Here is a 72,089-nt window from a genome sequence, read left to right as displayed (position 1 = left end):
GCTGAACCTTATTTTATTAATTTCTGAAAATTTCTCCTTATAAAAAGATATCTGCAGTTCTGCAAGAGCATTAGAACAAGATCAGTCTGTTCTCAACGTGACAAATTATACGGTTTCTATGTGAACATTGCCCTTCTTCATTCAGAGTCAGATAGCATGAGAGATGAAATGACTCACAGTTTCCCGACACTGGTGGAACTAGTTTACTTCTACAGCCCCTTAAATACCATCAGAGATGAACTTGATTCTTCCCAAGTGCAAGCAACTTTCAGAAGATTACATTCAAGATAAGTGATATATCATTAATAACATATGACTGCAGTATAAGTTTAGCAATAGAATTATATCCATCAAAATGAGAAAAGAAGCTGAGGAGGCCATTTTGCTAACCCACATGTTGTCCCAGACAAGCCAACATTTAAACTTTCTCACACAAATGGTTACATCAAAGCAGCCTGGTAATGTTAATTTTGGTAAGGAATATCAACATCTTTTTGTTACAAACAAACATGTAGAGACCTATTTCAAATCAGAAAGCAAGTCATAGATAGATACATCAATAGTTTGCCAACGCTCGGACCTTCTGGGAAGCCCAGCAGGCTTCATTTCTCTACTTGATTGGAGTATTGCCGGTTTCCTCAGCAGCCTCAAATTCTAAAACTGTTCTATGTGTTCTTCTTTTTAAAAAGACCCTGGGTGTCAGAGCCATAATCCATTGTATTTCAATATTCTCATAGGTAAAATCTAGATGAACACACAAAGCGGTAGACTTTAAGTAGAAAATAGACTTTAAAGTCCAATGGAATTACATGAGGGCTCTGCTATGTAAATTACTTAATTTTTCTCCACCCAAATTTCTTCATCTGTTAATAAAAAAGGATAATGAGATCTATTTCATGGGGATTTGTGAAGATTAGACAAGATGATACATTTAAAGTGTTTCTCCACAGATCTTAGTTACCATCTTTTTCCTTTCTTAAAAACTAATGAAGTTATTCTCCACAAAGAAGATTGAATAAGGATATGTTTAGTATTTATCCAAAAAAGTCAAAAGAAAAACTAATTTTGCAATGAAAATTGTCACCAAAGGACTAATGGAAACACTAGATCGAAGACCTATTAGTATAGTGGTTACCGAGCTAAGTTTAGAATCGCCCTATAGCAAATACCCCCAACACTGCCTCTACCAGGAATATCCCACATTACAGATTCTGCTGTAAGTTCCCACCTTGGTAGTTCATGCTAAGAGGATGGGTTGTGGGGACAGGATGAGCTTTCTCCCCCAGTCCATCTCCGGCTCATGCCATCCTCCCAATCTCCTGGGCTTGGGCAGAATGGAGGCAGAAGCCAGAGTAATAAGAACAATAGTGTCATCTCCTTCAAATCCTTTCTGAATGGAGGCAGTGTATAAATGTAGAAATAGATAAACAAATTGCAAGCTGGGAGGCACCCACAGTGTATTATAAAGAGTAGAAATAGTGTGGGCTTTGGAATCACCTAGATGTGCTCTCTCCCACTTCTTAGCTGTGTGCTCTTTAGTGAGCTTCCACACTCCACAGAGTTTCATTTTCTTCATTGTCATATCGGGCAATAATAGCTGCTAAAAAAGGTTATTCTGAGAATAAAAGGATACAGTATATGTAAAATGACTAGACCAGGTTCCCAGAACCTGGACCATCACATAAATATTAGCATCCTTCATATGCTCACAGACACACTGACCGTAACATAGCATTTGCTGTATTGGAAGAAGAGAGGGAAGATAGAAATTTAAAGGTTATAAACAGTGAAGTAATTAAAACATTAGTAATGGTAGTAAAATATTGAAAAGATGGGCAAGGAATTACCCTTTCCCACACTCAGCCTAATACATAGTGATTCATATGTAGAAAGTGCAGAAAAGATGGTATTTTTCAATAATGCCATGAAAAGGAAGAAATGAGGGTTAAAGAAAAGCAAATAACTTCACCCTTTATCAGGCTGATTTGGGCTGTGTAGTGGGCTCCGCAAGACAAAATACAGAAAAGACTGGAAGATTCGTGTATTCAGTTAGTCCTTAAATCACCAAGCAATTACCAAGTTAAAAATTAAAAAGAACAACATTTATAGTGGTTTCTATTCTGATAATAAAAATAGGAAGAAAATCTCATTTTTGAAAATTAAAGTACAGAAAAGTATAAACGAGGAATGAAAAGACAAATTAACGTACAGATATATTATTTATTTGTTCATTTGCTTAGCTATTCAATAAATAAGCCGAGCACCATTCTAAGTAATAGAGGTCCAACAATGAACAAAAAGAAAATGTCATTATCTCTCAGAGGGCTTACATTCTATGAGGGAGGGGGCATGCATAAGGAAAGTATAAGTAAATCATTTGGTGCTAAGTGCTATTTTAAAAGCTTGTCTAAGGGAGTAAGGAGAGGAAATACTGGGGCTTTAAGGCTGCGAGGTTTTTTTTTTTTATTATTATTATTATTAAAAGAAAACAAAAGGAAAGGCAGACCACCGGCAGCGCCTCATTTGGATGTGTCTGGAGTCTTAGAAGTTTGACTACCTTACGTTCTACTACAAACGGACCTTGAGAGCTTGTTTGGAGGTTCTGGCAGGGAAGATAAGGGGTCCTTTAACATGGGTGGTCACATAGAGAGATGACACACAGGCAAATCCCTAAAGATCGTGATGGCTCGAGCCACATGAAGCCTTCCTGGTAGAGGGAAAGAGTAGGTGGAAAAGCCCACTGGAAAGAAACATAAAGGGCTAGAGTGGCTGAAACCAATGGTTTGAGAAAAGCAGTAAGAGAATGAATTCAGAGAGAGAGCAGAAATGCCAATCAGAATGGCCTCTGTAGGCCAGTACTAGAGCTGGCTTTATTTTGGAGGCTTTGAACAGAGGTATGACATCGTTGGACATATTTTAAAGGTTCACTCTGGAAGCTGTGTTGAGAAAAGACCACAGTGCGGGAAAGGGCTGATGTGAGCACCGAGTTGGGGAGCCATCTGCAGTGACCTAGCCAGGTGGTGACAGAGGCCTGAACCAGAGAAGCAGGTGGAGGTGGACAGTGGTCAGATTTGAGACAGCTTGAAAGAAGAGGTGAATGGATTAGCTGCTGGATTGGGGGTGGGTATGAGAGGATGAGAGAAGATTCAAGATTTGACCTGAACCACTAAAGGATGGCATTTCCCTTGGTTGAGATGAAGAAGACTAAGGAGAGATTTAGGGATTAGAGGCTAGGAATTAAAAATTAGGATGTAGATAGGTCAAGTTTGAGATGCCTATTGGCCATCCATGTGGAGATGTCTAAAGGCATCACTGACACTCACATATAATACACATGTAATAACAAAGTGAGATCCTACACTCTGTTCAGTTTTCTAATATTGTAATATTTTTCCTAACTCTATGTGTTCTATAAGAACTCTTTATTTTTCATAACATCCCATTGGTAGATTTTACCATTCATCTCTTTTCACACATTAGTTTCACAATTATCATTATTATATATATTGCTTTAATAAAAAACTCTAAGGGCACCTGGGTGACTCGGTTGAGAATCCAACTTTGGCTCTAGTCATGATCTCACAGTCCTTAGGTTCAGGTCCTGGGTCGGGCTCTGTGCTGACAGCTCACAGCCTGGAGCCTGCTTCAGATTCTGTATCTTCCTCTCTCCCTTTCCCTCCCCTGCTCATGCTCTGGCTCTCTCTGGCTCTCAAATAAAATAAACATTAAAAAAAATTTTTTTATATCTATGGCAGCCTTATTGACTAATTCCTTAATTCCTTAAGGGACACATTCACTTATAGGGTCAAAAAGTATGCAACCTTGATACATATTTCCAAAAGGTTATAACAATTTGGAGTCTTACACTTAGGTATGAGAATACCTGCCTGTTTAACCGTACTTTTGCCTAAGTAGAAAATTATAATTTTCAGTAGTCTTTTCCAATTCTAGAGTACAAATGATCAATGTTTAATTTACATTTATCTGGGTGTTCGTGAACTTGAATATTTCATCATAAGTTTAGGTGCCTTTTGAAGTTCTCCTTTATTATATACCCAGGTCCTTTAAACTGATCTCTTTAGAAGTTAACATCTAACATTGAAATAATGATGACTGTAATATAGCAATAGATAATACAAGTTGTATGTGCTAGGTAGTACATTAAACAATTGACATATATTAACCTCCACAACCTTATTATTAACATTCAGCTTACAGATGAACAAATTTTACACTAAAAAATGAAATGGACTGCTTTTTTTCTAGCTTTAAAAAAAAGTTTAGTTATTTATTTATTTTGAGACAGAGAAAGAGGCAGAGAGAGGCAGAGAGAGAGAAACAGAGCCTCCCAAGCAGGCTCTGCACTGCCATCGCAGAGCCCGATGCAGGACTTGATCTCACCAACTGTGAGATCATGACTTGAGCCAAAACCAAGAGTCAAACGCTTAACTGACCAGCCACCCAGATGCCCCAAGATGGCCTGCTTTAAGGCACACAACTAGTCAGTGCTTGAACTGGGACTTGAACCCACTCTGACTCTAGAGCCCACCAAAAATAATCATGTTTAGTAATTTGAGAAGAACAAGTTCAGAGACTATAAAAAATTTGAAATGTAAGACCTGCATTTTCTCAGGTAAGAACTGACTAGGACAAATACATCCAGTGCAGAGATGTTATTTTAGCAATTCAACTACTCTGCTTAATTGAATATCTGTTTAAAGGCAAAGGTTCACAGAAGATGCTGGAGGTATGCACAGGAGGGCTTGATGAACTCATTTCTAGAATGTGAACACTTAGCTTATCACCTCAAATATGGCTGCTCTATTTTCAGATGGAAAATTCTGCTAGTTTTGAATTTACCTGAATTATATGTAAACATTATCACTGTATTTTAAAAAGAAATTTTGGAGCGCCCTGGTGGCTCAGTTGGTTGAGCTTCTGACTTCAGCTCAGGTCATGATCTCATGGTCTGTGAGTTAGAGCCCCGTGTTGGACTCTGTGCTGACAGCTCAGAGCCTGGAGCCTGCTTTGGATTCTGTGTCTCCCTCTCTCTCTATCCCTCCTCCCTTGTGTTCTCTCTCTGTCTCAAATATAAAAAATAAAATAAAAATATAAAGAAATGTTGGGAAAAAAATATGGGTTGTCTGAAAAGATGCTTTTGGTGGATGATTTATTTTCCTTAGAGTAGATGCCTTCAAGAAATAAACAATACCTAGAATTAGATCTTTTCCCCTAATATCACAAAATATTTTAAGAAAGAATAGTGAGGTCCCCTCATTTTCCACAACAAGCCCCTGCCCCCTCGATTGTACCTTCCTCGGCAGATTTTTATTTCCCCAAATTCATAGCGAGCTGCGATCTTGCCCAAGGCAGCTTCAGCTTCATTACAATAATGCTTGTATTTCAGGATCAAAGCTTCACTCTAAGTAAGTAGGTGGTTGTGCCTGTGGCAGAGAATCAGGGACAGCTCCTCAAGAAGGAAGAATAGACGGAAGGATTAGGTGAGGATCTGTGCAGGTTATACAAGGTATTTGCCAAAGCCCTGGGAAGATTCCATTTTCTCCAGGCCATGCACAATGAGGGGCAGCCAAGATAAGTAGATCTTCTAGTCACCAAAACACTACAGTCCCTACAAACTTCAGTTGTTTATAAAATTAATGAGTATCTCATTAACAGATCCCTGCATTGGCCATCGAAACCTTTAAGTATCACAGATATAGCTTTGAAAAGTTGAAAGTGACAAGGAGAAGGCATGGCTGAAATATGGCAGGAAACTTGTTGCAGCCCTGAAGGGTCTGACTGGGGTTGTCATTGAGAGATCTTGCTCTGTGCTTGGGAAAAAATGGATTTGAATTATGTCATATGCTTTATGGCTTGCTGGATTCATGCTTCATCTAATCTTCTAAAGCATACGTGTTTTTGAAAACCAGCTGAATCTCAGTAAAGCTGTTATAAAAATAAAGGCAACTGGGAACTTCTCATTCAATCATAACTTTATGGGAATTAATATAATAACATCATAATAAAAATAGTTACCATTGAATAGACTTTACTATGTACCAAACATCATGCTAAATATGTCACATGGACTATCTTCCTTAATACTCATTAAAAAGTCTTTGAAGCAGATACTATTCTTATCTCCATTTTATAGTCTATACATCAAGTAATGTGCCCAAATGACATAGCTAGTAAATGGTAGAGTTCATATGCAAACTCAGATCTGTCTCATGTCAAAGAGCAAGAGCTAAGTCATTATGCTGAATTAGGCAAGAACAGTTTGTATATATAATTGTATTTTATAAGTTAGCAATAATATGTGCTTTAGATATTGTAATATATGTTTACTCACTTCTTCCCTGCCATACATACTCAGCAGTGTTTTTTTTCTTCTTGCTTCCATCTTCTTATTTATTAAGAAATAAATAAATAAATAAGTTTGCTTCTACTTCAGAGTCCTTTTTAAGTTCTAAAGAAAGTGCATAAACAAGTAACTGAGACAAACAAGTAAACTTACTTAAAAATATTGCTTTAAAGTCTACAGATTTGACAAAAAGAAGAAATGCACTCTACCCACCACCAAGTGCAAAAGTACCTCTGAGCAAAATGCCTGAGTACTTAATAATATATTCTACATTTCAATACTGAGTAAAGATAGGAAGTAGAGCATAGAGCATACCTAAAATGGTATTAGTAGCAACAGTTATTACCACAATAGAATTGATTCCCCCATTTTGAAATTCTGAAGGCATTGCATAGAGTAATCTCTGTGAAAGCTCTTCAGTCAGCAAAAGTGATTAAGACCTTTACTATACATCTTATTCATAAGCACCCCTGAAAGCAGAGTGCCCACTCACAATGATGAGTTAGTGGGTCATCCTGAATCATAAGAAAGAATGCACCTGACTGAATCACCAATTCCACTTCCTGTAGAACCTGGTTTTTCTTGGACCACTGCCATTAACAAATTGCCCGAGCCAAGGCCTATTTAGCTTATGAAATCTGATAAGGTCACAACTGGAGGTAGTGTGGTAGCAAGATCCACTAGAGTGCTCGTGCAAGAATCAGGAAACCCATTACCATCTGAGACCAATGCACATATATCTACAGAGTTTATAATGTATGGCACCATAGAGTTCCCAGTCATCTCGACAAAGCCATTTCTAGTGGAGCACTGGAAAGCATGCAGGAAACTCCTACTATATGTCGCAGTAAACACCAGCGCTGTTATATTTCAAAATCATTGAGGCACAAAGTCTCTGATAAGTGTGGCTGCTGACCCTGTGAGTCATCTATCACTCACTTGTGGCATGAGAATCATCCTTCTTGCTGGACAGCCTTTCTCCAGAGTCTTCACCTTGTCTTCTCATGTCCATTCTCTAGGACTAGTGAGGGAGTTCTCATGTGTATGAGCTGGAGAATAGTCACATGTGTGAAAATATTTTTAAATTATATTTTTGTTTCAGCATGAGGAAGGCAATTAATGAGAGGGGGAGAGAGAGAGAGAGAGAGAGAGAGAGAGAGACTAATCAAACCCCTGAATGTTGGCATTTGCCTCGGTGAATATATGGGGATATGAAAACCTATGGATTTGGACCACTAATATCAGCATGCCGATGGTGAACCATTTCTCCTGAGTAGATTTACATTAATTCAGCTCACAGGGACTGATCTATAAGTCATTTACAATGAAAAATTTAACTGTCAAAAAGGTTAGAATGATTGATTTGACAGATCAATACACTATCTCCTACAGTCAAGTGGTGTGGAAAGCCAAATCATCTTGGTTGGAATGGAATCAAAGCATGAGTACTAAGAGAACCTTAAGCAGTGGAAGACATTCAGCCAATAGAAGAGAGTGTTATCAAGTCCTCCCTGATCATTTTGGCTTCTGTGACTTGGTCTTTTCTAAGCTTCCATAGTTGATGAGCCTTGCCATATTCACAGAAGTTTTCTCCAGGACAAGATAGGAAGTAACTGTCTTAAGTTTCTACATACTGAATTATAAAGTTAGAACTACATTCTAGTTCTCCTTTCTGATACTCCTTCCTCAGTTTACCTTGATTCAAGTGTCAATTGTTCCTAAACTCTCCATGTACCATATTTAGATGGCTAATCATATCCACTGTGCAAGAATTTTCTAACCTCAAGTTTTTAAATTTAACCTTAAAAAAATAATAAAAGACAACCTAATTTCCAAAATCTTGGGGGACACCTCACCATCACCTCCAGACATCAGCCTTTAATTTCAATTCAGGATCTATTACTAGAAAACTACCAAAAATTAACTGACTAAATTGTGTCTGTCTGAGACAAATTTATTTAGATATTATATTTATTATAACATGAACTATCTTTAGATACATATGCACACACACATACAAACACTAGTTACACATTTCCACATGTATGGAAAGTGTTGATTATATCCTTTGCTACTCAAGGTAACCCTATCCATAAAGCTTAAAAAAAAAAAAAAAAAGAATGCCCAACCAGAATCCTCCAAAGTGATCATAAGTTTTTGGCTATTGTAACATACAAGGTATTGGACATTGTAACTCTCCTTCAAAACAGGGATTTCCAAAATCTTTGGAATTTCCAAAATCTTAGGAATATCAACTGTACTGCTAAGTGGGTCATGCCTGATTGTTCTGTCTACTTCTCTTCCTGCTTCGTGGACGCATTCTTATTCATGCAATCATGACATTTAAGTACTAGAGAAGACCTAAAGAAATTCCAGTTAAGCCTTCTGCTTCAACCCAACACCACATGAGATTACCCACGGCTTACCTTTTCAATTCTTAAAGATTTCCTAAAGCAAAGAGCCACAATTTTCCTCTCTCATAAGTTCTAGAGTTTAATCAAGAAGTTCTTTATTGTGTGTAAACATAAGCTTTCTTGCATCAACAAGTCCATTTCTGCTTCTGATCTCTATTGAAATAAGGAACAAATAACTTGGTTCTTTAACAAAATAGCATTCCATAGACTTGAAAACATTTATGTTATCCCTAATTGCTTTTCCCCAAGATTACATTCCCCACACAATCTTTTGTTTTTCCCTCATCTATTCTATTTCCCAACATTTTTAGTATCTTTGTTTCTCCCTGAGTCCTTAGTAAATTTTGTAAATCCTATGTAAAATCTAGAGAGATCCAATCATGCTTAAAATGGTGTGAAAATTTTCCAGTAGTCACCCCAAGTAATTATTTTGAGGAAAGTGTTCTCAAATAAATATCCCATCTCACATGTTCTTTTATCATGACTATATCTTGTAGTTGACACAGGAAGGAAAAGAAATCATAAGCTATCAATCTTCCTATGGATCTGTCTCTTATTCATCTTCATTTTGGGGTTGCTGATGCTCAGAACTTTTGTCTAATATTTCCCTCCATCTTTAGATATTTACCTAAGTTGGGAATCATCAGAATCCTACTGTTTAACCCAAATTCCAAATTCTTCCAGTGATTCTGAAGTTACTGCTTTAGCAGTGCTAATTCAAATTTATAAAAAACACGAGGTCTTTCCTTTATGATTCTTGTGAACATTCCTATAAGCAGCTTTAATATAGTGAACAGATGATCATTACTACTATAGGCTTTATATTAAAAGTTAAATAGTGATTTTAACAATCATGTCAAGACAGAACCTTGAAATAAGAAATTTGTAAGCAATAGCAAGAAGATGTTTAGGGAAAGCCCTCAAAATTACAAGAAAAATAGAAAGAGAAATGCTCTGTGACCATAATAATCTGTGGGACTTATTGCTATTTTTCATGAGAATTCTTATAGTAACAATTAGATGAAGCTAGGGGTTGGGTGATGATTAGGAATCCAAGATAAGAATGGAAAAGATAAAATGGAAATAGTGAAACTTAAAATAGAAAATCACCATTAGTAAATAAGATCTCGAACGCATGTCCTCCTTAGTAGCTTTAGGTTGTATTTCGATGATATATCACATCTCAAGAAGATAGCATAGTTTTTTAAGAGCACAACAGGCATTGAAGGTCAGCAAGTCTGTGTTCAGCTCCTCTTGAAGAGTTCTGTGACAAACTTCTACAAACTTCAGCCTCCTCAACTGTTCTTTCCTTCTTGAAATCTATCTCACCAGAACCTACTACATGTCATGCATTTTTGTAAACTCTTCAAAAACATTGATTCATTTAATCCTCATAACAACCCAATGAGATAGATGTTATTATAAACCCTGTTTTACAGACGGGAAAGTGGAAGCCCAGGAAAGTTAAGCCCAAGGCCACACACCTAGAAAATAGCAGATTCAGGTTCTGAACCCAGGTGGTCTGGGTTCAGGGTCTGCTGTTAACTACTCCTGCTAAGGTTGCCTTTAGAACTAATGGAAATAACTGTCAATTGTCTTTCAAATAATAAATGCTCAATAAATGACAGGGTTTGTATGTTTGCATTGTGTGTGGTGGTTGTAGCGGTAATTGTGCTCCTAAAGTGGCAGATTAGATGGACTTCCCAGGCTGTGGGAGGAAGTGGAATTGTTGATCAGTAGGTGGAGCTCTTTCCTCTGATCATACATTTACCCCTCCCACCCTCCTTCCCACCATTGTGTTGTAAGGTGGTTGGGCAATGCCCAATCTATCATGTACCAAACTGAGAATCCATCCATGCTCCATCATAAAAACTTTAAAGAAAGTTTACGATAATATTTAAAATGTGCGCATGTTATCAAACTGCATTTGTCAAGAATGTATGGAGAATCTAACAAAGCTCATTTTAGGGCTTCTGTTTGGTCAGATAAAGTCAATTTTACTTGCATGTGAAGATGTGTTGAGAATAACAGATTAAATACACTGTGCCGTGTATATAAGAGCTATCAAAATATTCAGCTGACATAGTCCTAGGACTTTATACTTTACTGAGCTCAAATTGTGTTTATGTAAATTAATAACTTTGAGTAAATCGTTTCTTTTTTTTTATGTTTTACTTATTTCTGAGAGAGAGAGACAGACAGCATGAGCAGGGGAGGGTCAGAGAGAGAGGGAGATACAGAATCTGAAACAGTCTCCAGGCTCTGAGCTAGCTGTCAGCACAGAGTCCAATGCGGGGCTCAAACCCACGAACTGTGTGACCTGAGCCGAAGTCGGAGGCTTAATCAACTGAGCTAACCCAGGCACCCCTTGAGTAAATTGTTTCAAGGATGATTATACCCATTTAGCAGATTAGAATAGTGGATCCAGAGACATTAGATGAAATGAAATGAATCAGGACAAATTGTTATTGAGATGTAATATTTTTGGATCATTCTCTAGTGCTTCTACCACTATAATATATTGGCTATCACTGATGTTCTGGTAGTAACCATTATTTACTTCTTCCCTCCTGTGCTGTACTGAAACTCCATTCGGTTCTATCAAGAGGCAGTATAACTCAGTGATAAAGAACACTGAATTTAAATCTTGTTGTCTACCAGTTAGTTATCAGCTACGTGAGCTTGGGCAAATTACTTTTTCTCTCTGTGGTTTATTTTTTGTAAATGGGGATAGTGATTGGATCTACCTCATAGAAGTAAATGACATGATCCAGATAAAGCATTTTGAGTGCTCCATGGCTCTTACACATCATGAAGCAATTGAACAGCATTAATATAAGCTACTTACCTTCCCATTTCTCCTTTCCTTGCTCTCTTCATCCCACAAACACTTAGGGTGCCTGTATGGAACCAGATAGATACTGAAGTAGACACTAGAAATATGAGATCCAGAATTTCAAGTTAGGCTTTCAGTTACCATCTATGCTACTAGCAATAGAAAAGACCCAGCCACAGCCATCAGGGAGCTCAGTGAGCAGAGAATTTACTGTCACGGATGTCTTGGTGTTTCATTTTCCCCGGTGGAAGTAACCATTTATTCATTAACAAGTGTTTATTGAGTACACACTTTGCTCAGTATACAGTACTAAGTGCTAAGGAGTTTAAAAATAAAGGTGAACCAGGTGTGGATTTTACCTCCAAACAACTGAACCCCATTTAGTAAATTAGAAATATACTAAGTAAATGATGGAAGGCAGAGAATACATGCTACAAAGAGGGGCAATATTCTTTTACAGTTCATTCTTAAAGTTAGTAAGACAATCATTCAACACTCAAGGACACAAAACAGTTCATGTAATACAATCTCATTTCTTTTTTTCTTTTTTTTCTTTTTTTATTTTATTTTATTTTTACAAATAGTTTATGGTCAAATTAGTTTCCACATAACACTCAGTGCTCATCCCCAAAGTGCCCTCCTCCATGCCCATCCCCCCTCCCCCCCCACATCCATCAGTCCTCAGTTTTTGTCAGCATTCAAGAGTCTCTCATGGTTTGCCTCTCTCCCTTTCCCCCACCATTTCCGCCCTTCTTCTCCCCCTTGTTCCTCCGTCAAGTTCCTCCTAATCCTCCTATACGTGCAAACATATGATATTTGTCCTTCTCTGCCTGACTTATTTCGCTCAGCATAACACCCTCAAGGTCCATCCATGTTGCTACACATGGCCAGATTTCATTGTTTCTCATTGCCATGTAGTATTCCATGGTATAGATAAACCACATCTTCTTGATCCATTCATCTGTTGATGGACACTTAGGCTCTTTCCATGTTTTAGCTATTGTGGAGAGTGCTGCTATGAACATTGGGGTACATGTGCTCCTATGCCTCAGCATTTCTGTATCCCTTGGGTAAATTCCTAGCAGTGCTATTGCTGGGTCATAAGGGAGTTCTATTGTTAGTTTCCTGAGGAACCTCCACACTGTTTTCCAGAGGGGCTGTACCAGTTTACATTCCCACCAACAGTGTAGGAGGGTGCCCGTTTCTCCACATCCTCGCCAGCATCTAGAGTTCTCTGATTTGCTCATTTTAGCCACTCTGACTGGCGTGAGGTGGTATCTCAGTGTGGTTTTGATTTGTATTTCCCTGATGAGGAGGGATGCTGAGCATCGTTTCATGTGTCTGTTGGCCATCTGGATGTCCTCTTTGGAGAAGTGTCTGTTCATGTCTTCTGCCCATTTCTTCACTGGGTTGTTTGTTTTTCGGGCGTGTAGTTTGGTGAGTTCCTTATAGATTCTGGATATTAACCCTTTATCTGATATGTCATTTGCAACTATCTTTTCCCATTCCGTTGGTTGCCTATTAATTTTCTGGGTTGTTTCCTTGGCTGTGCAGAAGCTTTTAATCTTGATGAGGTCCCAACAGTTTATTTTTGCTCTTGATTCCCTTGCTTTTGGGGATGTGTCAAGTAAGAAGTTGCTGCGGTGGAGGTCAAGGAGGTTGTTTCCTGCTTTCTCCTCTAGGGTGTTGATAGTTTCCTGTCTCACGTTCAGGTCCTTTATCCATTTTGAGTTGATTTTTGTGCATGGTGTGAGAAAATGATCTAGTTTCATTCTTCTGCATGTTGCTGTCCAGTTCTCCCAACACCATCTGTTAAAAAGGCTGTCTTTTTTCCATTGGATATTCTTTCCTGCTTTGTCAAAGATCAGTTGGCTGTATACTTTTGGGTCCACTTCTGAGTTCTCAATTCTGTTCCATTGGTCTATGTGTCTGTTTTTGTGCCAATACCATACTGTCTTGATGATGACAGCTTTGTAGTAGAGGCTAAAGTCTGGGATGGTGATACCTCCCGTTTTGGTTTTATTTTTCAGTATTACTTTGGCTATTCAGGGTATTTTGTGGTTCCATACAAATTTTTGGATAGTTTGTTCTAGTTTTGAGAAGTATGCTGGTGCAATTTTGATTGGACTTGCATTGAATGTGTAGAGTGCTTTGGGTGGTAATGACATCTTAACTATATTTATTCTTCCAATCTATGAGCATGGAATGTTTTTCCATTTCTTTGTGTCTTCTTCAATTTCCTTCATAAGTTTTCTATAGTTTTCATCATACAGATTTCTTGTATCCTTGGTTAGGTTTATTCCAAGGTATTTTATGGTTTTTTGTGCAATTGTGAATGGGATCAGTTTCTTGATTTCTCTTTCTGTTGCTTCATTGTTGGTGTATAAAAATGCAACCGATTTCTGTACGTTGTACAATCTCATTTCTTAAACTCTATAGGAACATAGAAGATTATCTAGAAAAAGAACCTGGGTAAGTGAGATGAGAGGTGTTTTTCTTTCCTTCCTTTCTTTGTATGGTATTATATTAAAATATTTTAATCAGAAAAAGCTTTATTGAAAAAATTATTAAGTGCCTTCCAACTTTTTGTGAGGAAGTTCAAGTATCCTTCAGGCAGGAAAGTTTAGTGAAAAGAAATGAATGGAGCAATCAGGAGACTTTGCTTGACCTCGAACAATTGACTTCATTTCTTAATAACTTCAGTTTGCTGTCCATAAAATAAGGATAATAGTAACTGCATTACTTTGATCACAAAAATGTTAGAAAGGTACAGTAAAAAATAGTCAATAGGAAAATTCCATTGAAAGTGGGAGGTTATATAAACCAAAGCTGTTGAGTGGATAATACAGACAAATGACATAAGACTTTCATTACTGATAAAACAAGTCATGACTCTATATTAGCACACATTCAATGTTAGTACCTAGCAGTGAACACTGCTCAGAATAAGCCTCTTGGATTCTTATTTCTGGATCATAGCATCACCTGGAGCCATGCTTTGCATATGACAAAGTTTCAGTTTTTATTATTGATAGAAGGGCTCTTAGAAATTATAGTAATATCCAGGAGTTTTGGCAAATAATTTTTTAAGTTTCTGTTATATAGAAGTAAATTTGAATTTCATCCAGTTTGAAATAATTTAGTTACCAATTATTCACTCCATTCCTATACCTGAGTATTCACTTGGCATCACATTTCTCTCTTCATTATTTTCTTTCCTGATTACAGAACACAATACATTGAAAAGTATATAATTCTAAGTAGCCACAATTTTAAAAACCAAAATCAGTGGCCTTAAAAGTCACTTTGATTCCATTCTGATTGTCTTTTCCCACCTATATTACTTTTAAATGGCCTTGTGCATGGCACATTGCTGAAAACTCCTTACTTGTTTGTTGAAATGACCCGAATTCAAATTCTTAGAGCCAGAACTTGAAGTTAGACTTTCAGTTACTAGATATATTACCAATGCTTTGGGGTTCAGGTAATACATGGAAATCCTTATTTCTTTCTCTAACAAATGATGATAATAATTTAAGCCATTTATTTAATTTGAAAAGATGTGATGCGGATTCCATTTCAGCTGCTATTAAACACTTTGGTCTTTTTAGATGGTGGAAGATGCACTAGCACAAAATGTGATAACCATGGATTAAAACTTTGCCCCTGGGTTTTCCTGATGACTCACCTCTAGGGATGAATAAAGAAAAACTTGCAAGGTCTCAACTTTCCCATCTTAGTGTCTTCTCTCTGATCATCATTTACATATAAACCTAGAATGTCTTTCTATAGATTCTTTGTCTCCTCTGAGTTGAAGTTAAGAGTGTAGGTAGGGAAAGGAAGGGAAGAGCCAAATAAAAGGAAAATCTATAAAAATAAGCATTTGTACTTATAAAATACCAGAGTAAAAGAGATTATTGATGTATTTCTTTGAAGAATTTGAAATGCTTCACTTCTTGCACTAAATATCATTGATAACCCTTTACTATACTTGAAAAAGAAGGTTAAAAGAAGAGCAATATGTTAATCTTTCACAGCTCTCCTAATAAAACAGAGCATTTACATAAAGTAGAAGATGCTAATTTCTTGAGTGATTTACTTAGAAAATCCAAACTGTCCTGAAAGGATCTCTTTAAATTGCCCTGAGGTATTAGTGGAGAACTGGGTGTAGAGGTGAGACATTATGCCTACCAATATAAGAGGATGTTCCTACTCACAGGGCCATTTGGAGCTCTAAAGGAAGGCAGAGACTTGTTTCTTATCCTTATCTTTTTTTTTTTTTAAAGGTTTTATTTTTAAGTAATCTCTACACCCAATGTGGGGATCAAACTGACAGCCCCAAGATCAAGAGCCACATGCTCCACCAACTGAGCCAGCCAGATGCCTTATCCTATCTTATCTTATTAATATTCAATTCACAGTACAAATTCCACTTACAACCTTTCAAAGACCCTAGTATACACAGAGAGAGAAATAGAGTAATGGGGAACTCCTTGGTTCCTATTAATTTCCTATACAAATAATAGCAGAGAATCATTTTCCTATGGTGAGCTCATGTGTGTCAAGGAAACAAGCTGTAAAGGCAGCAGATTAATATCAGTAATAGCAAATAAGTCTAGAGATGAGTATTTGCAGAATCAAAGCTCAATACAACCTCCCTAGGTCTGCTATGTCTGTCAGGAAAGCTGAGGACACAGCAGGAGCACTTGAGTATTTGGTAACTGGGACACAAGAGAAGGCTTTGATCATTCCCCTCAGCCTGACACCCCCACCCCTGTCCCCACCTTTTCCATCTCAATAATAGAAGTTCTTTATCAGCTTCACTTAAAACCATCACACAAATGGAAAGTATTGTTATATTGTAAGATTTCTTCTATATGAATACTTTCATTTTAGAATTTTTTCTTTTAAAAATATAGGCAAGTTGATCCAAAGTGTATAATTGTGTGACAACTTCTATAGAAGGAAGCCTATGAAAAATAAGAGAAAAGCTCATCCTGAAAACTCATGTGAGCAGTCTTCTGTTTTATTTGGCAATTTCCATTTAATTAAAGAATTACTGTTGTAGAATGGAATGATGCAAACTTAAAACGCCTAAAAATGCTAGAAATTCTTAATTGTCAATGATGGTTAAGAATCAATGTATTTTTTTACTTAAATGTTCATATCAAGATCACCATCATTTTACCTGTGGCTGCCAATTTTTATCATGAACAAAAATATACAACCTCCTTGATGGGGATAGTACAGTCTTTGAAAATTTGGCAAGCACTTTGGGACTTTCAGTACCTGTGGCTTTATGATAAGTATAGTCATCATTGTCTGGATAGACAAGTTTGGAAGATATCAAATAAATGGGTGGAATCTTAATTACTATTGACCTAATGACATGCCCTGCACATTTTTTAAAAAATCCTTAATATTAGCTTATTTATTTTTTACTTATCTTTAGTAAAAGAGGATTTCAAAAAAATTAAGATGAAATTATATTGGTGTTGTGGGTTACTGGGATCTTGATTATAGCTTAAATTCCAGATTCTGAAGTAGTGAAAGAAGGAATAGAGATTCCAGTTGTTTGCCAGTAACTCACCATGCAACCTTGAGTGATTCACTTAAACTCTCTGAATATCAGATTCCTCATCAATTAGAAGTGGAAGATCAACTCCTTAGAATTTTCAGATTCTATAATTTTATGATTGTTAGGATGCAGAAAGACAATTGAGAAAGTTTTTTTAACAGAAATAATAAAATAAAATGAAATGAAATGAAATAATATAATATAGTATAATAATATAATATAATATAGTATAATATAATATAGTATAATAATATAATATATTATAATATAATAAAATGATTTAGTGTGAACATGGATAAATTTAGGTCAGGAACCTAGATTCTAGTTAGCAATTGCACTAACTAACTGAGTGACTGAGCCAAATTAAACCCTTTCTGAAACAGGAGGGAGTTTAAAGAATTTAAATTAAGGTTTTAAAAGCTGAATAATTTGATGCAAGCCCCTTATTAACTTTTCTGGATCCCCTTTCTTATTTGAAATATGAAAGTGATTGACTAAACAATCTCTAGAATCTTATAACTCTAAATCTCAATGTTTCTGGGGTGCCTGGCTGGCACAGTCAGTTAAGCAACTGACTTTGACTCAGGTCATGATCTCATGGTTTGTGGGTTCAAGCCCTGTGTAAGGGTCTATGCGGACAGCTCAGAGCCTAGAATCTGCTTCAGATGCTGGGTCTCCCTCTCTCCCTGCCCCTCCCCTGCTCATTCTCTGTTTCTCTCTGCCTTTCAGAAATAAACGTTAAAAAATTAAAAAAAAAATAATAAATTTCCATGTTTCTGTATTAATGCTACAAAAATTCTTGGCCATTTCTATTTTTTAGATTTGCTATATTATTATGGTGGTTAAATCACCATTTTCTACACCAATCATTGTAAAGGCTAATTAATCAGCAGCAAATCCTTGCTGATCTATTCACCACTCTTCAAAATAATTACTATGGTCCAGGTGTTCATTGCCAGGATAGCCAAATCTTGTTGACAAACCATTTCATTCATTTATATTCATTGAGTTTCATTCAGCAAATAGTCATTGAGTGTCTCTGCCTTCATAAATGATGACTAAGTCTTTTGACTAAAACATATTCCACTTTATAAAACAAAAACACTTACCTTCTCTGTGCTTCTTTAACTATAAAATTGTGACCACAGATACTTACTTCCATTATAGAAGAGCTTTGATGATTCATAACATTTGTAAGGTGCATTGAGGTCCTTGATGGAAGGCACTCCATCTGTTACAGAGTGTAATTAACATTATGAGTTTACCAAAAGAAACATAAGAGTCATTGTTAAAGAGCATCATGGGGGCTGTCTCCTCCTTTAGTCATAAGACACCTCTGATGTGGAGGGAGGTAATAACTTATAATAGCTACTAAAAGTAACTTGGACATGAAAAGAGTTAGTTGTTTTTAAACTCAACACAGTCTTTTTATTAATTAGAGAAGCAGCCATGGCAATGTAACCAACATGTTTTATTTTTGAACTAATAAGAAAAACAATTAAGTACCATGCTCTAGAGGACATGTTGGTGTCTATGAATGCCTAAGAAGGTAATATAATATTCATATGAATTAAGCAAGCTATTCTTTAGGGAGTTCAGTTGTTACAGAGCTGGGAAATTCCTGTTCCTTTGCTCAAGAGTGAAGAGATACTGCCTCTGCCATCTTTTATATGTGGTTTAATTCTACAACACACTGCAGCAATGTCAAGAGAAAGGGTATCCATTTCAGGTCTCTAAGCCAGATTGTTTGGCAATGCCAAATGAAAGGTTTCCCTAATCTCAGCACCTCCTCTAAGAGGCAGGACAAGTTCTGGGCAAGTCTCAAGGATCTACTACTTGAATGGCTGTCAAGTAGTTCCTTCTGATAAACCCAACAGCATCATTGTGCACATTTAGGTACTTAATAAAGATTCTTGGTAATGGTGATGATGATGCTGAAGCCTATGTTACTGATGGGAATGTACAATTTGGAGATGAGAGGTAGTTATACTTACCATGAACCACAGTTGACAATTCAGTACCTCTCACCTTTGATAAAAGAAGGAGGGAAGGAAGAAAGAAAATTGCTCTTCTTATTCCAGAGAATTTAAAGATAAAAATAAATGAAAAGAATCCATTGATAAGCTTTTTGATAAGTTAATTAAATTTATATTTATCAATGTATTGTTCAAAAACAGAACTCAGAATAATAAGGTTAAAATAACAATAGAAAGAGAATATAATATTATACATGTCCATTTGGTATTTGCCATGCTTCTGGCATTCTTCTATGTTGTTATTAGAAGAATATGATTCTACTCTTAATAAAATTAAACCATTGAGTAGTTTGGGGAAAGGCAGGAAAGGTGAATAGGTAAAGAATGGAAGAATTTTAGGGTAGGAAAACTATTTTATATGTTACTGTAATGGTTACATTACAAAGCCAATAGAACTGAACAACACAAGAGTGAACCTTAATATAAACTTTGAATATTAATTAATAATGATACATCAATATTGGTTCCTCACTCATAAAAATGTACCACAATAATGCAAAATGTTAATAATAGGGGAAACTTCAAGGATGGAGGAAGGAGAAAATAATGGAAACTCTGTACTTTCTACTCAGTTTTTCTGGAAACTTAAAATTCCTTTTAACAATAAAGTCTATTAATTTAAAGAAATTTAAATCATTGTCTATTCCAAAAAAGAAGGGGAAGCTTTTATGTAAGCAACTTCAATTTAAACAAAAGGAGGTCACGGAGGTTATATTTTTGAAAATGCTAATGGTATCCCTTTGTTAGAAAAACAGCACATCTGGAAAAAGTAGAGTTGAAGCCAAATAGAAAAATTCTGCCAGCAGGAAGTGTGTCAGGGTCCAGCTGATCAAGAATGGACCCCCAAAAAAAAAACACCCCACAGGTTTTGTATGCAATTATGGTTGTCTGAATTTTATTGAGGAAAACGATGAGGTTCTGGTTGCTGGATTTGGTCACAAAGGTCATGCTGTTGGTGATATTCCTAGAGTTCGCTTTAAGGTAGTCAAAGTAGCCAATGTCCCTCTTCTTAGACAAAGGCAAGGAGGAAAGACCAAGATCACAAGTTTTGATGATGAAAACATGACAATAAATTTTCATATACCAAAAAAAAAAAAAAAGAAAAAAAAAACCACACATCAAAGCCAAGCTTAATTATAACTACCCCTTTAACCTGTAAGTGCACATGACATGTTCAAAAGAAGCAATATTAACATGGAGTTCTTAGTTTATTCTGAACTGGAAAGAGGGGGGAAAAGCAGAGAGAAAAGGAGAGAATTCTAAGCAGGCTCCACGCTGTCAGCACAGAGCCCAATCAAACAACACAGGGTTTGATTCCACAAATGATGAGATCATACCCTGAGCCAAAATCCAGAGTTGGACACTTAACCAACTGAGCCAGCTAGGCACCCCTGAAATATTGATTTTTAAAGTGAAGATCAGTGGTGATCACTATGAAACCCATAGCTATATTCCTCAATCCAGAACCAAAGATAAAATATTTCACATCATGTAAGACTACTTTTTTTTTTTTTAACCAATGTACATAGCACATAAACAGGGAGGTAGCTAGATCACACAGACAACTAAATTCTATGTTCTAGATTTTTTGAACATCCTATTCTGGGAATCTCATAAACCAAGATTTAAATGTCATGGGAAAGTGGAAGTGAATACACTGTTCTTTAAGGTAAGTCATCTGGAATCAAATGGTTATGGTATAATAATAATATTTCATATTTATGTAATGCCTTTATGTTCTGAGTCATCTAACTAATGGGTAGTCCAATTAAGTCATAAAAGACAATGCTAGTTACAAGGAAACATTGTGTTAAGATTACCAGGGTCCCATCTTATAAACCGCATAAGGACTAAATCTACATTTGAAGAAACACTTTCATGGTCCTTCTTTAGATATCATTGTCTTTTGAGGCTGCCCCGGTGACATTGCAGTAATCACTCAGAGCACTATGGTGTGGCTAACCCAGGAAAAAAATTTAAATAGCCAAAATTGACTTTGGAATACCTCCAGGGATAACTAATTTCCTTTATTTTCAGAAACAGGTTCTTGGTATCCCCAGTGAACCAGGGATTTTTCTATCCTGCCTCTGAAACATTTGCTGCTTCTTGCCTCACCCAGGTTGATTGCTTGAAGGAGAGGGACCAACCCATGGTGGCCTACATAGTCCTAACCTCCTTATTCATGTTCCTGCTGCTCTACCAATACTATCCATGGATTCACGCATACTTCATTTGCTCCATTTTGTTTTCCTTATGCTCATTCACTTAATCATGTATACACTCAATGTTGAGTACCTATGATAAACTAGATACCAGGCCTGGGCTCCAGAATATTGCAAACAATAAGAGAGATGTGGTCCCTCCTCTCATGGAGTTTACAGTCTGTCTAGACAGGCAAACATTAAACATATATTATTCCAATGAGTATTTAATTAAAAAACTGAACAGTGCTACAAAGGAAAATGTAGAGTTCTGAGAACGTATAACATAAAGGGATTTAACCTGAAGATGTCAGAAGATGTCTGAGTAAGAGCTGGCCAGGAGAAGGTTAAGGCTATGATGTCTTTTATTTGGTCTAGCCTATCGTCAACAAGCTGAAACCTGCCAGTCTTGCATCTCTGCTTTAGGACAAACTCCCTATTCCTTTTAAAATGCAATTAGCTAATCTGATTCATCATAGTATTGATATGTTGTGAAAAAGACTTCTGAAGATACCTTCAAAAGAACCTCATCTCTGACCAACACCATATGTTTATGTCAAAGGAGATATCTAGCTTCTCTGGTGTCCATAGACCATTATCTTTAATTGAGGGAATGTGAGGTCCATTATGATGGGAAGGCTGATGGATGAGCTAACTTAGACAAAGTGGTTTATGCTGCCTCCTTTACCTTTATCTAGGCTGGAACAAACGGTGAGCCTCAGGTTGATGTCACCAAGAAAAAGATGGACATCACTGGTGTTTCTCTGATCTCACAACCTCCCATACCTGAAGAAAACCCTTAGAAAAGTCAAAAATAACCTATCAATGGTGGTGACCCCTTAGGTCACCTTCTGTAGGTCATCACAGAAGTGCCTTAGAGTTATCTCTTGGCCTTGGGCTACCTAATGAGATAGTCTTTATTGGAGTCATAAGGGCCCAAATGGTTCCAACATGACATCGGTCAGCTAGCACAGGACCTATCTAGGCAAAACTGTGAGGTAGTTTAATTCCAATGTCCCCCTATAATGTCCTATGTCTCCTCATTCTAAAACACCCCATATCATGGCAACTGCCCACTTGGTGTCACCTGTTCAATGTTCAAAAGTCCACCTTGTTACATCCCATTTATCAAAACAATATCCATACCTCTTAATCAAAATATATCTATTCTCTGTTCCAGTCTTTCCAAAACCTACTATCGCTATGGTATAACTAGGTGACACATCATTTAAGAAGTCAGCCAGTAAAATATATTGAATGATTCAGTTCGTTCTAGCCCAATATTCTTGTACAAAATGTCTTCCCTTTTCTTTACACTTTGACTTCTAAGCCTATTTTTTCTGTTGCTAAAATGAAGGAGTTGAAATTCAAGATGAGCTTTGAGTTCCTTTTCATCTCCTATAATCTACTCTATAAATGGGTCATAAAGGTGTAATCAAACATTATTATTCTCACTAATAGGTTTATCCTTCCAGGAATTATAATGTTCATAGGCCTACAATTTTTCCCAGCTCTGTGTCAGCTAGCAAGATATCTCATGATCTGCTTTGTCCCACCACCCTCTTTACGAGAAACTTGTCCCATCACCAGCACGCTGCTTCTTCTTTAAGGTCCTCCAACACATCTTGTTTTTCCAGGCCTCAAAGATATGCATTTTGCCTTTTGATTTTACCTTACATGTACTTGTAAACATTATTTAGAATTGTTTTGTGGGGCATCTAGGTAGCTCAGTCAGTTAAGCGTCCACTTTGGCTCAGGTCATGATCCCACGGTTTGTGAGTTCAAGCCCAAGTCAGTCTCTGTACTGACAGCTCAGAGCCTCGAGCCTGCTTCAGATTCTGTGTCTCCCTCTCTCTCTCTGCCCCTCCCCCATTCATGCTCTGTCTCTCTATCTCTCAAAAATAAACATTAAAAAATTTTTTTTTAATTTTTTTTAAAGAATTATTTTGTGGCATTGTATGTATATGGAATACTGTGTGTATTGATTTGTTATTTGCTTTTTGAGGGCAATATATTTTCTGACCTCATCAATGCTAATAATGTGTATAGCCACTTCATAAACTTAAGCTTCCATTTCCAATAAGTGAGTATACCATAAATTAATGATTTATTCATTTACCAAATACACATTTAGGCTATTTCCAATTTTGTGCCTTTAGCACCACAAGAACAATCTTCTTAACTGTTTCTTTGGCCATGTGTGAGAGACTCTCTCAAGAGTATTTGCCTAAGCATAGAATTACTGGTTGCAGGTAATATACATCTTCAAATTTACTGGATATTTGCAGGTCAAATGGCTAAGAATCTGTATGCAGAATATATAAGTAATTTCTAAATATACGTAAGAAAAAAATGATCTCGTATAAAATGAACAAATGATACAAATAGGCAGCTGAATAAAGAGAAACCTCCACATGGCCAATAAATATTAGAACTATGTTCAACTTAGTAATAGCCAGAAAATAAATATTAAAACAAACAAGCTCAAAAGATATATCATTTCGTATATCTCAAAGTGGCAATAATGTTAAAGCTTGAAAAAATAGGGTACTGGCTCAGGGTAACACGAGTCATCCTATGATATGATAATGAAATGACTTCCACTCTCTGGGACTTTGTTATTTCACTTATAAAATGAGGGTGATCTCTAAGAATCCTGAAAGCCCTACTATTTCCCTAACTTTCTTTCTGTTTAATTAAATTTGATTCTACCAGCACTGGATTCAAGAATGAAAGAGACATATTATTTGTCTCACCCAATGAGCTGAAGCCTGCTAGTATTGATGGACTTTGTTTTGATGCATGCATTTGTTCTTTTTTAATCCAAATATTTATTAACTACATAGTACATATTGGACATTTGGCAAGTCATTGCCCTCCAGTGGGGCAAAGGTGAAAAATAGAAACTCCTCAAGAGACCATCATGCACAGGGATAAATGTTATGGTGTACAGGAGTATGGAGGGGCAATAAGAAGTGCTATCACCCAGAGCTGAAACATTAGAGAAGGATTCCTTTTTTTTTTTTTAATATTTTTATTTATTTCTAGGAGAGAGAGAGAGCGAGCAGGGGAGGGTCAGAGAGATAGGGAGACACAGACTCTGAAATAGGCTCCTGGCTCTGAGCTGGCAGTCAGCACAGAGCCCGACGTGAGGCTCGAACCCACGAACCGCGAGATCATGACCTAAGCGAAAGTTGGACGCTTAACCGACTAAGCCACCCAGGCGCCCCTAGAGAAGGATTCCTAAACATAGCCTTATAGAAACAAGACTTGAAGTTCAGTGCATCATCCCTATATAAGGAGTAAACATAACCAGGTAAAAGGCAACAATCAGCATGCGGGAAGATGGAGAATTAACAGACTATCTCAAGGGTGGCATTCAAGAGGTGAAGGGTAAAGACTTAAGGCCATGATGGAATCAGAGTCCAAGGATGTCCAGACTTTGTAAACTATGTTAGAAGGTTTAGCTTTTAGGCTAAGAGCAAGAGGGGGTCATTGATGGCTTTAAGGCAAATTTTAAGACTGGCAGATATGAGTTATAATTTAGAGAGGTCAGTTTCCAGGGCCAAAGTCAAAGAGCCCAGCTAATAAGCCAGGCAGGAAATGGCACAGACCCATGGACTGCACGTGCCAGAGAAGATGGAGTAAAATAGGTAGCTCTAAGAGATTTTGCAGAGGTAGAGTCAATAGGACCTGGTTCAATTAGATGTGTGAAGTATGGGAAGAGGAGGAATCAGAAGGACTCTCAGGTTTATGGTTTGAACAAATGTGGTAAAGGTGATATTATTCACTGAGATGCAGGTCACAGGTCACAGGACAGAAGGGGGTCAACAGGACATTGAAGAGCAGCTGTCTAGTAATTAGTTGGATATGTGACTCTGAAACCGTAATGAACAGTGTTGCCTTGAGGTTAAATTTGTAAGTACTTACTATATAGTAGGCAATTGAAACTCTACCAGTAGATAATGTTATCTCACTGGAACATCTAGAATGAGAAGGAAGAGCAAAGGAGATTGAGAACAAGTTGTCACAGGGGAGGAGGAAAAACCAGGAGAGTGCAGTTCTGCACACACACACACACACACACACACACACACACACACACAGGATAGAGATCCACAGGATTTCTATCTCTAAATATAGTTATCCTTCTTAAAGGTGGGTTTTAGCAACAAGAACTTTTCAGGGAAGTCCCATGATGGTTCATAGACTTACCCTATCCCAGAGCTGGCTTCAAGAGATCAATTTATGACTATACTGGGGCACTGGGACAACTTACGGAGAATTTGCCTTGCAGTTTCTGCAGTCCCCCACCCCCAGCCCCAGGAGCATCTGCCCGGGTTAAAACCATCATTTCTTGTTCCACCATACTTGTCATTGACACCTTCAAGGTCCCAGTGGGGAAGGCAACCCTCAATCAACTCGGTTCTGCCATGCCAAATAAGCGTTAATAGAGAGCTGCCAGAGGATGTCGTAGAGTGAGGTAAGGAATATGTCCTGTCGACATCAGCGGAAACTCCCAAGATACAGAATGTGATGGTGCATTTAGGAATTTAGCCAAAACGATGGGGAGATCTCTCCAGTTGTAGGGGGAAAGAAGTCAACAGACCATTACTCTGGGATCTTAGTCAGGATATATGCAGAACAGATCATGCCAACATTATTAGCTCTGAGCTTCTCCAGGGAACCGTGGAGACTGGTAAGTGTTCCTCTGCTTCTTTAACCCCTTCCAAGCCACCCGGTGCGCATGTGTTCTCAAACATGTACCAATTTATACTCTTAGTCCATTGGCTACTCCCCAACCAAGCACACATGTTATTGTTCAAATAAAGGCCTTGACATCATTGCTTCAACTATTTAAGAACAAAAACAAAAACAGGACTGATCTTTGTTTGCTGTCTCTTTACCACAAACTGGACAAATCACAAAGGCAGACACATACGGCAACTTCAAATCTGTCCCAGTGAAGTCAGTGGGACCGTGAGAAGACTTGGATGGCAGGGTGATAAAGAACATGAGCTTCGAGGGAACAGGAAGCAGAGACCTGATGTCCTATAAATATTTCCAAAGCAATAAAAAAGAGAGAGAGGGAGGGAGAGAGAAAACACACAATGACAATGTATGTCAAAACAGTGTAGTCAAAGTGTATATTTCAAAAGGCCAAGAGGAAGAAAAGGGCAGGCACTGTATATAGAAATTTTCAGTCATCTTTTCAAATCACTTGCGGGATAGAGGTGCTGAAAGACCTGTAGACCAGGGATTTATGCATAATCGGATCATTCAAAAACACAGAAATGGCTGCCAGAGCAAAGGACAATGTTCACTTTTCAAATCACAAAAAAAGCTTTGTTTTAAGCAGGCTGAATTGACTGAAGTTTAGTTTCAGTGAAGCATGTTTTTGCTTTGGGTGTCATTATTTAGTTTGGCATCCTTGCCAAGGAAACCTTTTTCTTACTTCGACTGTTGTTTTTCTTCTGCTGCTACAACTATGAAAGTGGAGGCAAGATCTCGATGCTCCATATTTAAATGAGAGCTGGCTCCCTGTTTACCTTTGATTCTGTTGAAGGGAGTGGGGGAGCATGGGGTCTTGACTGCTTGCCAGGACTTGTAAAGCTGATAGATGTGTGCCTTGTCTCTTGAATAATCTGGAAAATCAAGTTTAGCTGGTTTGATCAAAGGGTTTGCAAGTCAGTTGAGAACGCTCGCATGCAATAACTATAGATACTGTATACATCGACCAGCCAAAGGCCAAGAAGCTAATAGCTTTGCCAGAGATAAAGGATTATGTGTGTTATGCTTGTGAATTCCAAAGGAAGGAATTCTCCATTCTAATATTGATGGCGAAGGTTTGTACTGGTGAGACAGTCAGACAAACAAAATACTCTAAATCTTAGAGACTTAAGTCATGATGAAAAACTTTTAAATCCTGCTGCTATCTGCCCATTTAAATCCCGTGTGGAGTGAGGGAATAAAGCACACACTTCCTACTGACGGTTCGTCAGGAGAGAGGAGGGTAGTTTTAAAGAGTTGCGAGTTGATCCTTCCTGGTGTTTTCTGGAGTCCTTTTTCTTCTGAAGCTTCCAGCTGCAACACCTGTAAAGACCACTTTGATGGAGCCTGGGGCAGAAAGGGACCAGCATGCATTCTCCCAAAGGAGGGGCAAGTTGGTCGCTTGGGAGAAGCTTGATTTCTCTGTCAAGAAGTGATTCCCTACTCCAGAACACAGCATGTCGTGGTGTGAGAAATTAGAACAGCTTAAACCAAAAAGGATTCATCAGATCATCTGCATCTGGTCTGTCCTATGCCTTAACCATCCGACAAGGGCTCACAAGTTTATTTCCAGTCCCATGCTTTGATTTCGGCTTAATTCGTTTAAAAGACAGCTAGCATCTCCCTCGGCAAAACAACAGACAACTCACTGACTAGACCTTCCGCCGATATTTCCCATTTTTTAAGATAATATTAAATAGTCCTCTAAAAAGTGAACCACTCAGTGCCCTCGCGTGAGTGAAGACTATAGTGGATACATGCAAGAGACAGTCATTGCGACTGATTATGATTTCCTAATATAGACACTGTTTCAGTTACTACTGTGAAGGCCCATGAAACGACTGTTGGGAAAGCTTTAAAAACACAGACACACACACTTGGCACACTGACCTGGCATTAAGCTAAATTACAGGTACAGTGGTGACATATGTAAACGAATCTGCCAGTACAAGTTACCAAATGTTATGTGCTGTACACAATAATAGGCAATGCATTATTCAAGTTTTGTACTAATTAAAGAACTACTTTGTTGCTAAGAATCAGTGTATTAAAAACATACATTCTTATTAACTGTGTTCCCAAGAGGTAGAAAGATGAGAGGTGGATCTCGGGTTTCAAGGACCTATTATTAGGTTCTCAAAGTATTTTCTTAATCGCATGCATTTTTGAAGAGAAAGCTCTGAGGCCATATCGCATAAACAAGGCCTGATTGTGGGGTTTTAAATGGCTATCTTGGGGTTTTCTTCTTTCCACGTTGTTTTTCCTTCTCACCCCACCGATTTCATTTCTCGGAATCAGAACCTGAACCAAAGTTAAACATCATAAAGAAATTTGCTCAGTAAAACAGGACTTTTATTGGCTGAAAAGCATTTTTACAGTGTAATCTGCATTTTTGTAAGTCCTTGTGGAAAAATCCCTTCTGATTGAGTGGTGCTTAGAATTTAAAAATACACATTGCCCGTGAAGCTTTCATAATTTGACAGAGGGGGACAGAGGGGAAAAAAAACTGGTGTATGTGACCCACTAGTCTGTTGTCATCAAAAGAACAAAAAGACTGTTTTAAGGACCATCCCGCAACTTGGGTGGACCGTGGGTCACCCAGCCTGGCCCCTAGATCTCGGGGCAATGCCTCTGCCCATCTCTGCTCTGAGGACTCCTTCCCAGATTCTCTGTCTCTCCACCATTTCTTCCCTGTCTCACTGCCTGAGTTTTGGCTCATATTCTCTCCATCGTCTCAAAGCTCCCCAGTGTCTACTCTCACCCCCAAAGTAAGTTTCTCTGTTAACATATTTTTTTTTACTGCTAAAGGTTCAGTTCTTTGAACAACTTCTTCATCAGAGAGGTTATCTTAAATGCCCCCCCTCCCCTGCAAAGAGCCCTTCCCTTTCTCTCAACCTCAAATGGCTGAGACACAAAAGCCCCCTGTCCATTTCCCTGATGGCACATTATCCCCTTAATCCATAGCTCTAGACCTTCCCTTTCTCTTGTTTTCTGGCTCATGCATGCGAGAGACTTGGCCAAATGAGAGGGGATTCTGTGTCACTCTTTCTCATTTGCACTCTGATAGGTTTTCTTGAGTGGATGAGAATGCAGTGAAATTACAGCAAATTTGCCAGAAAGTATATACTCCCATGATAGCACAGAACATAGGAACATTCTGAGTCATGGGTGCATGGTGGAAAAAGTTTGAGAGCCATCGCTGGCCTGTTTTTACTAGATTCGCTCTCTATTTTCAACTCTTTGCTCTTATGGAAGGCAGTTTTCCTGGTCTTCTGTTTTCAGGTCCTTGGTTCTTCTGATGCTCTTGATGGCCTTCCATCAGATGGTCTCTGATCTCCTTCCTGCTAAAACAAAAGAAAACCAAGCACCCCTACCACTTCTCCCCATCCCCATCTCTCTCTTTTCACTTGGGCTCTTTCTTCTCTCACTTGCCCCAATTTCTTCTCTTCCTTAGACCACTTCTAATCTTCATCTTGTCCCATTATTTTTGAAACTACTTAGAGATCTCTAACAGTCTCATAATCAAATTCTCTGTGCCCCCCCTTCTTTTTACCATCTTCATCATCATCCTAAGAGATTACTGCTTTTCATAAATACTGGTTGTCACTAATAATAATATCTCCTCTTGAATTGTTGTCTGGTTTCTCCCTGCTTTCATTCTCCTAGCATCATCTAATCATGCTCAGGTTTCTTTCCTAAATAGCCTTCTGCCTTTCATCACTCTAGCATCTTCCTCTGTGAATGTGCCTCTTCCCTCTGTTTGTGACCCCAGGCCCACCTTCTTGAACTTTGTCAGGAGGTTTTCATTTCTTTTCTTTTTTTTTTTTTTTGAATGTTTTCTTTATTTCTTAGAGAGAGAGACAGCGTGAGCAGGGGAGGGTCAGAGAGAGAGGGAGTCACAGACTGAAACAGGCTCCAGGCTCTGAGCCGGCAGTCAGCACAGAGCCCGACTCGGGTCTCGAACCCACAAACCGCGAGATCATGACCTAAGCGAAAGTCGGACGCTTAACCGACTAAACCACCCAGGCGCCCCAGGAGGTTTTCATTTCTAAATTGCTTTTTTCACTCTCTTCCATCCCCCTTTCCTCTCTTAAAGGTTCTGCTCCATGCATCCCCTTTCCTCCCAAACTCTCCTTTCTCCTCGTATTTAGAATCCAACACAGAAAAATACATCCTTACTCCAGACTTGTCAACACTTGAAACAGCAGGAGACAAAAGCAAAGATGTAACTTTATTTTCTCTTTAGAAAAAGACCTTTCTGAAGAGCTTGCCATATAGTTGGCAGCAAAAGAAATTCTTTTTTTTCCTTGAAATTGTCACTTAGAGTAACTTGTGATAGTTCACCATCGATTTTTTCCACAGACTCACCAACTATGTCTTCTAGAACATCAATTTACAGATCTGTCTCTTTTCTGTGTGATTCCTCAGTGATTTGACCTTGGGTGTGGGACCTGGTGAAAGGAGGTATGCTCCTGTCACCACACATTTGGGTCTATCTCATAACAGAATTTATTCATCCATGAATTGACTTACTCTTGAAAGGTAATTGATTTTCACATAAGCAACACCTTTCTAATAATAATTATAATCCATCGCTTCCTAAGTAGTATATGCCTTAATTAGGCATTCAATTATCTTATTAAAGTACTGACTCCTAGAATTTTTTAAGAAAAGATTTATGCTGTTTGGTATTAAAACATGGTTTAAACTTCTCCAGTAAAAACTTGGAGCCCCTCACCAAACGACACACTTTATTTTAATCAGACATATCTGGCATGTAAGTTAATCAAAGACATAAGTCCACAGCTAGGACTGGGTGTAAAAAATAAAACAGAAATATCTTACAGACTTCCGAAACTTAACATGTTCTAAACTGGGTCATTATTTTTTTTCTTAAATTTAATCTAATTCTAAGACCACTTCTATGCAAATTCTTCCCAAATCTTTACCTTAAACCCTATGTTCTTCCTAAGCCACAGATGGGGATTCTAGCTGCCTACTGCCTACCTCCACCTAAAACTACCCTTGCAGGCAGTGAGTCCAAAGTGAAGCCCACCTTCCAATCTGCTGCTCATATGGAGGTAGCCTACAAGAATTCCAAGAGTGGCCTGGTCCACATGCTACGGAGGCACCAAGAATGGAGACACATATGCCATCAAAGAGGTGGAGGAAGGCTTCACCTAGATATGGTTTCTAGAGCTGAGGTTTAAAGAAAGAACAGAACATCTCCAGTAGGTAATTTAGGCACAACAAAAGAACAGGATTGAGACAAAAATCACAAGTCCCACTAGGTCCCTGGTTCATTTCCATCCCCACTGTATATACTCTGGTCCTGGTCTCCATCAAGGCTTCACTCAGTTCTGGCTTTCACTCAGTTCCAGTATCTTTCACCTCCCACAGAGATTCATCTCTATCCAGCCTCCATCAGGATTCCGTATTCCAGCCATACTTCAATACTTTCCATCATATTGCTCCTCTACCTGGAAAGCCCTTTGTCCCCTCTCTGCCTATAGAAGTTCTCTTCACCATTCATGTCTGTGAAACCTTCCTGAATCCTCTGGTCCAGATGACTGGCACTTTCTTTTATTCTATCATTTACAGCATTTGTCACAGCCAGGCCTGTGTTTGACTTAGTTGTGTTCTCATCCATCTCTTCTACTGGACTGTAAACTCCTTGAGAACAGCGACCATGTCTTACTTATCTGTGCCTCTCTAGTGGTGCCTAACACAGTACTTTGTATGTGGTAGGTTCTCCATTATTACCTATTGAATGGAATTGAGTAAATGGTTACTGAATGAAAAAACTTACACATAATTCCATCTATATAATTACAGCTAAGCTGATACAGGTGGGTGCTATGCAATTCTTTTTGTTTCCAAGTCTCAACTTGCTGTTGAATCACTTGTAGATTTCCTGACAGATTATTTTTTATATCACTAGGATTTAGTGGTGTAAAAATATGATCTAACAATTTGACTTACTCTAAAAGTAGTTCCTTAATTTTGTAATCTATGTACAGTAAAGTTGTAGCTGTGCACTATTCTTCTATGTTAATAAGAAAAACAATTAGTTTTAGTGTGAGTCTTTTTTTCCTCTTGCCTCTTGATGTCAGCTACTTAAACTCGAAAGAAACTATTTTATTCCTACATAAGGTGATTAAAAATTATGCTGCAGATGAATCTTGTGCTGCACTTATTTTATGGCCCACACTAAAACAAATGTTCGATAGTCTGCATGTAAACTGAATGTTTGGTACAGATGGTCATGCCTTGCACTAAATCTTCAACAACTTAAACTTTTCTGCAGTGTATAAAGCCATAATAATAATGTTTCTTTGTGTCTGTAGCTGATTGGAAGTGAGTAAAATATTAGGGAATCTGATTTACTTTGGCCTATTTCCATGGTGGGGATGGTAACAACCTGACTTCCCAGCTCTTTATTTGGGGGCACCATAATAGGCTGGGGCCACTTGAACCAGTAGGAGATTTGTAGCCACTTTCTTGGACTTTAGCCTTACAGGTAAATCTTTTGTTGTACCTGAGCCACTTTGATGATAATTTCACTTAGATCAGCCCTATGACTATGTGAAGACCTGACGTTAATATTTATCTTCACATTCTATTTTGTGGTAAATGCTTTTTATACTTCAATATAAATCATTTGCAACTAGTTCCAAGCAGAAGCCTAAAAGATTGATAAGCAAGTCTTCCTTAACTAAACATCGATTAAAATATGGACTTTGATTTGGAAATCCTTTCTCTATTTCAAAGATTTAACAGGGTCCTTTTGCTCATTGAATTATGCCAAAAAATAATGATCAAAAGGCCTGGCAAACTAAACTGAGAATTTAATAGCTTCAAGTGAAGAACTATGCTACAGGCTTTAGAAATACAATTCATATGTTTCAATCACATTGTATTGATTTTAATCAAATATATTGGCCTCTATTAATCTTGTCCTATATATCTGACATAAATCTTAATCTACTCTGCTTGAAATATCAAAAATTTAGTTTACCAATAAAAGTAACATGTCACTAAAAACATGTCTCTTCAAGTATTTCTTCTATGCTTGGGGTTAATCCTGATGTGTTTAAGAATCAAAGAAAAGAGCAAGGCAATAGCAATAGGAAGTTTCTGTTGAGAGGCGGTATCGACAGGGCCACAGAACTGAGTGTGGGGAGTATGGACCCAGGTTGAAAATGGCAGACTGCAGAGTGATGGAAAAAATCGCTGGCTTTGCAAGTGGTAGAATTGGGTTTGAGTCCCTGCTCGGCACATCCCACTGAGCTCAGCACCCATGTCTGTGCTAAGACTTCAAGCAAATGATGCGAACTTCATAAGCCTCCACTTAGGAGATTCAGCACTTATAAACTATAAAATATTTTAAAAATGCAAGATGATAAAATTGTTATTAACAATGTTATTTATGTTCATATTAAAATATTCTCCTGTTCGGCAAACCATGAGAGACTCTTGAATGCTGACAAAAACTGAGGACTGATGGGTGTGGGGGGGAGGGGGGGAGGGGCATGGAGGAGGGCACTTGTGGGGATGAGCACTGGGTGTTATGTGGAAACTAATTTGACAATAAACTATTTGTAAAAATAAATAAATAAATAAATGAATAAATGAATAAAAATAAAATAAAATATTCTCCTGTTCAAAATCTTCCAGGGACCTCCCCTTGTACTTATAATAAATTCTAAACCTATCATCATGATCTACAAACAAGGACAAGATCTGGGACCTGCCCACTCTTTAGCATCAGTTCTCTGTTATTCCTTTCCTTCAGCCATACTGACCCCCTTCCCTACACCTCACATATTCCAATCTGAGATGGGTCATCTGTACCTTATATTTCCTCTGCAATCAGTCTCCCTCTCTTTCAATCTCTCTCCCTCTCTCAATCTCTCTCTCTCTCTCTCTCCCTGTCTCCTCCTCAACAACAACTAGAAAAATCTTCAGATCTCCACTCAAACATCTTAAAAAGGCCTTCTTTAATCACTTTATCTAAAGTGAGATCTCAATGTTTCTCTGGCTACCATATCCTATTTGGTTTCTTCACAGTACTTACTACAATCTGAAATTACTTTGCTTCATTTTTTTGTTGTTGTTATCTATTGACTCTTGTATCACCGATTTACTACTCTACTGCATCATTCTCATTGAATAACTCTCATTGAACAACCAAATTTCCTGACTTTGTTTTTTTTTCAGTGGTTGCTTCCCTTTCCTGCAAAACACACTGAAAGGGTTCTGTGCTTGTTAGCTCTATTTTCTTCTCTCCCATTCTTCCTTGAACTTACTCCAGTCAGGCCTTCATTCACCACCATTTCATGAAACTGCTCTTATTGGTGTCACTAACGACCCCACACCACCAAATCCAATGGATGGTTCCAAATGCCCATCTTCCTTTGAGTAATAGCATTTGACGATATTGCTTCCTCCATAACATGCTTTCTCTCCTTGGCCGCCTGGACTTTATTTGTTCTTAGTTCTCCTATACTCTCACAGGCTGCCCCCAATCTCCTTTGCTAGACCCTCCCCCCAACCTTGGAAGTTGTAAAGCTGGGCTCTATCTTCAGAGCAACCCTCTATCCACACTCACTCCTGAAGTCACCTTATTCAGTCCAATGGTTTTAGTACTATCTTTGTGTTTTTGTATTAGCATCAAATCCCTTCTCCATAGAAAGTCTTAATTTTCTACAAAGGCTCTGTCACCCACAGCATAGTTGTTTCTGAGCCTACTGTTATTTGGCAAAGACCAGCCTTATGTAGGCAGTCAAGAGTGTAGTGCCCCATGCCTAGGTGGCTCAGTCGGTTAAGCGTCTGACTTCAGCTCAGGTCATGATCTCACGGTTCGTGGGTTCAAGCCCCATGTCAGACTCTGCTGACAGCTCAGAGCCTGGAGACTGTTTCAGATTCTGTGTCTCCCTATCTCTCTGACCCTCCCCTGCTCACACACACACTCTCTCTCTCTCTCAGAAATAAATAAAACATTAAAAAAAAAAGAGTGTGGTGCCCCACTTTGGTAGAAACACAGATTTTTGAAATGTAGTAAAGACCTTAGTGAGCACTTAGCCTCTCTTTGTTATTTTACATAAGAAACTTGAGATACTGAGAAATCAAATGACGTGTCATAAGCCACACAGTCACACAGAGCTGAGACTGGAATCCAAGCTTTCTGATTCTTCCAATTCCTAAAGCAATGTTCCTCTGATATCTGATCGTGGCTGGGTTCTTACATGAAAATGTGTGCCTCAACATCAAATATCACAGAGCTTCAAAGCTAGCAGTGACCTGAATCATCATCATTTCAGCTGTATTCTTTTGTTAATGGGAAATGATTGCATAGGACCCCGCTGCCATTTAAGGCCGAAGAACCATCTCCTATTGCCAGTTACAGATTTGGACCTTCAGGCACAAAGAATGAGTAAATGACAGGTTTCTTGAAAGAGTCCATGCTCTTAAGCCACTATTGATCTAAATTCTGCCTTCTCTTTTATTTATCTTTCTTCATCATCCCAGGGTATTTTTCTTTTCTCATTCATTATTAGTAAGGGTTATTTCATCTGCTATTCTTTTGAAGCCTTGCCATTCTGAAATGTCACGTGAAATCGTATTTATTTTAGCTTGGCCAGCAGATTCTCTTCACGATGGCCAGTCCCACGCTAACATTTTGTTCACTTGGTCAAGTTGTCAATTTAGGATATTTGATGATAAAATGCTGACATATTGCCTATTTATAGGCTGTCATGTCACTTTCTGATTGGTTGGTTTGAAAATAACAGTTTCTTACTCTCTGGATCATTTCCACTATTTCAATATTCTTTTTGGGCAATGCCACTGATTGTTGACTGACATCGAAACACTCTGAGCTGTTGTACTCTACTGTGCTTTGCTTCTCTCTTTGTTTCTTTTTAATCTCTCACAGCTCCACCCGATCAGGAAATGCCAAGTTTTCTTGCCTTCACAATGAAGGAAAGTCCATCACTGAAAGCAACCTTGTTCCCTACTATCATTTTACCTTGAATTTGCCACTGTACTTGTTAATTTATTTGAAAATTCATTGATGAGGTGCCAACATCTTCATGACTTATGGTGGGTTAATACAGTTGGCCATGCCTTTGCTCACCCTACAATATTGGACATGATGTTTGTTGCTCTTTTACTATCCTAAAGATGGCCAAAATACCATGACTCATCCCTAGAACTTCCCTCATTTTCCTGGTATGGCCTCCTGTTTTCTCAGTTCCCAACTTGGAGACAATTCCAAATTTCATTTTTCCAAAGTGAATGCAAGTCCCAGTTCAAAATACCTATTTCTATACCCACCAGTTTTTCCTTTATTCTTATCTAGTAAGTAGGGGTATCCCAGTTTCCTGCCTGTTTTCCATTCTATCATCTCTCTGCTCCAGGAGTTTGCCTCTTCCTCATTTAGGTTCCCCCATTAAATTGTTCTGTCTCTTCTACCTTCCAAAAGGCACCTGGAAAGCCTGTCTGCCTTCCTGCTGCCTACAGTTTGCTTCTTTTGATGGACAGACTTCCCAACTACCGGCTTCTACCTCTTCTGCCTCAGTCTCACCTCACCTTGGTCCCCCAACCCATCCTGTTTCTGAAACAGCCCATTGAAATATTAGTGATGACCTCGGTACTGATAACTTCAGTCTCAGTCCATCCAGTAGGCACCATTGTAGTGTCATCTACAGGTCAGACCTGGCACACCAGGGTGCATCTCCCTCCTCTATGGTGTATTTTTACTACATCCCTTGGATTTTCCTTCTACACCTGCTGGTTTTTCACCTGCCTTCTTTGCAGGTTCCTTTCTTGCTTCTCTAACTGTGAAATTCTCCCAGTGGTAGCCCTGTCTTCTGAGCCTAATTGTACTTCAGCAATTTTATTTTACATCCTAACTGTATCACAATGTATCACAAACTAAGCCCCACCCTTTCCCTCTGAAAACTGGCTGCCCCCTCACACTTTTCTATTAAAAGAAGCACCATTTCCTAAGTCATAGAACCTCAAATTTTGAGAAGTCCCTATGTAAATTTCCCCTTACCTTTAATCCCTTAATCCATATTTAATCAGACATGAAGTCCTGTTTTTCTTATTTGCAAAACCTTTAAAATCTAACTCTTTCTTGCTGTTGTTTTCAATCCTTATTATTACCATTATAATTTGGACATTTAATTGCTCATGATAGATTTAATGTAATAGCTTCCTAAACACTGTCCTTGCCTATAACCCCATCCCCTTCCCCTGTTCTTTTTTTACCCCTGGTCATTTTTTTTACAAAGCTGCTTTTTTATGGCAGCTTTTTTAGGTCACTGTCCACATCAAAACTCACCCTGGTTATCTATGGACACACATGGTTCACATTCCTTCATTTGCCACTCACTAAATAGCATGTTATTAAGCAATCTATGCATTATGTCAGTAACTGCAAGTGCATATACACACACACACACACACACACACACCTCTAAGGAATAATCATTATTAGCCACATTTTATAGATGAAGAAATTGAAGATTAGCAAGATGCTAAAGAAAATTGGTAAGAACTGCTAGGATTCAAACCCAAGACTCAAAAATGGCTCTTAATATCTAAGATAGTCTTTACCCTTGAACACCAACCAATAGGAGTCTATGACTCCTTCATGTGTAATCTAGTCGCTCAAGAGAGTATAAATTTAGAACTGTAAATATTTCCTAAGGAAGGCACAATGTGGGGAACATCCAAATAATACATTCATTCCACACCAAGCATACCAGATCTGCTCTACTATCCTTTAAATTTTATAATTTAAAAAATGTACTACTACTATTGTATCTTTCAGTTTAGATCTCCTTTATTCCCTAATGTGGAAGTAAGAAGAAATGAACTCTGTTATAAGCATTAAAAACTTATTGGGGTGAAAAGAAATCACAGTAGACAGAGAAGTAAAATAAATATGCAATATTTTATCTCTTTTCATTTTCCTTTGATCGGTTTTAATGAAATGTGTTATTTTAGATGGCAAATCTGCTACAAAGCAATTCTGAATGATGATAAAGCAGTGTCCTGAAGGGAACTGAAAAAGAAGCTCTGTCCAGGGGCTACAGGGTCTCCACAACTAAACTGAACACCCCTCATAAATGGTACCTGAAAACATTTCTCTTTTTTCCAGCTTTCTTGGTAAAATTGACACATACAATTGTGTTTATTTAAAGAATACAACATAATGATTTGGTAAACATATGAATTGTGAAGTGATTATCATGATCAAGTTAATTAACACATCCATCATCTCATGTAGTTACCTTTGTGTGTGTTTGTGTGTGTGTGTGTGTGTGCACTGAAAATGCTGAAAACCTTTTTTCTCAGCAAATTTCAAATATATAATACAGTATTGTTAACTATAGTCTCCACGCTGTACATTAGCTCTTCAGAACTTACTCATCTTATAACTGAAAGACTGTACCCTTTGCCAACAAATCCCCATTCCCCTACCCCTCAGCCATTGGCAACCACCATTCTACTCTATGATCTTGATTTTTTTTCTTTGTACCTTCCACATATAAGTGATACCATGCGGTATTTGTCCTTCACTGTCCGGCTAATTTCATTTAATATAATGCCTTTCAGGTTCATCCATGATATCATGGATTTCCAAATGGCAGGATTTCTTCCTTTTTCATAGCTAGGAAATATTCCATTCTATACTACATCTTCTTTGTCCACTCGTCCATCAGTGGACACTAAAGTTGTTTCCATGTCTTGTTTATTGTGAACAATGCTCCAATGAACCTGGGAGTGCAGATATCTCTTCAAGATAGATATCATTTCCATTGACTATATACCCAGAAGTGGGATTGCTAGAGCATATGACGGTTCTATGTTTAATTTTTTGAGGAACTCTACTGTTTTCCACAGTGGATGTAACAATTTACACTCCCACCAGTGCCCTAGGGTTCCCTTTATTCCATATCCTTGCCAACACTTATCTCTTGTGTTTTTTTTAAATAATAGTCATTCTAATGGTATGTGGTGATAATCGTTGTGGTTTTGATTTACATTTACTAATGACTATTGATGTTGAATATCTTTTCATGTGTGTGTTGGCCATTATGAATGTCTTTTTTGGAAAATTGTCTACTCAGGTCATTTTGAAATCAGACTATCTGATTTTTAGCTATTGAATTGTGGGAGTTCATTATATACTTTGGATATCAGCCCCTTATCTAATATATAGTGTGCAAATATTTTCTCCCATTCTATAGGTTCCCTCTTCATTTCTGTTGACTATTCCTTTAGCTGTGAAGAAGCTTTCCACTTTGATATCCTCCCACTTGTTTATTTTTGCTTCTGTTGCCTTTGCTTTTGGTGTCAAATATCTGTGTTCTTTTGCAGCTCATAGAGCTTCCTTCAAACAATGATTCTGAATCCCACCAACCTGTAGGTTTCATTCCTTTGAGGTCAGTTACTGAAAATTATTGTGTTCACTGGGTGATGTCTTGTTGCCTTGATTTTTCATGTTTCTGACTGATGTCTGTACATTTGTTTGAGTAGGTGCCACTTTCCAACTTTATGGATTGGTTTTGGTAGGTAAAGACCTTCACCTGCAGGTAAGTGTGAGGGTGCTGGCCAGGTGATTTGTAGCAGTTCCCGATCTGGAAAAGTCCCAGTTGTGTAGACTGTGCAGATCTGTCAGCTAATGTCAGTGTTGGCAATGACTGCAAGGGTCCTCAATGTTAAAACTGTGGGTGCCTACAGAAGTACCTAGGGCTGTTGGGGGTCCTAGGTTATGAAGGCTGCTGGAGACCACCTGATCTCTTTTTCTCCTACAGTGAATGTCATGGCTTCAGGGAATCCTTCTAGGTGCCGGATCTGGCTCACTGACACCATAGCTGTAGTGGTGGACCTGGTATCTGAGGCATGGGTACCCACAGAGCAGCCATAGAGCTGGGATTTGGAGTGCAAGTGCACATGAGGTGACAGCAACTGCTGGCTCTGGAGCACTGGCTGGCCTCCAGTGGCAGTAACTCTGATGCCTGACACTGAGCCAGTGTTTGGAGTGCCTGTGCGCAAACAGCAGCCACAGAGCTGGAGTCTGAAGTGGTGGTGCACGTGCAGCTGCTGTGGTTCCGGGATCCGATGTGTGCACAGGGTTTACAGGCACAGCCCTGGTCCCAGAGTGGGACAAAAGCAGCTCTGATATTGATTACCCCACCGTCTTGGCTCCTAGCTATCTCCAGATATCTCAGCTAAGCTCATTTCTCGGTGATCCTTTCTATATGGTTATTATCCTTTGGTTTTCTTTTTCTTTTTTCTTTCTCCTTCCTTTCTTCCTCCTTTCCTTCCCTCCTTCCTTCCTTCCTTTCGTCTTTTTTCTCCATTGTGTTGCCATATGATCTTAGTTGAACTCTTGAGCCCTCCCAAGACTATTTTCTTTTGTGGATAGCTGCCTAATGTTGTTTTGTAAGGGGGCAGGGGGAAGGATGAAGGCTAGTATCTCACTCCATCTTGCCGACACCAACTACAAAAACGTTTCTTTCAACACAGTTTAATCTACTGATCGGCTAAGAAATTGTCTAACCAAAAGAGTGAGTTAATCAGTCATATCTTCCAACTGCCTTTATTTCATTACCACTCTTCCCTCATTCATTCATTCATTCATTCACTCAACTCCGTCCCAATTTCCCTATCCTCTCTATACTTACTTCAAGACTTTCTCTTTGTTTACTTGAATTTCTCCACAACTACCCACCTGGCCTCCTACCTCCAGCCTTTGCCATTCAAATCAAAACTCCATAGAGCCCCAAGAAAGATGTATCTAAAACATATGACTGAAAACCTCACGTCCTGACTTACAAACCTCCCATGGTTTTGCCTTACCTTCTTGAAGTTTCTTAGGATGAAGTTTAAACTCTTGAAGTTGGCACACAAAACACTTTGCCATATGACTCTTGCTTTTCTCTCCAGTGTCCTTGCCCTGCACTTAAATTCTTCCTCTTCATTCTTTGGCTTTTAATATTTAGGAGAGTACCAGGTATTTGCACGTCATTGTCCTTTATGATGCCATAGAATCAAAATCCATAGAATCAAAATGCAATACTATATGCAACCTGTAAAGCTCAGATGTTAGAGGCTGTAAGAGTTTCCATAGGTAAGTGGATGAACCCACAATATGTGGTGCTGCCTGTTAATACCACAGTTACCTGAGTCTCATATTTCCCATGAACCTTATTCCCCTGTGTAAATCTTTCCCTTAGAAAAGAAAGGCGCCTGGCTCCCAGCAAAGTAGCTACCATGAAATCAACAAGCTCTTTAGTGATTTGCCCATCTCTACAGGATGGAGAACAAATTCCTACTGTTTGTCAGGTTTCTGTGAATTTATAAAAACAAGTTTCCCAGACATTAAGGTACAAAACTCAGATGTAGTGGTAGAAAAACATCACAGTACAAAAAAGGCATTCAATTCTCTTGGAAACACTGTGCTTATTAAAGGCATAAACACTAGGTACAGAAAGTTCAGTAATCCTTTTCCTAAGGGCAATAATAGTTTTTACATTACAAAATCAAATGGTTGCTCTTTATTTGAGGGCTGAAAATAAAGTGCCAGTTTGGAGAGGAGGCAAAGTGCAACCAAGTCAAAAGCTTGCATCTGAATGGAAGGTCAATCTTTTTCCAAGTCTCAGAAGCCTTCATCCAAATGTACTTATAACTTTTACTTTTATTTCTCCCAGGTCATATATCTTTATCATTGGTTGAGATTCTGGCATAATCACAGAAACCCATCTACTCACTTAATCCTTGGCTGTGCTGTCTATCCATGCACGTCCTAAAGGGAAGCTAGAACTCTGCACCAAATTTAGCACTGTGGTGAGACTTTTCCACAGAACCGTAGCCCCTCTGTGTTCTCACAACAATTACATTATTGATAAGCAATAAAATTACACTTGACAACTACTTCCTCAGGAAAGAAAAAGGAAAGGAAGTAAAGAGACCATGCTTTGAATTACTTTATATAGGTGATTCCCCCATAAACATTATCCTGAAAGGCAGTTACTTTTTGAAAGCAATAGATTACTGCCACTGTATTGCAGCTGAGCACAGCAAACTCAGAAATGAAGTGTTTTGCCCAAGCCCATACAGTAAGCAAGAGAACCAGGATATAAACTGATATTCAAAGAATATGTTCTTTTCCTTCCATGCCAACTGCTTCCCAGAAACAGAGCATAGACCTATTGTGATGCAGTTAATTTCTAGCAAACCAGAAATCTAAATATGGAAACCAATTCTCAGCAACTCCCATAGTGTCCTTAAATCTTGGATAATGAGATGGATCGTGCAGACAGTAGATTCCATATCTCATGATCTCCATTTCTGCTCCCTAATGATTTTTACTACAAAGATATTGACCCTCTAATTTCTAGATTTGGGTTTTTTTTTTAAGGTGTTTATAACTTAACAAATATCATCAGGACAGTGGAGGCAATGATAGGAAACTATCAAGGTATAGAAAAGAGATTACCTTAAAAGTAAAGCTACCCTTGCTTCTCCATTACACAGTTATCTTTAACCTCAAATGAAATCCTCCTTTTCCCCATTGCATTGTGATGAACAGTGAAATACAAGGGAATTAGTCTGGTATTATCGCTACTGATATTACAAGTTTGGACCACAATCCACAGTAGCATCCATTAAGAACTCAACAACTACTGATAAATTCAAAAGTCAATATTTCACGGCACCAAAGGTCAATGTATCATTGACCTTCTGTTGTTGTTTAGATATTTCTCCCCATATGGCCTTCTCAAAACATTCATTCACTCAATAAAGTATCCATTGTATATACCACATTATCCTAGGAAATACAAAAGACACATACATTGGGCTGTGACTACAAAATCAACCACCTGTCACCACTCCACCACTGTCACTACAACACAAGTACAGCTGGAGCACTAACACAGCCTTCTGACTGGTCTCTGCTGTCTTTTGAAGATGGAAATAAAATTCTAATATGCCCCTACCTACGATCTCCCAATGACTGCCCATTGTAATTACCAAAAAAAAAAAAAAAAAAAAAATCAAGGGCTTTTCCCTTACAACACCTGCATCATGTGCCCTGTACTCTGCCCAACCACACTGGAATTTGACCCTGAATGTTCCCTTTTCCTGGAGTGCTCTTGCCCCAGGTATGCAAACGTCTGGGCTGCTCCTCCATCATTTAGGTTCACCTGAAATGCTACCTTCTCAGAGAGAACTCTCTTGAAGATTCCATCTTAAGTTAAACTCTCTACAATATTTTCATCTTTAAATATTCCTTTGAGCATTTATTACTATATGAAATAATTTTTTTAATTATTTAGTGTTCATTTCCATCACTTGAATGTCCATCCCTTGAGGACAGGGAACTTACTCATTTTATTCACCACTGATCCCAGGGCCCACACAGAATCTGATTCTACAAGGTGCTCAAGAAATTCACCTATTTACAGTATACAATTCAATTATTTTTTGTGTGTATTCAGAGTCCTTTACCCATTACCATAATCAATTTTAGAACATTTTCATTATTCCCAGAAAGAAATGTTATCCCCATTAACAGTCATTCCCCATTGTCCTCCATCCCCAGTCATAAACTTTAAAAAGAAAAACAATGGTATTTAGAAACTAAGAAGAGGAATGTGTAGGGAGAACAAAAAGTAAAAACTAAAGGAAGAAACAGCAACTGCCAGAGAGGGAAAGGAAAACAAGATGATTCATATGAGGATGGAGATAAATAAATGATCATGGTCTTCACTCCAAATCCATATTGCAGCAATCATCCTTGGGATTCTAGCACCAACATGGGCTCACTTCTCTAAATGATAGCCCTGCTCTTGTAAGGAGGGGAAACACAGAGATAGTAGTTAAAGAATAAGATATCATGGCCTGTTTAAATACAACTTGCCAGCTAAATCACCACACTGTTGATAACAATTCTGTTGATTAGAGCTACAGAATATTCCATAACTTAAGAAGTTACTGAGATAGCAACATTTATAAGTTGAGAATTGTTTCCCCATAGCCCAAAAGGAGCCTCCATTCCTGATTTTCTGCAGTGTTAAAAATGAATTATACAACATTTTCCATCATATTGGCAAGAATCATGCCTTCTAAAATTCAAACATCTGAGAAGCCTTCTTATTTTCACACCATCTTCTCCCACATCTGATTCAATAATTCAAGAAAGGTCACTCCTGGACAAAGGGTCACAGAATACTGTTCCGGCACCTTGGCCTTCTACCCTCACATGTTTAGGGAACATGCTGAAGTTAATGCTAGCCCGCCCAAGTTGAAAGTTATGACTCAAATTTTGCCAGCTGCAATCAAATTGTCCTTCATCTAAACTTTTGCCATTTCAAGACCACAGACATCTAACTCTTTGGAGATAAGACAAGGAAAACCACCTAGAAGTCAACTTTCTCCAAGCTTGGCTTTCTCAAGTTTTGAGATTCCTGCCACTGGTTCAAAAGGAAGAAACGTGTGTGTATGGCTGGAAAAATCTACAAAATACCATGGACATGCGTGTAGGATACCAATTGCTAAGGAGGGCTCCCATAAAGACTATGTTGCTAGGTGGTTAATAAATAAAAACAAACAAGAATAACTGCAGAGGAGCTGAGTCTGAACACGACTTCTTGAACAGGTAAATCTATAAAATGCCAGTTAGTGAGGTAAGAAGAATGAGATTAAACATGCAAAGTTTACTTGCGTTTTTTAAAAAGAATTAATTATACAAAGACAGGTGCAGTGAGAAGTCACTAGTGTAGAAAATGGGAGACTAGGAAGATGAGAGGAAGTTTGTTTTAAAGGTGGAGTTAAAAGGAAAGGATTGAACTACTGACCCAACCATCCATGTATTTGTTTGTCTGTAGTTGGCTCTGTGGAATGGCCTTAGGCCCTTGGTACACAAACCAGCTATTTGTAGAAAACTGTACTTTGGAGACTGAAGCAAATTTCTCACAGCTTCCTACAAGGTGCCAGGACAACAGATCTGTGAACAAACAAAATGTTGCTTGGGTTACTACTTGCAAACTGGAAGATTCACAGTGGTATGCAATGATGCTGCCTTTGACAGCTCCTTATTGGCTGCCGGGGAGAAACCAACTCCCAAGGCGCTCTGGTATTCAAAACGTTCCCCCAGTCACATCCCAACAACTTTTCCAAAGGTAACTACTGCTACTCCCCGGTCCAAAACAAATTGTTTTAGTCTGTCCAAACTTGTGAGTTTCACTATCACCTCCCTCAATCTCAAGACATACACTGTACTTGCCTGTCCGGAATGTCTTCCTCGCATCTCTCCACCTTTCCAAACCAGTTCCTTCATGGGATTCTCTAGCTCACTACAGTTTAAAGGAATCTCTCTTTCCTCCTATCACCTCCAGGGTACATTGACCATGGTCTGGTGAGAGTATGCCTGTAGAGTTTATTTTATCACAATGTGTCTTATCTGTTGGACCTAGCTATAAACTCCTTAAATACAGAGACTGAGAATCATTCATTCTTGCTTTTATTCCTTTACGTAGTGAGGGCCTAACACATAGTTGGCATTCAACAAATATTTGGGGATAGGTTTGGAAAAAAGAGAAGACCTGTGTTGGGGAACCAGCAGCTACTATAACAAATGCAATGCAGTGGCTGATACCATTCTCGCTGCAACAGGAGGCTCTCTTTCGCCCAGGCGTTCAGTGAGCCAGGCTGACACAGCTCCGCCATCTTCAACAAATGGCTTCCAAGGTCAGTCCAATGGCTTTCATCTGCCAGTAGGAAGGGAAGAAAAAGTAGAGATCCAGCGCCAGAGACTTTCCCTCAGGAAAGGAGTGAGAAGTTGCACACGTAAATTTTAAGTACCTTTCTTTGCCTAAAACCTAGCTGGCAAGCTTGTCAGGAACTGAAGTCCCGAGGTAGGCAGCCACATCCCAGCCACTGCTCTGGCACAGGGAAAAAGGTTTCCATGGATGTGCAGCATCCTCAACACACTCTGGGCACCTTTCCCATCTGCATGCGAGTGAACATTTTATCCAATGACAAAGGGTGTCCTCTATGCTGGAATCGGGCTTTCTAGGAAATGTCAATCTCCCATCATCCAGAGATGAATCCCAACTCTCCCTGTCCATATCGCACCATGGAGTGACCCAGAATCACATTTTAGAACTATCTACCAAGCAAGAGTAGCTCTCCCTCTTTCTACCCTTTTTAGTAAAGGAGGAAACCCCTATCCCCTAACCTCTCCATTGTGAGCCAAGTGAAAGATGACTCCTGCCCACCAGCTCGCATTCCTTCTGCTCTCTCATCAGGGTTCTGGGGTGAGTGAGGATTTCCCCTTTTGCTGATTAACAAAAGAGATTGGAAGGTCTGCTCATAGAGCTAGCGCCACATATACCTACTAAGTTTTAAATAAAAATAAATAAATTTATTATAAATTAATAAATAAATAAATGTGCCCAGTGGCTCCAATCCACTTACAGATATTTAGAGGCCATCCTCATAATACCTAATTTTAATTCAATTCTAAAACATGTATTGATCATATAATATGACCAAAGCACTATGTAGATGGCGAGATTTTTTTTAAGGCTACAACGCCTGCCCTGAAGTTATTTAGAGTACCATGCAGGAGACAGATTTACCCAACTAACTCTATTACAAAATGCCATCAGGCAAGTGTAACTACAGGTACAAGCAAAGTATTATGAGGCCGTGACCAAAAGAGTAATCAGTTCTAACTATATGACCAAAAAAGACTTCAATACATAGTTATATAAAAAGGTTTCCTGAGGGAGAGAGAGATCACTTGAACAGGACCTCACGGGATGAGTAGAAAGTTAACAGGTGACAGAGAGAGGATATGCCAGGTGGAGCATGAGCAAAGGCACCGGGGTGCAAGAGCGGAACAGTCAGCACTGTTGGTCCTACGGGGCCGGAAGGGCGCAGAGAAGATGACTTGAGCATGAAGTGGGTATGAAGGAATGGCTCTAATGTGTGCAAACCTGAGCCAACAGAACTAGCCGTGACCCAGGATTTCTGAGAAGGGCGGCAACTTGATTGATTCCAAGTAGAAGGAAGACATGATTCTGCTGACCATGGCAAGAGGAGGTAGCGAGGTGAGGAAGACCAGTGGACACTCACAATAACCAACATTTCTGGAGCCCTAACTATCCAAGCAACATGCTAAGTATTTTAGTTGCCTGCTCCTATCTAAGAGGAAGTCCCGTTATTTCCCCCCACATTACAGCTGGGTAATAACGGAAGTCATACACCAAGTGCAAAGGCAGATTTGCCCCTGGTCTGTTCTAACTGCAGAGCCTAAAGGCTTTGCCATGGTAACCATCGCACGCAGTCCTGTCGACGTGACAAGGCTAGAGACACAGAGCTACTACAGGAGGGCAAGCACCGTGGACGGAGGGCACTGAACAGATGTCAGAGGGGAATCAAAAGAAGATTGATTCACACCAGTACTGTGACTTGAAGGAGTATGAGACTGGAAGGAGGGAAGGATAATAAACTCTGCTCAGACCCATGGAGTTCTGAGTGGCTAAAAGGAAAAATCACAGGGGCATCTGGGGTGGCTCAGTTGGTTAAGCATCCCACTCCTGATTTTGGCTCAGGTCATGATCTCACAATTCCTGAGATGGAGCCCCAGGTCAGGCTGTGTGCTGACAGTGCAGATTCTGTTCGGGACTCTCTCTCTCCCTCCCCACCGCCCCGTCTCTGCCCTACCCCCACACATGTGTGACTACATGCTCTCTCTCTCTCTCTCAAAATAAATAAACAAATATTTCTTTAAATAAAAAAATAAAATAAAAGGAAAAATGACTGAAGCCACACGCTACTCCTGAGAGCTAGGGCCTGGGGAGTAAGGAGAAACAGGCATGGAATGACAAGTTACAGCATTCATATTTGTTGATCCTGAAAATCGAGCAGCATGTGAACAAACCAGACCAAAAATGCAAGTGGTTGCCTGGTTGAACTCTAATGCACTGATTTGGAGGAAAAATTCAACTTGATTGACTGGCCTGCATTATACTGATAGCAGCAAATCCCTTTGGCCAAACAGAACTTGATTCAGCCTTAAAGGTATGCTGTGTATTATCTCTTTGCATACCAAAATATTCATATATCATGGGAAAGTATAAAAAATTATGTTTTTCCTTTCAAAGAGTGGAATGTAAAATACCCACCAAATCCTCCTGGATGGCGCCTGGGTGAATGTATTCCTTGTTATTTCATTTAAGCTGCTAAATATCTATTAGACTAAAATTATGGGCTCTTTGCATGTGGAGTTTCCACTTGTAGCTTCCTGAGCACTGAAACTGAGCCTTCTGTTTTATAAGGCAGATCTGCCTCACGACAGTGATTGCCTAGCAAGTGGCCAATTGTCCCTATAAGAAGTTGTTTCCTCTATGTCCCAAACCAGTGGGATTTGTAGAACCAAAAACATAGCCTAGAACTTGGATGGACATAATGACAAACCAAAGCCATCCACTGAGGTTAGACTTTCTTTGGAAGACTTCAAGATGGTGGCAATTAAAACTATTGAAGCATGTCACTCTGTGACCTTCACCTTCACGAAGGTACTGCTCGCTCCAGAAAGGACGTACATACTTTACAAAGTCAGGATGACTCCTTTCTCTGTAAGCTCTTTCTACTTACCGACAGTGTGTATTTCAAGTTTTTCAGGTGAGCCACCTTTGTCCTTTGCTGAGCAATGAATGGAAGTGGAGGGTGGGGTATAACTCAGTGCTTAAAAAAAAAAAAAAAAAAAAAACCTCTTCCCTTTATTCAGCTGTTCGAACTTTCTCACCACATATAATGAACAAATGAACAAACACAAGTAAGACGTTAAGATCGGCAGCTTTATCAAAGCACAAGCTGTCAGGTTATGGGGGAGGATATTTGCCAAATCAGAACACATAAACTTTTAGTATAGAAACCAGAATATGAATTAAGCTCATATCACTCAAAAAGAGCTGAATGCATCTGAAACCAAAGTACACTGTCAGCCACCTCCACTTGCTCGAGGCGCTGATGCTTTGATTAGCTATGCAAGAAGCTACCTGCTATTTTAGAATTATATGAAGTCACCTCAGGGTATCTACAAGCTTCTCACGCACAAGATACTGACTTTTTTCCTCCTTCTTCTTGGCTTAGAACACAGTTGTTGCTACATCCAAGTAAGTACTATATCATGGATTGTGACTGCCTAAGCTGTCATTAAGGCGGCTTGCCTTCTCATAGAAGAATCAGTCTGCAAACAATAATGGTTTGTTGTTAAACCCCTCAAGACTAAAAGACACCTAGTATTTTTTTTCAGGTAGTCGGTGCTCCCCTAAAAGATTAGGGAGCTGAAAGCTTCATTTTGAAAGAGGATTTTTTTTTTAATAACAGAGAACATTCCCTCCACCCAATTTTTGAAAAATAAATCACCTTCTCTCCTGAAATAGTAACTAAATTTATAGGAACAAAAGAATAGCTCACGTGGCAGGTATCAAACCCACGGAGCTGCCAGTGTACGTAGTGTTTACTCCAGGTACCATGCAGTTCAACACGTTTCTACCTGTTTTGTTCTACACAGATTCTGTTTTGATACTGGGCTGCTCAAAATATTTTTAGGTGAAAATGGGATCACGAAAGTGAAGGATTGACAACTCCGTCTCCCAAAGCCAAGGTTAATAAGGGCTTTTGTATGCTTTCCTAAATAAATACATTAACACTGTTAACCTTTGACCTGTGATGCCCTTAATCTCTCAGCCCCAAGCTTCTCTCTGAGAAGGGTGTTAACAATTTTGTCAACCCGAGCCGAGCCGAGCCCTGTGGGTTAGACCGAAACCACCTTAATCATTCGCCTTTCGTCTGGCCAGATTTCCAGAGTGTAACCAGTCAAACTGTTCTTAGATTTCTCAGGCTTAAGCTTCCCCACAAAACTTGAGTATTTCACATAAAAAGGAAAAGCACTGGATCTCTGCTGCTGTTCATTTAGCCCAGAGGCACTTCCCAGCTCGACCTCCCGGTGTCGTCATTAAAATATTGCTCCGAATCCTAGTGCCCACCTGCTCTAAACCCAGATTGCAATCCCTTTCAACTGGACCCCGTATCTTCTCCTCACTGCTAATGGCACGTATGGCCTGTGAGTCCAATCTTCCTCGAGGCTTTAATAAAACTTGCCTTACCGCACATGCAATTATTAAGCATGCAATTTATATTTCCAGGTGCACACATTTCTCATGCAAATCTCTTTGACCCAAGTAACTGAATGCTCCTTAGGAACATGAGTCTCCCACTTAACAGATCCTCAGTAACTGTCATCAACCACTCTCATTCTCCCCGGCTTCAAATCCCCGTGGCTCGCTCACACATATCTGAAACCAAGGCTGACTTCTCAGGGCCCATCATGGATGAACTGAACCACGGCCATGCACCAGGTTTAGCTCTTGTTCCTGTGGCTTATACAAGTAAAGAAGAGGACTAAAATCCAAGCGTTCCGCCCCTGGGACGCGAACACTATTCGGCTACTTCATGGTTCTGACCAACGCTGCTCTAATCACATAAACTGCAAAAAAAAAAAAAAAAAAAAGACAGGGCGGTGGGGGTGAGGTGGGGATCTGAATCAGTGATTGCTGTATTTCAAAACTAAGCCAGATGCTTTTAAGCACAACTCCAAAATCAAACTTCCAAATGATTAGTGAAAGTTTAGGGGAGGGGGCGGAGGAATCAAGAGAGTCCTCCACAGTGAAGCTGTTGAGTACCTCTGCGTGTGGCCGGGGGACCCTCACAGGAAGTTGGGTGTCCCAGAAAGATTGAGTTATGACCCTTGACCTTCTAGTCGCCGCTGGAGGAGGATTAGCTCACTACAGTGCGCAGGAAAATTGAGGGCAGTTCTCTAGTGCTAATTCTGAGGCAGAGAAGCCACCGATGGAAGGTCTATGAGTACTTCCTCTATTAATATTACCTCAGCTCCAGGAAACAATAGGTGACTGCGTCTGAAAGGCTTCCCTTGTCCCTGGAATCAAAGAGAACACTTTGCCATTGGCTAATTACTTATTTATTCATTCAACAAATATTTATTCACAGTATACTAAGTTCTCGGGTACATGCATCATTACACTGGAAACACACTATAGCAGGAAAGCCTGGCTGAATAAACGCCAGTTTCCTTCTTTCTTCTCTCAGGGTAAATACATTCTAATTGAAAACAACAAACTGACAAGCGATCCTTTGAGGACTGCCTTTAACTCAATTCAAGCTATAACATGAAGGCTTCAGGGAGGCTCCAAAGTGTTGATTCCTTGTTCAAATTACCTCATTTCCAAGTGGATACTGATAACCAGAGTTAAGGCAGGATGGCCCTCTGTACGTGAGAAGTAAATCTCCTTGTACTGCCTGAAGTTTCCTTATAGGATTTCTTGACACAGAATATTGTTAAATTTCAAAACAAACCATAACAAACTTTTTTTCTCCTCGGTCTCTGGGTGCAATTTGGCCCATATAAATTGTTTTTTCTTAATAATGTAAAGAGTGACATGATAGATTTGATAAGTAGCATTTTATTATAAAATCAAGAGGTAATAATTACCTAGGTGACTCACGATGAGGTGTAGAAGTGTTCTTAGTCTCTCTGAAAAGGAAGAAAAGTTCATTGAAGTTCAAGTGTACAGAACACAAATCTGGAGGCCTGGGTTTTTAAAAATTGCCCAATTTCGCGAAGCATATGTTCCCTTAAAATCTGATTCTCATCAAGACTTTGTGAATGCACAACTTAAATTAGTCATGTGAAGGGGAGCAGATTAGTTACAAGATGGGAACCCTGCCATTCTCCTCTGTTTACCACAGACCAACAGGGGTTGAGTTACAAGTGCTTATTATTTCTGAAGATGTACTGTTACATAAACTTGAACATGAAATTCTCAAAACGGACACTGCCTAAGAACAACGACCCGTAGAAGTGTCACTAAGAAGTAAGCCTCACGCCAGTCTTGCAGAATCTCGTCATTCCCTACAGCTGCCTCTAACATAAGATGTCACTTCCATAGCTCACACAGAGTGGGAGGTTCCGAAGGCCGACGGAGAAAAAAGGGTCATTAGGTAAACACATGCTAGCAGAACTCCTTTCTGAAATGGATTGAGTATCTTTAATCCTGTATTCTGGCCTCTGGATGATTTATGGCTCTTATTTTCTTTTCTCTCTTTCCTTGTAAGGCTTGCCAAAGTAGACTTTAACTCTGCCTCGAAGCAGGCAAACACAGGGTTCTATCTTCCTTGATGAATCGGATTCTTGCCAAAGTGAAAAGCTTCAATGACAGAATTATACTCCAAAGAGGGGACAAGGTGATTGTCTAAAAGACTGAAAGAAGTACCAGTGAGTGTTCCTTCAACTGTTAGAATTTAGAAAAGTAAGAGCTAGGCCATGGTCCTCCCTCCACACCCCATTTCTGACCCCTACCCTGCCCCAACCCCAGACCAGTTATAGTAAAATAACAAAAACAAAAAACCAAAAACCTGCATGTATGTTAAAACTGATTTGATTTGATTCATTTTTAGGTAGGGCATTAGAAGCTGTGCCCCATTATCCTTTGGCTCTGTGTCACTTTAAATGACAAGGAGCTGCCTGGTTGCATCCACTAATCCTTTGCCTTCCTCAGCCATCAATGATTTAGCTCTCTGCCAGACTGTGAGGTAGGTAAAACATGCTTCCGGCACCCTGTCCCACTCATTTGAGGGCTCTTCTCCACCCTCAGTCACCCCCAGCCCTCCAGAGCTCCACATCACTTGGGCTTCCTCCTCTTAGGATGCAGAGACAATAAACAAATATATTCTACACTGCAAGAGACCTTATTCTTCTCATTCTTCTCATGTCTATGGTTTCAAGTGGAAGCTTCCTAATTTCTCTCTTCACCCTGAGTTGCAGAGCTACATGTTAAACAGTTTATTGGACATTTCCACAGGAATATTCAACAAATACCTCCCTTTACAAATATATTTTTCTGTATTGACTATTGGAGCATTTTTCCTTCTCATGACCCAAATCAACAGTCCTAAAGTTTTACTACATGCTATTTTTTTTCCTTTACCGACAAAGTAGTTTTCAATTTCTGTCTATCCTACCTTTTATTCAATTTATTAATAAGTATTTATGGAGTGCCTACTCTGTACCAGGAATTTTTTTTCTTTTTTTTTTCTTTGAAAGAGAGAAAGAGAGAGAGAGAGAGAGAGAGAGGAAGAGAGGGGGAGAGAGAGAGAGAGAGAGAGAGAGAGAGAATCCCAAACAGGCTCCATGATCAGTGCAGAGCCCAAGGTTAGGCTGGATCCCACGACCGTGAGATCATGACCCAAGCCAAAATCAAGAGTCAGAAACAACCAACTGAGCCCTCCAGGTGCCTCTGTGCCCAGAATTTTTTTAGTTGAGATATACCAGGAAACAAAATGGGAAAAGATTCCTACTCTCCTGGAGCTTACATTTGAATTTGGGGAGACTAGACCATTAATAATAATGGTGATAATGATGATGACAATGATAAATACATAAAGTTAAACAGTGTCTTAGAAGGTGATAAGTGCAATGGAAATTTCTTTTTAGGTAGAACAGAGCTAAGAGAATTGGAAGTTCCAGGGGGGGGGGGGGGGGGGGGGGGGGGGGGGGGGGGGGGGGGGGGGGGGGGGGGGGGGGGGGGGGGGGGGGGGGGGGGGGGTAGGTAAAATTGGTAAAGAGTGTAAGTCAGCCTCACTGAAGTGATATTCAAACATGAGAACATAATGGTATCTGGAGGAAGACTGTTCCCAGCAGAAGGAACAGCCAGTGAACAAGTTCTACAATGTTCCTGATATATTCAGGGAAGAGGAAGGAGGCCAACATGGCCAGAGCAAGTGAGCAGTGGGAAAGTATGCAGGGGGAGACCATGGGAGGGTTGTGGGCCAGACGGTGGCTGGTCTCCACCAATGTAAGAACTTGGGGCCCCACTCTAAGACTAATGGCAGTATACTGAAGGATTTCATTTTTTTACTTATAGTTATTCTGGCTACTGCATTGAAAATGGACTCTGAGGGACTAAGAATAGAAGCAAAGGGACCAATTAGGAAGTTATTATAATAATCCAAGTGAGTGATAGTGATATCTTTAATCAAAGTGGTTTTAACAGAGGTTAAAAGAAGTGACCAGATTCTACATATATTTTGAAGGAAGGTCCAACAAAATTTCTTTTTTCCTTTTGGTTTTGTTCTTCTTTCTCTTTTAATTTTGAAATAATTTAAGATTTACAGAAATGTTGCCCCCAAAATACAGTTCCCAAATATCCTTCACTAGGCTTCCCCAAATGTTTCCAATTTATATAACGGCTATGTGATGTCTAAACCAGGAAATAAACATTATATGGTATTGATACAGTACCATTAACTAAATTATAAACTTTATTCAACTTTCTGCAGTTTTCTCCCAATGCCCTTTTTCTGTTTCAGGATCTATTCTAGGATCCCACATTGCATTTACTCAAATAAGTAAGGATCAGTATTAGCATATAGTTAAGTATTTATAGAACGAAGATAGGGACTCAAGTCCTTGTCATCCAGATGAATGCCTTTTCCACTGTACCATGCTGAAGAACAAGGTAGACAATCTACCACGAGTGAAAGAGAGGAAGGTACTCAGGTAAACTCTGAGAGGAAAAAATCACAAGCCTCTGTGCTTTCACCTCCTGGAAGGACTCCTAGATTGTTCTAGTATTGTATTATTCTGAATTTCCATTTTGGCACAATAAGTTTCTTTTAAAGAAAACATCAACTGTATCATTAAAACAAAGGGTCCGTGCTGTAGATACCTCTGGCTTTTTTCCTTAAGTCAATGTTACAAACTGGCCTGCTTTCAATGTTTTCTCTTTAATGACAATCCACTCTTAACTCCCTTGGGTGAGGGGCTAAGAAGAAAGACAGAAGCAATCAATGATTCCAATGCTCAGAGTTCCCTACACAGGGAGCAATAGAACTGGAACCCAAAGAATGAGAACCTTTCGGTAATTAGTTAGGTCTGGTTTGGTTTGGGTTCCTATGCCCAACTTTACAGAGAAAAGAGATCACTAGGAAAGAAGTGCATAACACAGCTTTAACCTCTGCATCAAGAAAGCAGTATCTCGAGTAAATCCCAGGCTATATGCATTTGGGGTTCAATTTGCTATACCTTCCATATCTACATTTAGTTGGCTGCACAAAGAGATTCTTATCTGTAATCATGACCCGGGGGCACTGCAAGATAATCATTAAATGTATTCACTGAACTATACTTACTAGGGCAGAAAATTGGAAAAACATACCTCAGAAAGATTTTCAAATAAAGGTTGAAATTTTAAGATGGTTTTCTACTTAATCTTCAGTTAATTAAAAACATTTTACCCTGTCACACCACCACAGTTTGTAATGGAAGAGAACATAAAATGGAAACCATTTGTCTCTATATGATTCATTTTAGCAAGCATTCGTTCACTGCCAGGCATTTTGTTACCTACCAGCAGTGTATGAAAAGAAATATGAAAGAGTCTTACCATTTAGAACAGGGTTAGCAAACTATAGTCCGCAGTCCAAGCTTGTGTTTGTATGAGCTAAGAGTAGTTGTCAGATTTTTTTAAATGGTTGGTGGGGGTGGGGGATCAAAAGAAGAAACATTTTTGTGACATGTAAAAGTGATATGGAATTCAAATTTCTAAGTACAGTTTTATAGAAATTCAGCCACACTCATTTCCTCTATAATTTATCTGTGGATGCTTTCACACGAAGATGGGTGAGTTGAGTAGTTAATGCAGAGACAATTGTGGCCTGCAAAGTCTTCTACAGAAGAAAGTTTGCCAACCCTTGCTTGAGAAGCTCACCATCTATCGTGGGATAGAGTTACACATATACACTGAGTTTTCACAACACATTTAGTGTTGTAATAGCAGAATAAGAAGAGTGGGAAATTCCTTCTACCTATAGAAGTCAGAATTTAAGGAGAAAGAAGGCAATGAAAGTGATGAAAAGGCAAGGACACAGAGAATGGAAGCACACCATGGGGACAGAGAATAACAAACCCAGACTGTGTCTGGGAGAAGTTGTGTAAGAAGTGGAGAAAGAAGTGAGAGATGAGATTAAGAAAGTACCTGAAATCAGATTAGGATTTCTAGTCCACTCAAGATTAAGTGTCTGTCATAGATGGTCATTAAAGATTGTAAAAGCAGAAGTACTTGATCAGATCTGTGTTTTTAGACAGATAATTTTAGCAGAAGGGTGGAGTCAGGAGAAGGACTGAAAGCCCAGAGAGAATAGAGGCAGAGAAACCAGATAAGGGCTATTGCAACAACCCAGATGAGAGATGATGATCTGACTCGAGACAATCTATCATCCAAGGGCAGGGTGGAGACCAGAGGTGCAAAAGCACTGCAGACCAACTGAATTGGTGACTGACTGGATTTGAAAAAAGAGGACAGGATACTTGATTGAATTTCTGAGCTGAGAAAAATCAATCAATGAATGTCTTGAGGCACAATAGGAAACCAAGAGGAAAAGTAACTATAATAGAAACAATCGAAGCTTTGCCACATCCCCTTTCAGTGAGAATAAGATAACAAGCTCTGTTTGGGGTACCGCAGTCTTGAGGTGCCTGTGGACATCCAGGTAGAGTGAAATATAGCTGAGACACATTGATGACCTTTGTAGGTCAGCAGCATAGAGGCATTGGATGAATCTATGAAGTGGATAAGAATATTCCAATCAATTCTATTTTAGAATATCATACCCAGATGCCTTTTTCCTTGTTAAACTATGAAATAATCCTGTTTAATTGAATAGGCACTATATATCTTTACAGGCTGGATTCCCTGCCCCTTTGGAAAGATTAAGCAATCACTCCACTGCTACAGCCTATTCAAAGCCATAAATGTATTAGGTAAGAAACAAAGAAAGAAGGAAGAAGGACATTAAGTATATTCGAAAATACCTTTAAGTGATTTAACGTCTTCTGCTACAATACTACAATAAAGCAAAGTTATAGTTATCTTAGTATTCAAACATTAACACCAATATCAAATTTTAAACTGAGTTAAAAAAATAAAATGAGTATATATGTAGGACATAGAACCTAGAATTTGCTTTAAATGTGATATTAAACATTCAGCAAACAGAAACAAATAAAACTACTTTATTGTACTGCAACTCTATGTGCAAAGACCTGTTGCATCCAACTATTATTGGAAAGTGAATCCAAACTCCACTTGCCCAGGGCCAAGTTGCTTGGGTGTGGGTCATCCACAAAGTAAAACCACAAGGCAGAAGACCGGTAGGATTTGGTTTCCTTCTTCCCTTTATGACAATTGGGGGCGTTTGGGAAACACAGCATTATGAAATATGGAACATATTTTGATACTACTAGACTTCCTGGTCTTTAATCCAATAATGTATCTTGTACATTTTCTTTTTTTTTTTTTTTAATATTTTTATTTATTTCCAGGAGAGAGAGAGACAGCATGAGCAGGGGAGGGTCAGAGAGAGAGGGAGATACAGACTCTGAAACAGGCTCCAGACTCTGAGCTGGCTGTCAGCACAGAGCCCGACGCGGGGCTCGAACTCACGAACCGGGAGATCATGACCTAAGCGAAAGTCGGACGCTTAACCGACTAAGCCACCCAGGCGCCCCATGTATCTTGTACATTTTCAAGACAGAGGTACTCCTGGATGCATTTTCTAAACTTATTTGACCACAAAGTAATTTTATCAAAGCATCTAACAGAACTAGTCCACCACGGAAGCCATATTAGGAAACAATCTATTAGTTATCTCCAAGAGCTATACACCTTTTTGTAGGCAACTTTACACACTACCATCATTCAAAAACCATTTATTTGCTGATTATGAGCAAATTTATATTTCTAGTTGAGTTCTTTCTTGAGCTCCAGACAAGTGTCTAATAAGCATCACCACTTGAATGTTCTGCAAGCACTGAAAAAAATCTGTGTGTCAGAAATCGAAACCAACATTTCCATCTATGCTTCTCTCCACCAAACACACACATGGGCACACTTACACTCACACTCCCATTCACATTAATGTATAATCTTCTGAGTACTCACAATCTCAGGAAATAGGGTTACCATTTGGCCAGTTGCTTAAACAAGAAATCTGGAAGAAATCATTGAGTTATTTTCTCCTTCTCCATCAATACCCATTCATAACAGCATGATGTGATTACTTCTGAAATATCTGCACGACATAGACAGAGGTTACAGGGCACCAAAACACCCAAGATATATGCATTCTATTTTATATAAATTATACCTCAACAAATATAAATATTTCAGTGTTTTGATACCAAATAATTCAAGTACCTTTAAACAAGAGAAGATAAGTTAGTTACTGATTCTCAAATGTAAATCATTGCTGAAATAATCATTTTGATTAGTGAATTGAATGAATCACCCCAAATTCTGCTGTTATGAATCAGTGATCTTCTCATAGTTGTAAGTGCCAATAAAACCTGAACAAGTCAGATCAGTACATGCCTAATAAAAAGCAAGCACACATGTAAACTTCAACACTGCTAGGTAAGATTAGCCAGAAAAATTTTTCATCTCCAAGTCAGAGCTAGAGTTTGCTCAAGGACCACAACATGGTGTCCCCCTGGCTGCCTTTTCACCAGTTTACGATAGAAGGGACTAGGAATTACAGATAGAATTTTACCTCCACATCACATCCTGTTATATATTTGGCAAAATACCCTTTTATAGACTATCTTAAGGCCATTAAAAAAGCCACGGGCCTTTTTTTGCCACAAATTTATTTTTTTATCCACATCATCAACCCCGATATTGTCACACATATAGGGGGAAAGATCTGCAACATTTTCAAGAGAACTTAATATCTTTCCTTCACTCTGAATTCTTCCAAACAGAGTCAAATATATTCAAGAACCCAAGAGGCAAAATATACTTCTGATATTGGTTTAAAAGGCTATAATGAAAACCAAACCAAGAGTGGTGTAAACATGCTGTAAGTTGATTTTGTTTCCTCCTGTAGGAGCCTCCATGGAAGCTTCTGGGGCAGGCAGCCATGGGTGCTCCAGAGTCGTAAGAGTCCACGATTTTTCATCTACTGTCTTTGCCAACTTCATCGGGCAGCAGCCACCTCCTATTCAATGGCAACTTTAACCCTTACCGTCTATGATGGCTAATTTCTATGTATCAACTTGACTGTGCTGCAAGGTACCCAGATATTTGGTCAAACATTATTTTGAGTATGTGTGTGTTGGGGATGGGGTTGGGGGGAGTGTTGAAAAAGCATAACATGTAAGTCAGTAGACTGATAAAGCAGACGGGGCAGTCCCTTTTGTGAGTGGCTCTTACTCAATCACTAAAGGCCTGAATAGAACAAAAAGACTGACCCAAATAAGAGCAAATTACTCTCTGCCTGACAGTCCTCACCTTGGACATCAGTCTTCTCCTGCCTTCGGACTCAGACTGGAACTTAACATCCTTAGCTTTCCCGGTTCACAGGCCTTCAAACTCAAATTGGAACATCATCATTAGCTTTCTCCACAATCCAATTATTTATAATAAATCTCTCTTTCTCTACACACACACACACACACACACACACATACACACAGACCTCTTTTAGATTCTGTTTCTCTGGAGAACCCAACTAATACAGACTTTGATACCAAGAATGGTTCTCCAGGAATAGAATTTTAAGAACGAGTTTTCCAAATTGTTTCTGGGGTTTCTGAAATGGACCCTCTAATCTGATGAGATTTAAAGATGCTAATTACTCTATTTCTTTTATTTTTGGTAGTTCGTTTCTTTTTCTTTCATAGTTTATTGTCAAGCTGGTTTCCGTATACCACCCAGTGCTGATCCCAACAAGTGCCCTCCTCCATGCTCATCACCTCCCTTCCCCTCTCCCCGCCCCCATCAGCCCTTAGTTTGTTCTCAGTATTTAAGAATCTCTCATGGTTTGCCTCCCTCCCTCTCCCCAACTGTTTTTCCCCTTCCCCTCCACCATGGTCCTCTGTTAAGTTTCTCCTGATCCACTTATAAGAAAAAACATGGGGTGCCTGGGTGGCTCAGTCGGCTAGGTCTCCGACTTTGGATCAGGTCATGATCTCACAGTTCACGGGTTCAAGCCCTGCCTCGGGCTCTGTGCTGACAGCTAGCTCAGAGCCTGCAGCCTGTTTCAGATTCTGTATCTCCCTCTCTCTGACCCTCCCCTGCTCATGCTGTCTCTTTTTCTCTCTCAGAAATAAATTTAAAAAAACATATGGTATCTGTCTTTCTCTGCCTGACTTATTTCACTCAGCATAAATACTGGGTGAACCCTCGAGTTCCATCCATGTTGCTACAAATGGCCAGATTTCATTCTTTCTCATTGCCATGTAGTATTCCATTGTATAAATAAACCACATCTTCTTGATCCATTCATCAGTTGATGGACATTTAGGCTCTCTCCTTGATTTGGCTATTGTTGAAAGTGCTGCTATGAACATTGGGGTACATGTGCTCCTATGCATCAGCATTTCTATATCCCTTGGGTAAATTCCTAGCAGTGAGTTCTAGTGTTTATTTTTGAGGAACCTCCACACTGTTTTCCAGAGGGGCTACACCAGTTTACATTCCCACCAACAGTGTAGGAGGGTGCCCATTTCTCCACATCCTCGCCAGCATATACAGTCTCCTGATTTGTTCATTTTAGCCACGCTGACCGGCGTGAGGTGGTCTCTCAGTGTGGTTTTGATTTGTATTTCCCTAATTACTCTATTTCTAGTAGTAAAGAGGGCACTGATAGTCCATGGATTGATCTGGTAATAGAGACACACTAAATAGCTCCATTGGACACTTCTAATCAACTATTATAAGAAGCAAGGAGCTGGGTGACCGTGTATATGAAACTTTTCAACATTTTTGGAAAACAACCAAGTTTAATGAGATTACCTTGTTGCTCCTAATGTCACTGGACAAAGTCGCGAAATAAAATGAGCACAGGGATTAGAATTCCCAGCTCAAGTGCTGCATAAATTAGTTGAGATCTTCTAGGTGTGCCCTAGAGAGAGATGTATCTTCTGTAGCCACAGGGTCAAGATTGCTGAAAATCTAGTGCAGAATCTTATCCCATGACTGGCTGAATTGCAATGCAAGTCCAACTAACTCACAGTCTCATAAAGTGCATACTGTTAAGGGAGGGTATTGGATGGGTATTGGAATGGGGATGGGTGAGTGGACCCTGATAAAGCTGGAAACATTGAGTCCCTAAATTCTGACACGTCTTCTTTGAGGGAATTAACCCAGTCTGAGAGGATTAACTAACCCTGAATTGCCTGAGGAAACTGAAAAGGTCTTCCCTGAGGGAGGTGCTATAAAAGACAATCCTGATTCTCCTTGAAACCCACCCCTTCCACTCCTTTTTGTTTCTAGACCTCTAACTTAAGTCACAGCAGGCCCCTAGAGGTGAAGTAAGAAATGTGACCCATGAGGTGGTGTGCTATACAGAAGAAATATTTGAGTTATCCAATATATACAGATAGAAATCTGAGGGACCTACGTAGGAATAGATGTTGGGGGTGTAGGATAACAGTGGAGATTGAGCCAAATTTATTGAGACAGACTCACTAAGCTTAGATTCTGCAATTAATCTTGTAGCTCAGGGAGTGAGGAAGGGTTCTAACAGTTTCATTCGTTGACTGAAACATAGACTGGGAGGCGCCCCACAGAGATTGATTTAGAAATGACACATCTGCCTTGGCTTAATGTAAAGAAGGGATTCAGAGACATGAGGAGAGTGGAATGTTAGAATGAACTTGTCATTTAAGGCCTACCCTCCCACATCAGAAAGCCTAGAAAGCATACTTCTTATCACAACTGTGAAAACTAAATTTGTGAGGAGGGCCCCAGCACCCTTGAAAAGCTCTGTGATCAGGGCGCCTGGGTGGCTTAGTCGGTTAAGCGTCCGACTTTCGCTTAGGTCATGATCTCGCGGTTTGTGGGTTCGAGCCCCACGTCGGGCTCTGTGCTGACTGCCAGCTCAGAGCCTGGAGCCTGTTTCCATCTGTGACTCCCTCTCTCTCTGACCCTCCCCTGCTCAGGCTGTCTCTCTCTCCCTCTCTCTCTCCCCTAGAAAAAAAAAAAAAAACATTAAAAAAAAAAAAGCTCTGTGATCACTCACTCTTTTCTGTAGGCCAGGCCTGAGTAAGGACTAAGTCACTGACTTGGGAAACCTAAATGGATGGAAGTCATTGGATCCTGGGCTGGCAGGACCAAGGGGCAGCATTCAACCTCTAGATGCAAGGTGGGTGTGGTAACTGCAAGGGACAGCAGGATGAAAGCGGCAGTCAGGATGGTCTGACCTGTGCATCACTATGGCATTGGCTATTTGAATGTTTCTGTTCCTTCCAAAATTGGCTATTTCTATTCAAACACAATATGGTTTTAATTTTCTTAAACATTTTTAATGTCTACTTATTAATTTTGAGGGGGGAGGGGCAGAGAGAGAGGGAAAGAGAAAATCTCAAGCAGGCTTTGCACTGTCAGCACAGAGTTTGATGTGGGGCTTGATCTCATGAACCATAAGATCATGATCTAAGCCAAAATCAAGAGTCAGATGCTCAACTAACTGAGCCACCCAGGTGCCCCTGTGGCCCTGTTTTAAATAGTATCCTTTTCATTTCAATTTCTGATTGCTTGTTGCAGTCATACAGAAATAAAGCTGATATTTATGTGTCAATCTGGTATCTTTTAACTTTGCTAAACCCATTCAGTTCTAGTAGCTTAGTTGTGGATCCACTGAATATTCTACATAGACAATCATATTAACTGTGAATAAAAACGATATTACTTCTTCCTTTCTCATCAGAATGCTTTTTATTATTTTTTCTTAATTTCACTGAATCGCCAATTAAATCTCCAATACAATTTTATTAGAAATCATAAGAGCTTGGGGTGCCTGGGTGGCTCAGTTGGTTAAGCGTCTGACATTGGCTCAGGTCATGATCTCGAAGTTCGTGGGTCCGAGCCCCACACTGGGCTCTGTACTGACAGCTAGCTCAAAGCCTGGAGCCTGCTTCAGATTCTGTATCCCCCTCTCTCTCTGATCCTCCCCTGCTCACACTGTGTCTCTCCCTGTCTCTCAGGAATAAATAAAACATAATTTTTTTTTTTAATTTAGAAATCATAAAAGCAGACATCTTTATGTCTTGTTCCTAATCTCAGGAGGAAAGCATTCAATCTTATACTATTAAATATGATGTTTGCTATAGGGTTTTTATAGATTGAGAAAATTCTCCTTTTTTTAATTTTTAATTTTTTTTTTAATTTTAGAGACAGAGAGTGAGAGTAGCAGAGGAGGGCAGAGGGAAAGAGAGAGAGAATGCTAAGCAGACTCCAAGTTCAATGCTCAGTGCAAAGCCTGACACGAGGCTCAATCCCATGGTCCTGGGATCATGACTTGAACGGAAATCAAGAGTTGGATGCTCAACTGATTGAGCCATCCAGACAACCCCTTTTTTAGTTTGTTGAGAGTTTGTCATGAATACGTATTGGATTTTGCCAAATGCTTTTTCTTCAAATATTTTGACAATCATATGCTCTTTCTTTTTAGTTTATTAATATGGTGAATTACATTGATTGATTTTTTTATTTTGAAGCCAACCTTGCATTCCTGGGATAAACTTCATTTGGTATGATGTATTATATTTTTATACACTGTAGATTTAAAATTGCTAAAATTCTGTTTTGAATATTTGCATCTATTTTGATGAGAGATTGTGGTCTATAGTTTTCTTTTAAGACAATGTGTGTTTTTTAGAATTAGAATAGCCTGGACTCATAAAATGAAATGAAAAATATTCACTCCTCTGCAATTTTCTGAAAAATTTGTTTTGAATTAGTATTCTTTCTTAAATATTTGGTGGAAAACACCAATGAAGCTGTCTGGGCCTGTAATTTTCTTTATAGGGAGATTTTTAACTACAAATTCAATTATTTAAATCAACATAAACTTATTCAGCTTAACTATTTCTTCTTGAGTTTTGTTAGTTTGTGTCTTTTGAAGAATGGGTATATTTAATCTAAATTGTCAAATTTATTGGCATAAAGTGATTATATTTCTATTAAGATCTGTAAAATCTTTACCATTCTTGACATTGGTAATTTATGCCATCTCTGATCAGCATAGCTAGAGATTTGTCCATTTTTTTAATTTCAAAAAAACAGCTTTGGGTTTAATTGATTTTCTTTCTTGTTTTTCTGTTTTCCAGATCATTCATTCCCCTCTGATCTTTAATATTTCCTTTCTTTTTCTTACCTAATATATAATTTGCTCTTATTTTTCTAAGTTCTTAAGGTGGAAGCTGATGTCACTGATTTAAGAGCTATCTTCTTGTCTCAAAGAGGCATTTAGTGCTATAATTTCCCCCCTAAATGCTGCTTTAATGTCACCCCATGAATTCTGACATGCTGTGTCTGCATTTTTACTCAACTGAAAGCAACTTCTAATTTCCATTTTGACTTCTTCTTTGACCCATATTTATAAGCATGTTATTTATTTCCAAAAATGTGAGTGTTTTCTGTAGAGCTTTCTGTTGTTGCTGGTAGATATTGTGAGTTACACCTTCTTTGATATTTTTGTTTTCCCAAAAATATTCTTGATCTTTTTTCTGGGACACTGTTTGCACCTATCAGGGCTCAAGCTAGGGCTAATCATTCCCCAATATGATGGAAGATCTTTCCATGTACTCTGCCTCATCTTGCATGAATCATGAGGTTTTTCCAGTCTGGCTAGTACAGACAGGCACTATTCTCAGTCGCAAGAAAGCCCCGCACACTGTCACCTCTAGTCTTTTCAGGCGGTTCTTTCCCAACCAAAAGTCATTTCCTGATCAGTACTCAGTTGCATACTTAAGTTTGATTTTAATGGATTTGTAAAGATCTTTGTGTCCACCAACTTGGTAACACATGATCTTCAAATACATATGGAATGTTTCTAAAAACTGACCATGTAATTTGACCATAAAGCAAATGTCACTGAATTTCAAAGAATTAGTAAAACAAAAGAAAACAAAAAATGCATTTAAGAATTTTAAAACAATTTTTAAAATAAGGCATGCAAAAATCTATAAAATACCACCAACATTTTTCATAGAACTAGAACAAATAATATTAAAATTTGTATGGAACCACAAAAGACCCTGAATAGCTAAAGCAACCTTGAGAAAGAACACAGCTAGAGGTACTGCAATCTCTGATTTCAAGATATACCACAAAACTGTAGTAATCAAAAGAGTATGGTGTTAGCACAAAAATAAGACACATAGATCAATAGAACAGAATAGAGAGCCTGGAAATAAGCTCTTGTTTTTATGGTCAATTAATCCCTGACAGAGAATGCAATCAGGAAAAGGCGGTCTCTTCACTATATATTGTACACCTGAAACTAACGAATGCTCTCTTTCCTTAGCACAGTTCCTGAGGTGAGGCTCCAGCTCACTCTATCTCACTCAGTCTCAACTGTGAGATCATGACCTGAGTCGAAATCAAGAGCTGGATGCTTAACTGCCTGAGCCACCCAGACATCCCTGACAACTATACTTTTAAGCCAAAATGAATTTATAATTAACATGATTCTATTCTAATGGAAATAGCTAACATTACAGCTTGGTTTACATCAACTCTTGGCTGGAAAAATAGGTCACTATTTAAACTCTAGTTCCTTCCAAACAAAGTATGGTGAGGCTGCTTGGTTAGCTTTTCATTAGGTTAAAAACAACATATTATTCATTAAAAAAATACATGATTAAGTCTTTTGTAAAAACTCTAATAAGCTTTAAATATTGAAAATTGAAGAAGAAAAAGAGCCTTTCACTTATTGAACTTATTTTACAAGTTTATACACATTCGTTCTGGCAAACATTTCACCTTCTTCCTTTCAGATGAAATGCTGCCACTTGTAAGCAGGGGGCTTTCTGGGTGGGGGAGTTTCTGGGTTGTTTGATATAAACAAGACCACACGTAGCTCAGTTCCTATGTTAAGATGAACATAGCATGAAGGCAGTTGGGTAAAGGAGGCCACCACCTAGATGTGCCTGGAGACACAGGATCATGTGGGGGCATGTCTGGGAGTTAGGGTTCAATGACTAGCTTGGCTTCTTGCTAGATGCTTGACCACGGACAAACTCCTTAACCGTACTATGCTTCAGTTTCCCCATCTGTAAAATGAGGATAATAATAGTACCCATTGCATAAAGTATTGGACAACCACCTGACACAGACATGTAGATCTTTAGCATTGTGTGTCATATGGTGAACACAATACATATCTGCTATTGTTATTAATAATTTCAGCAGAATCATCTTGTACAGTGGTCTAGACTTGGTGGATGGTCACATGGTAAATACCACAGAAATGGATAAGATCTGATGAGCTGTGTCTCTCATAGTATATGACACATGCCTAGTACCACTGACTCTATTTTATTAAAATGGTTGCACAGATATACTTGAAGCACCATGTGTTCAAACGGCATGATGTTTTTCATGATATTCTTTCTTTAAAAACTTTTCATTATGATGGGGTAAGATTCCTCTTAGTGTAACCTGGTCTAAGGGAAAACTGTTCTTGGACACCCACTGACCCCAATCCAGCATCCTTCTGCTTAGGCTGCCCCCAGGTCACCACTGTGAGGGTCAGCTGGGAAATTCACACAGGCACAAGAACATGGGAAATAAAGTGCATCTTGTCTGGCAGCCTTGATAGATACAATCCAGAACAGCAAAGTGTTCCAAATTAAAATTTCAGCAAGAATGATATATATATGAAGAAATGCGGAGATTATCAAGCTAATGAACTATGGAGACAACAGTGATCTGAGGAAAAGTCCTTCCTTCCCACACTAGAGAAAGCCTCCCAATACCAGAGCACCTTCTCTCCTAACCTCATCAGCACCACGCACACTTCTCCAGAAGGACTAGCCCAAGACTGTGTGTGTGAGGTGAGGGGGCAGAGGGAGTTGCAGCGCTGTAGCAGAGAACCCCTCCTAAAGACTAAACACAGGAATTCAGCCTGGTCCTGACCTTGCTGGGAGCAAGAAATCAGAAGTGGGGAATAGAGACTGATTATAAATATAAATATCTGTGTGTATATATATATATAAATATATATATATACACACACATACAAGTATACAAACATACATACAAGTAAAAATATTTATACAAATAGGAAACTCAAAATGCCTGAAGTTTTCAAAGATTTTTCAAGAATCGAACCTTCCACCTACCAATAAACGCTGTTACCAAAGTAAGTACTAAATTGCAATTTGAAAAATATGCATTCTCACACGTGGCTCCCTAAGTTTCCATCTACCCATTTTCTGTCTCTTTAGAGATGTGCTCTGTGTTTTAAAAATATTCCACACCAACCAAAGGAAATGGGTTCAGAGCATTTGATGAAATGCCTATGGCTAGCCACAGTCTTCAACATCCCAGGTGCATAATGACTAATCTACTCTTAGATGTAGTTAACGTATCCACGCACTTCAAAATCAACCACTTTAGCCACTGAGCAGTGTAGCTGAGAAGTGGTGTCATAGAATGCTCTGGAAGAGAGACATCACTACTCCAAGAGGTTATCTTTGCTCTGCCAGGACTTTCATCCAGAGGACAGTAGGCTGAGTGTTGTGACAGAGAACATACAAGTATGACAGATAAGCAAAAGGGAGGAGCAGATACATCAGACTAGAGGAAACTTGGGTAGTGGGATGGATCAGAAGAAAACACATGAGTTAAAAGTCACGCTGCAGCTATCACCTTCAATCCTGACCCACAAATTGCTCCTATTAATGCCCTCCCTCCTGCCTAGTCTCTGAGGGATACGCCCCATTTTCAGAAGCCCCTCAAATACTGCCTTCTGCCTATTATTACAGCCTGGAAAATACTGTTTTCACTTCCTAAACTTTCAGGCCTAAATTAAGAAGTTTCTCAGGGCGCCTGGGTGGCTCAGTCAGTTAAGTGTCTGACTTCAGCTCAGGTCATGATCTCACGGCTTGTGAGTTTGAGGCCTGCACCACGCTCTGTGCTGACAGCTCAGAGCCTGGATCCTGCTTTGGATTCTGTGTCTCCCTCTCTCTCTGCCCCTCCCCTGCTTACTCTGTCTCTGTCTCTCGAAAAGGAATCAATGTTAAAAAATTTTTTTTTTAAAAAGAAGTTTCTCCCTCCCATATGCACAATTACCATGTGCCAGGCTCTGCATTAGCTGGGATTTTTGATAAAAATCCTAGTAAGGACTTACCTGATGTATACACACAGTGCCCAGATAAATCAATATGTAAATTTCAATTATTGGAGAAAGCAAATATGTATCTTATAATTTAAAGTTTTAACTCTAGTGGCACCTGGGAGGCTCAGTCAGTTTGAATACCTGACTTCGGCTCAGATCATGATCTCACGATTTGTGAGTTTGAGCCCCCACATCAGGCTCTGTGAGTTCTATCTCAATGGTTGATTTCTTGCTAAGATGACAAAAACAGTGTTTCAGAAATTTCAGAACTATCACAAGTCATAAAAGATTAGAAATTTGCCAAAATAAAACCACCTTGACCCAACGTCTATTAACATGTGGCCTTCCACTTAAGAATTCAAGCGAACTTTAAGCCTTGGCTTTAGTATCTTCTTAGAAGTCAAACAAGAATTTAATTTCACTGCAACTTTTTGATGCTTTGAAAGAAGTGTTTTCAGCTCTATTTAGATGAATAAGATAAAATGTCATAAACATCTTAGCTAAAAATTCCATTTTCTCAAAACATATGATATGAGGAAAACAAAGTCAATGAAGTTAGGCCTCAGAACAATTTTCTTAACACAATTTCCTGAAACCTAGGTGTAATGAGAAAGAAGTATTATTCACTAAGTTTTCTTTGGACATTTTACCAAAGCCTTATTATCATTTCCCCATTCACAGTTTACATGGGAGGCGGGGTATGGGCGGTGAGGGGGACAGCATAGCAATTCTTTAAGCATTTATCTGGTCTCATGCCTGCTCCTGGGTGAGGATGGATGACATTCTTCTCATTATGTTTGTGCATAATTATAAAGGCTGTTGCTAATTGTTTTCAGGATCTTCTGTATCTGCTTTGTTTTTATCAGGAGGATTTGGTTCATGTAGAAGAATCAACAGGGTGTGCATATTCCATTTACCCCAGAATTTTACACTGCAAAAGCTACTAGTGTCTTGTTTCCCAGAACATGTTCTAACAGCATGCAGAATTATGCCTAATATTCAGACAAAAGTTAGATTGTATAAATTGTATAAACTAATTTCAGGGGGTTCAGAGTTCTATTTGATCAGGAATCTATTGGACAGACTTAGTGCTTCAAAACATGGACACCCTCCCCGGCCCCACCGAAAACTCTCCCAACAATAAGCCGTTAGCATATACTCAGAAATAAAAGATGTAAATTGGGAGAGTGCATTATTTAAAACAAATAAGTCTGAAAGTCTACATGAATATTTTAATTAAAATTCATGGAAAAAGTTTTATTAAAAATTTAAAGATACACTCATTCAGATAGCTATTATTTAAAAAGAAAGAAAGAAAGAAAAGAAGTATTGGTAAGGATGTGGAGAAATTAGAACACTTATCCATTGTTGGCAGGAATGTAAAAGGGTGCAGCTGCTATGGAAAACAGTTTGGAGACTCCTCAAAAAGTTAAATATAGAACTACCATGGGATCCAGTAATTCCACTTCTGGGTATATACTCAAAAGAATGGAAGGCAGGAACTCAGATGTACACTAAAGTTTATGGCAGCATTATTCATGATCTATAACCAAGAGGTGGAAATAACCCAACTGTTCATCAACAAATGAATGAATGAACAAAATATGGTGTCTATATACAATGAAATATTATTCAGCCTTAAAAAGTAATAGAATTTTGGTACACACTCTGCATGGATGAATCATGAAAACATTATGCTAAGTGAAACAAGCCAGCCACAAAAAGACAAATACTGCATGACTCTGCTTATATGAGTTACCTATAATAATCAAATTCATAGAGACAGAAAATAGATTAGATTACAGGTTATCAGATGCTGAGGAGAGGGAGGAATGGGAGGTTACTCTTTAATGGATAGAGTTTCTGAAATGAAAAAAGGTTCTGGAACCAAAAAGTGGTAAGGATTGCACGACAATGCCACCGAGTTGCACACTTAAAAACAGTGGAAGTGGGGGGTGCCTGGGTGGCTCATTTGGTTCAGCATGCAACTTTGGTCATGTCGATCTCACGGTTTGTGAGTTCAAGCCCTGCATTAGGCTCTCTGCAGTCAGCGCCAAGCCCTCCTCTGAACCTCTGTCCCCACCTCTCTCTGCCCTTCCCCACTGCCTCAAAAATAAAAGTTAAAAAAAAAAATAGTTGAAGTGCTAAATTTTAGGTTAGGTATATTTTAAACAATCAAAAAAATTAAATCGCTTTTAAAGTTTCAAGAAATGCAATACAACTTACTCATACATACATAGCTAATCTCTTCCTCTGCTGCACGGAATAAAGGACACAAAGAAGGCCGGCTGGAGAACCCCACTGGTCGAGGCAGCCAAACCTATGCCATGAATTCCAAAGGGCCAAAACATCTCAGATCAGTCAAAACCACAGCAATGTCACACAGGAGAAACATTTTTTGATGGACCAAATATTTTACTCTCCAGACGATCGTTGCACTATCTTGAATGTACAACCTAAGAATTAAGAAATTTATGCTGTTGCTCTGAGACAGAAATTATCTCCTTGTCTTTTTCCCTCACAGGGATTCAGTTAGGAACACTCCAGTCCGTTTATTAAACTCTTTTCTTCTCATCACATAAACATATAAATCCAACTGCGCAAATACAGTTTGCAGAAAAGTAACGAATCTTAGAGCCATACACACTACCTATGTAATCTTCAATAATTCCACCTCCCCAAAACCTTGGTTTCCTAATCTGTAAAATGAAAATAAATACACTGATACCACAGAATCAACCTAAGGATGAATGAGAAAATGTGAAAGTACCACCTTTGGCACATTATGAGGATCTAAATGATTTTTGATTACATGAATGAGTGAATATAAATGAAACAACTTTTAGAAAATAGGGAAAGAGGAACGTAAGGACTTTCTTCAAGTAACCATATCCACATGCAAGTCATCAACACATGATTTATCTGATCTGTGGGAGCTTTTATGCAAAATGGGTGTGGAGATTTACAAGATTGGGCCTGAAGTGAACTGATGCACTCAGACATACTATATGTTGTACTAATTCTAAAATAATCAGAGCAAAAATAAACAAAATGACACCCGTAAAATACACAGACAAGATGATACAGGAGAAACCACATATAATTGGATAATAACCACCACAACTGTGAATAGCGTGCAACTGTGAATCACAAAACATTTGTTTGCTATGGTTTCCTTCTTTTTTCTTTCTTTCTTTTCTTTTTTTTTTTTTTTGTCCCTCTCATGAAAAAAAAAGTTGGTTTTTCTTCAAAATAAAAACATTGGTTTGTGGGTTTGGAGTGATTTTTTTTTTCACTCATTGTGTAAAAAGGTCAGAGTGACTATCAACCCAAGTATGAAAGGGTAATAGCTTTCCGGCTCTGGAAATTTGATTGTTGAACAAAAGAAAAAGAAAAAAAAAAATAGACCACCTTGTATCACTGAAGACAAAATAAAGAAAACATTACATGTTTCCAACTTGCATGTTGTTAGGAATTTTGATCACTTTGGCTCTCATGTTAGAGAAAACATTGTTAATGTTTGTTGTTTTCCTGATACTTTAAGAGTTATTTTTTGTATCCAAATAAGAAAGGAACATATCTCCCCT

Source organism: Hyaena hyaena, unplaced genomic scaffold (genome assembly GCF_003009895.1).
Source record: "Hyaena hyaena isolate Hyena2069 unplaced genomic scaffold, ASM300989v1 scaffold_166, whole genome shotgun sequence".
In the NCBI taxonomy this organism is placed as follows: Eukaryota; Metazoa; Chordata; class Mammalia; order Carnivora; family Hyaenidae; genus Hyaena; species Hyaena hyaena.
Note: the sequence above shows the minus strand (reverse complement) of the source record.